Raw genomic sequence first — 69,762 nt, forward strand, 5'->3', positions numbered from 1 at the left:
ATACAGTAGCTCGTAGAATGAGAAGAAAAATAAAAATTACACCAAATCAAGGATACGTATAATTTCATAATCTTTTGCTTTGTGGTATCACTTAATCAGGTTAATGTATGTAATTCTTTTATTTCATTAAAAAAATCAAAGGCTTCTATTGTTTTATAATTGTAATGTATATATGTAAACGTATGAACATTAAATCCAACAATTTGAAAAATATATCGAGGATTATCTTGTTAAAAAGTATAAATGTACATGAAGTGTACAACAGTACAGTTGCATACCGAAGAATGTGCCACATCTGTTTCATATTTGGATGTCTTACTGACTATAGACGTTATAGGCTAACTAACGACTAAACTGTATGAAAATATGACGACTTTAACTTTTCAACGTCAATCCCCTATAGTAATACTCCACTATTTCCTGCATAAGGTGTTTATATCTTCAAACATATTTGATGCACAAGACATATTCTGAGTATATGATACAATTTTTAGCAGAGACAGGCTATTGACAAATAAGTTGATGTTAACGTGCTTTCTGTAATCTCGATTTAGTCAGGGTTTTTTTTTTAAAAAGCAAATTCTATGGTTGTAATAATGACATTTATTTTGAAATATCATATGGATCATTTTGGCTGACATCATTCTTACCAGTTTCAGAGTTATAGAACAAACAGCATTTCCTTCTTATTGTAAAGTGACCTTGACCTTTAACTTATGATCTTAAGTTAAGAATATGATACACATCTAAGTCATGGGCAATAATGTATTTAAGTTTGGGCCTATTCCAATCCGGGACTGAAAGTTTGGTCCGGACACGATTTTATGACACACAAACAGGTAAACCATGTCCCCTTTCGTAAGAAAAATAAATAATAATAAGAAAAAAATATTTTTTTTTCAATTTAATACTTGTAGTTAATAATCGTTATGAGTGCTGTTCGTTGTCTCTATATATTTCATTATTAACTTTAACTACAGATGTAACACTTCATTTCTGTATCATACATTTATCAAAACTGATGATACAATGAAGGAGTACATTGATAGAAAAGATTGTCAATGACATGATAGCCATGGGAAGTGATCAACAATGTACAACAGTGTTATCTACTTTATCCCTACTTTACGATTAACATTCTTCCAAAAGAGGCATTTCATTTCTCTTAAATCCAATTATAATTTACCAATGCCATGATAATCTTTATATTACTTCCAAAATTTTTAGAATGATTGAGGGTTGGAAAAAGGTATCTGTTCAGTACGGACGGAATACCTGATCAATACATAGGGCTCCCGGCGGGTGTGACCGGTCGACAGGGGATGCTTACTCCTCGTAGACACCTAATCACACAGGGGTCCGTTTTATGACCTGTTCACAGATTTGTATTGATTTTAGTTTTTATAGAGATCGATCATTGTTCGTTATCCTCACTTCTTTCATTATCAAAGGTGTTTCTTGCGCGATTTGTGAAGTCAAAGCTGTTTTTTAATGATTTGTTAAGTATAAACGTTTTCTCGTAAAGACTCCAGATTCCATACAAATTACTTTTGTGTTATTGATATCAGGACGCATCCAACTGCCAAAAAATCATGAAATTTTGTTTTAGAAATTCTTACAATAATATAATATATAGTAATAATATAATATACAATAATCAGTCTGAAAATAATAAAGCAGCAGCATTTGGGGATATAAGAAATTAATGGCATGTTGGATGTTACGCCGTAGACTTTATTCCATTATAAGTCACGATCAGAAAACGGTAGGAAAAAATCATGAAACATTAATTCACCTCAGTGCTTACTCAAAGGTAATTGAAAAACCAATCAAAAAGAACCCCATACAAATATTGATGTTTGTGAATTCATAATATGTTAACGTTCTTGTGACTGTAAAAAGATTATACAGTGTTGACTTGAATGAGATTTATATAGTCATTAAGCTGTTGACTTGTGTGAGCTTTATATAGTCAGTAAGCTGATGACTTGTATGAGCTGTATATAGTCAGTAAGCTGTTGACTTGTATGAGCTGTATATAGTCAGTAAGCTGTTGACTTGTATGAGCTGTATATAGTCAGTAAGATGTTGACTTGTATGAGCATTATATAGTCAGTAAGCTGTTGACTTGTATGAGCTGTATATAGTCAGTAAGCTGTTGACTTGTATGAGCTGTATATAGTCAGTGAGCTGTTGACTTGTATGAGCTGTATATAGTCAGTAAGATGTTGACTTGTATGAGCATTTTATAGTCAGTAAGCTGTTGACTTGTATGAGCTGTATATAGTCAGTAAGCAGTTGACTTGTATGAGCTGTATATAGTCAGTAAGCTGTTGACTTGTATGAGTTGTATATAGTCAGTAAGCTCTTGACTTGTATGAGCTGTATATAGTCAGTAAGCTCTTGACTTGTATAAGCTTTATAAAGCCAGTAAACTGATAAAGAAGAACAGAATTCGCAGAATCCGAAGGCTTAGATAAATGTTGTTCTTAGACTGTGTAAACACACTAAAATAATATTGTTTCATTATAAGATCATTACGTATTTTAGAAATTCATTTACAATGTAGTTATAAATCAGATAAATGGTTTTAGGATCTCATTTTAACCATATACGTATCTTCATTAATGACGTGCCTAAAGGACTATAATTGAAAAGGGAAGAGCAGTAATATCTATAGGAGGATTTTGTTTCAGATGGTCGATATCTAAGCACAGTAGATTTTTTTTTTTATAATTAATATGTTTAGAAACATCGGTGATGCAACAAGGCAATTTTATTTTTAATTTGAAAAAAAAAAAAACATGGTCATTTTAACATGAATCTCACCTTTTTTCTTTCTTTCTTTTTTTTTTTCTAAAATTCAAATGTTTTCATAAATCTGAAAAACTTAACTCGTTTTTTTCTGAATTACAGCAATTCAATTGGTTCCTCTTCTAGAATTACCAAACTTTAATTGGGTATTTAAGACATCATTTTCCACTAAAAAAATTGGTTTTCTTTTCTAGCTTGATAACTTCGTAATGTTTTTAATATCTTTTTAATTTCCTTTTGCTTGGACAAAATTATCATCTGGTATATTCCAAATCTATTAGTCAGCTTGTTTTTAATTACAATATCCCATTAGGAACAATCGATGGGGATTTAATGTCTTTTGAAGTTCATGCCTGCAAGGAATTTGTTTAAATCTTTGAGCATCGGCAAAGATTGATTGTTGATTGAAAGATTTATGTCTCATTCGAGGATTTTTCAATTATATAGAAGCATCACCTTATACCGGCGAAGGGCCAATTTTTATACATTGTACGTAACTTTTTATATTAAAAGAAAAGTTACTTGCATATGCATATAATATTTCCAAAAATTAACATCATTGCAATTAAACTTTAACTCAAATTTTCTCAGTACTTATATCTTTCAAAACTGGATTGTTACTTGAAAAAAATATATCTAAATGAAAATATAGATAACTTATCTTACAGACAGCAAAATTTAATCTTATTTGTAGTGAAAACATTGAATCAGAATATAATCTATTATATAAAATTGGAAAATGAAAAATTAAACCTACAATCAAACAAAATTATTTATTTCAGAGCAGTCTTTTATATTACATTTATTCTAATTGTAATTAGTGGTTAATACACATGTATCAATTGCTGTCTTTAATATATACAGTATCGGCTTTATTTTCTGTTTGTTAAGTTCAGATCATAATTCACATCTGAATTTTCCTTTTCCCATCCAAAAAAAAATATTCAGCAGATTGATAGAATAAAAATCTTGGTAATGCCTTTAGTTATATACGTGTTTAAATAAGGAAACTTTCGTCCCCACTCTCCATTTCAAACTGATCCAGCTATAAATACCTACTAAAATGTAATTTATTCACAGCATACTGAGTAGTTTTCATTCAACCCTGCATCAACATTCTTGTATTTTGTTGTAAAAAAAATTGTCCGAGGTAAATTTGTAAATTTTGAAGGGCAATGTTGATATATTTGCATCCTACAGAAATATGAGACAGCTTTTCGAGGGCCTCGAATTGTTTTTTTTTTCTCAATACAGAACCATCCTAAACAGAGGTATTGCTTACTTTCTTGTAAGATTTAAGGAATAACTGTCTTATTTTTTGGATTCATGATGTGATCAATCGAGTGGCTTGCGTGATAATTTGCATAAACGCCGAAGGCGTTTATGCATAAAATTATCACGCAAGCCAATCGATTGATCATCGTCATGAATCCAAAAAATCTGACAGTTATTCCTTATATTTACATGCTCCTGATTCTGCAAATTCCCGTGCTAATAGCCCCGCTTCTGTCTCTATTTGTCCGGCCCCGCACGTGATTTTTTTTAACCGCGCCTATCGATGAACCAGTAGATTTATGTAGAAATAAAGTATTTTTACAATTTGTAATTTTATCTCGGACAAAGACATTGGAAATGTAAATATTTAATTGAATATGTACAATTAAAGGTAGCTGAAGCTGACGTTAATAATCAAAATCCAGCGGTTTGATCCTCTCCCGATTGTTATCCCAGAAAGTACGACAAAGCCATTATATCGATCGACGATTGTATAGTCTTTGATATAAGGGCAATTCATTGATACAGCGGCAAAATCAGAGCGATGATCGGAACAAGCACATTCTAAGTTACTAAATCAGTCAATATGAGTTGGAAAGTAAAAGTGAAACTAGGAATTCTCTTGGTCCTCCTATCTTGTGGTGAGTTTAAACTTAAATTATAATTGTAAATGGTACTTAAAAAATTTAAAAAGTTAACTTTATCAGGCTATGATTTTTGAAAAACATTGCAAAAACTTTGTATTCGTAATATTTCAATAGTTAACAATACACTGACCTTTAGATACCTTACGACTTTGGGTCATAAGTATCGCGATCACGAAATGTCCTGCTGCAATGCTGAAAATTTTACCCTTGCATTTTATTTATTATTTTAGAGTAAATTCTTGGAGGAGTGTAGATTTTTTGTGTGTAGATATTTAATATAAACTTAATATGCATCTCTTTTTACGACTTTAAATGGCATTGTGATTGTTGAAAGTACACATCATTTTGCCTCTTTTCTGTTTAAAATACCCGCCTATTTGCAACAATCTTGAATTAAAAGTCATCGGCTGATTGTGTGTTCTATACAATTATAGATATTACATAAAGCTGTTACTAAATGAAGAATGAAGAGGTTGATAACCGTTAGACAAAGTTAACAATTCCTTACAAAGATAACTACAGTGTAATTCCTACAAGGTTAACTTCTAGTATTCATTACAAAGTTAACAATGCCTAATAATTTTTATGATAATGTTTGGTTATCAAGTAAATTCTAGTGACATGGTAAAAAGGAAAATAGCATGCACGTTTTCTGAGGGCATAATCCGTCATTGTTTTGGCATAATATATATGTATACTCTGAAGCATAACGCATAATTTCCCTCGTATTCAAAATTTTAAAGAATTTGTAAATCTGCCAAAGTACGTGAAGATCTATCTTTTTGGCATCATAGCTCACATATAAAGCAAAAATTGCAAACTAAAAAAAAAAATCAGCCTTTAAAGATTAAATGCAAATCGCAAAAATTTTAAGCCGCATATAATACTTGGTTTACAATAGCACAAATGAATCATCTTTAAAACTTTTTTTTATATACATTTTATCGGAAAAAAGAAAAATATTTTATTGTATGAAGGGCAATTTCTAGGTGGCAAATCGGAAAAAAAGACATTGATTCGTAAGTCGGGACTATTTTCACTAAAAAGTCCTCTGTATGTTGAAGAATACAGCATAAATGCTTCAGATATCATCATAGGCTATAAGGATTTTTTCGTCAAGGTTCTAGAATTTACTGCACTTCTTTCTATATTTTTATTCCTAAACTATTGGCAATCAAGCTTTTTCACCTAGCTTGGAAAACAGCGAATAAATTTCGAATGTATCTTATTCATTGAATTGCACCTATTATCATAGTAATCTGAGAGATATAAAAGAAAAAAAAAACCATTGACTGATTTATCGGAAAAATTTGTAAAGCTTGACATTTGTTTCCCAAAATGAATATCTCATTTATAAAAAGAAATAATTGGCTCTTAACATATTGCCTCTCTAAGAAGTATTTTATGGAAGTATGCCAACTCCAAGCCGCCGGCGAGGATTCTTTGTAAATACGCTTTGTATTATAGGACTTTAGTTTAAGGAATGACAGATTCTGTCTACTACGAACAACAACGGTTACGAGGTTTTCATACATGGCGTTATTGAAATCCGCATTATAGAAACATTACAATTAATCGGAAGCTAACAGTTTTGTTGGCTTAGATACGCCACATGCAGGCGCAGATCTCGCTTCAGAAACCCGTCTTACCGTTGTAAAATACATTATAGAAATTGGCCGAGGGTATCTAAATTTGATAAGACAGTTTTACGAAACCAAACAAGAAACACTGCATGAAAAGTCGGGTTTACTTTTACCTTAAATGCAATTTAAATGCTGCGGTTATTTAATGTTTAACTGCATAGTATAACATATTGTGGGATCGTAAACGTTAGAAAATAATTAGCATTTAATACGAGTTTAATAGAAAATTAAAAGAACAAATTTAATAAGTTTGGAAAATTGTAAACTTACTAATACATTCAGATACAAGTCTTCCGTAAACAAATGTTATACCTTTAGTATGTAAAATGTATAATTATTATTAAACATGCACATAAAATAAAGTTTTATGTTTATATTATATTGTTTGGTTAATAAAATTTAATGTAGAGTTTTACCTCATTATTTGTTCTTGTTTAATTCACACTTTACTGAACAATACTTCCTTAAACTGAATTATATACGGGAAAACTTACCAAATATATCCAATTTAACCCTTTCATAAACTAATATTATACCTCATGTATAAATATAATTATATACATGGATTAAACATTTCTTATTGATTTATTAAAGATTTAGTTTAATATTTATTTTTATCTCATTATTCCTTGTAGAATATATATATAATTTTTTTCAATTATTTTACAATCACACACAAATCCATTTTTCATATAATTTTATTACATTATGTTAATGACATACAAACAAATAAATCTTAAAAAACTTAATAAGTCTATATAATATTTCAGAATTTATACCAAGGTACTAGTAATTGGAATTCAATGCCATTATTATTATTATTATAAATTCTTACATAGTGCTAAATATACTGTCAGTATTTAGAATTTTACAATACACAATTTAATGGAAATTAAGTTTTTAGACGCTGATAACAATGGGTCACAAAATAATTCATATCCAAACAAATTAATTACAACAATTTACAAAATAGAATTGCATACAACATTCAAATCCATCAGCATTAAATCTGCACAAAAGGTAAAAACTGCAGTCTATTTGGACTTCAAAAAAAAAAAAATACAATATCCATGATAGAAACAGTCCTTATCAAAACTGTTTAATGGGTTGTAAATTTAAAATAAAAGTTTATTCATCTCATTATGTGTCTTTCATATACAGCATGAAATACAAGGCCTTTTTGAAAAAATTCTACATGTGCTATAGGCAAATTTCTCAAAAAATGAATGTGGATAACTTAAAGCACAGAGTCATTATACTTTTTAGCATGCAATTTGAAAAATATTGTTGAAAGTGATAATTTTGAAATCATTTACAAAAGATTTTAAGATCTTTTTCCATGATAATTTCCTATTTCCATCCTTAAAAAGTTTTGGACAGAAGAGAAAGTACATTATGACCACACAAATTAGTGAACATACTGGAATACAAGGGCATTCATTTACATAAATTAGCACAAACATTGCAAGACAAAGAGCCAATGATTCTACATGTATATCAAGATCTAGGGGAATGGTACACTTATAACATTAAACATCTTTTGTCGTTTCAATTTTAAGAATCTCAATAAGCACAAGCAGGTAGACAGGAATATGAATACTGTGAAACTACATATATCTCATTAAAACAATTTTAGGCTAATTTGAAATTGAGACATAAAATTGACCTTTACACTCAAAGCATTTTCTTCTAGCTAGTCTATGCCTAATATACACTCAAAGCATTTTCTTCTAGCTAGTCTATGCCTAATATATGTTCAGAAACAATATATCTGGAATATTCATGTACAAATAATATCATGCATTAGTATATTCATGTACACATGATAAACGTTCTTTAACTCTTTATTTTTATTAATAGTTAAGTTGCCTTTTCTTCTTATTACAATATATTTTATGCATAAATGTCTTCTTAGTCTAGTTCTGACAGAGAAGCCTCACTCGCCCACAAGCAACAGCAAAAGGATCGGTCAGAGACGCCACCTTTCTCTTACTTGGGTATCAAGATCTGCAACTTACTGCCAGCAAAACTCTTTCAGACTACCCTTGCATTGTCTCCTAATTATTGTCACAATAAATATCCATGCACTAATTATTCAAGTTAAACTTGTAAAAACATGGAAATAAGTCGGAGATTAAGAATGTTTGGTATGTGTGCTACACAATAAGCCAGTTGATCTGCAAACAATAAAAAATACGACAGCTTTTTAATCATTAACTGAGTACAGTAAACATTTTATGTTGACTGTGAAAAATACACCATCAAGAAAACTTCTTTTATATCATGGTTATGTGAATTCAAATTAAGGAAAAAGCATCACAATTACACAAAACAAGTAACAGCTGATAATTTATCTCTAATAGCCCATTTCTGTTCAATCGCTACATCATCAGGTTTATCGCTTGTGGATTGAAACATAGCATATTCTCATCAAATCAATTTTACATTGGAATGTAAGACATTTTGATAATGATATTTTCAGTAAATAATCTTCTAGTCTTTGCCATAAAATTTCAAGAATAAGCTCCGAAACGTACATATAAAAAGGCTTGTATAAACATATGTACAAGTACATGTTACAAAATTTTTTAGCCTTACTCTTTAAACTTAATGCAAAAAATTCTGGTCTTAAACTCTTTACTTCAAATGAAAGGAAACAAATTAATTTCTTACTCTTGCAATATAATATGCATTAAAATCACTATTTACCCTATTTACTCAGAAATCTCTTTATCTGGTCTGTTTAGTCTATTTTTTACATCTAAGACAAACTAAGCCACTGACAGAGAAGCCTCACTCGCCCACAAGCAACAGCAAAAGGATCGGTCTTAGACACCACCTTTCTCTTACTTGGGTATCAAGATCTGCAACTTACTGCCAGCAAAGCTCTTTCAGACTACCCTTGCATTGTCTCCTACTTCTTTTCACAATAATTGTCCATACACTAACATCAACATTTCTTATCCACTAGATGGCTACCTCTATCATAGCTTAATTGTTGGTAGATTGTTTATTTTCTCTTGTCTTTCAGTAAAAATTTAATAAATACTTCAAACCAACAAAGGATCCAAAGGCCACATCACTCACCTGAGCAACCATGGCCATAACTTTGACCAAAACAAAAAAAAAGGGGGGGGGGGGGTCAGGAGCACCTCATGGGGTCATATGTTTAGATCTTTATAACACTTGAAATGCCACACAAGTAGTGTTTTTAAGATCTGACAATTGCAAGGAACAAGAATATATGATTTAGTGTAGCCCCACCCTACTTTCGGGTGATCAGCATGTCATAGTACAATTTTCATATGATATGTATTCATATCAATACACAATATTTAAGGTGCCAAGTAGAGTTTGGTCATCTGATATCCTGTTCAACTATGTCAGACTCTGACACACATGTACAGATATTTAATCACATATCATGGAAAACAATAAGGTACAATGATTTGAACAAACTAAAAGCTACTTTAATTGAGGATGCTTCAACATAAGTTTCAATTTTTCTGGATAAATGGTTCAAGATTTTCTTTTAAATTGCCAATACATTTTCATTAAATTTGAATCATCTCCCCTTGAAAATGTTACTAGTTTTTTTTATGGTTAGATAGAAAGACATTTTCATTAAATTTAAATCATCTCCCCTTGAAAATGTTACTAGTTTTTTTATGGTTAGATAGAAAGACAGATGGAAGACCACAAAATGTGATCAGGAAAACTCGCTTAAGCTTTCAGCTCTTGTGAGCTTAAAAGTACATGTTATTAATTTTTTTCTTACTTCAACGTTTGGTTTCCACCATCAGATTTCAGTTTCCATTCAAGCTTTTGTGAATTGTCATGGGGATATCCATCATGCGCAGCAGTCTGAAAGTATACAATTCACAGATTAACATATCAATTACAAATAAAACATCCTGATTATGCCTTTAAATGAAATCATTTGAAGCTAGACACAATGATAGTACATCATTTAGCTTTATCATAATACATGTTGCTTTATTATAATTGTAGCTTTAACAAAACAAGAAATCTGTGAGCCAATCATGAATGCTCAATAGTGATATAACCAACCAACCCCCCAACCCCCCCTTTTGATGTGAATACACAAGTCAGTTAAAAATAACTGTGCTATCATCATGATCATTTGACAAGAAGTTGACATAACATTTAAACAAAAATGAATCCCAGTAATGTATTCCAGAGTTAGTTACGATACTTGTATACAGTATACATTATTACAATGTATATGGGAATAACATATATACATATATTGCAATTACAGCAATTCTGCAAAACTCCTTCATAGCAAATTTCAAGGGACCAAAGAAAGATCTTCGCTATAATCTTAATTCATTATATGTTTAATATAGTGAATTCATAAGAAATCATATACCGAATTTGTTATAAAACAGTCAGCTAACAGTACTTCAAACTATTGTATGTTATATAATCGAAATCACCCTCAGTTACAAAAATTGTCAATACAACCTTTTCACTTCCTTAGATGCACAATTAAAGAATTTAGTGTATAATATTTAGATTTGAACATTTAAATATTATCTAACCAATGCATTTGAAATGTCAGAAAATAATGAAACCTGCCATATATATTCATCCTTTAGCTTCATAATCATATCCATGCTACCGGATACATCTGTAACAAATTAAAAATAGAACCGATGAAATAAAGATTTTATTTCCAGAACAATTTTTTTAATTGTGGCAAATATATATGATTTACATACATGGTGACTCACAAACATATGTAGTATTTATTGATGACTCGGGTGTCCACAACTCAAATTTATTGTCAACATGAACAATGTCATTAAAGGATCAATTAAATTTCTGAGTTAACAATGCTAATGTAGTGTCATCTGCATCTTCATCGAACTCCTCATCATGATCTTAAAACCTTATGTATATTTAATGAAATTTGTAATGAAAAATATTTGTTATACTTAAATGAAAAAAAAATGCATTAAAATATCTTAAAATTACTTCGTTATAGCCATAAATTTGTTATATATATATAGCCATGTTCGTCACATACAGCGATTTTCTATAGGTTTATATAAGGACTTTGCTGGACATGAATAAAAGTTTGCTATCTGTATCTATGTTTGTTAAATTTGAGTTTTGCTGTATATAGGAATTAGAATTTCAAGCATCTGCAATTAGCAGTTGCTGAGAACTGTGACGGAAATTCGTTATGGACAAAAACATGCATGCACAGACAGACAGACAAAAACGGTATTATACTGCCCTCTCATTCTGAAGGGACCTAGCCGGGGTATAATTATTTGGCTTATAAAAAATGTTTTGTTTGGTAATGAATTCTAGCATTCTTTTAATTTCAGCTATAGAAATAATGAAATAAAACTTTTGCACATTAATTCTATTTGAGTAATACAGTACATTTGTGTATCTCTATAAAACCCCCTTACTCCTTCACTTTCGGGAAACTGTGAGCTGTTAGTAAACAAATGCGATTGTGATGTCATTTTCTACATGCAGAAAAACGACAAAAAATCAAATGCCGAGAAATTAGTACAGTCAAGTTCAAGAATGCGATAAAAAAATATTAAATAACAATTACACTTGATCTATTGTATCTATCATATTTTATGTGAAATCAGCGAATACTTTTTCCTTTATCAGTGAGTGTTTATGCACTATTCCATGCGCTATTCCTCCGACATGTGCGTTAATAGCGAGCGCAGCGAGGCGGCGCAAAGCGCCGCTCACGTAGCGAGCTCCAAAGACAACGTGTACGAACGGAGGAAATTCGGGTTGAAATCTGCACATTGTTCAAAGAAATTTTTATCGTCCCATGTGAAAATATTCCATACTCCCAATAATCCTTTGCAGTGCATAGCAACATGGTGGCATAAGCAAAGCAACAACTTACTTGATAAAATTAATAAATAACGAATTAATTCAATTTCCATGTGCCGTAATTACCCACAAAACTATCGCTTGCATCCCTGGTAAACACGACTTTGTATGTGACGTCATATTTTTGTCACTTCAACGACTCGGGCATTTCCAATTTTGTCAGAAATATCCGAAAAGTTAGGAATTTCGATCCCAATGCATTGGGAGTCTGCAACGTTAGAGAATATGTACGTCAATAATGGTTTACAAAAAAAATTATGTACGATACTCACTAATCGCGCGATAAAAGCGTAATAAGCAATGTAAAACGACATTTGAGATGTGTTGAGTTTTAGAAAATGAACTGCGCTCGCAATAACGGTTTCACCGTCGGACATATTATGCTCATTTTTACATGTCAGTCATTTTTATGAAGGTTTTAGCCAAAGGATTATTATGACTTACCATATTGAATAGTTATACGGCTAAAAATATTTTATTTTTCGTCTCAAATTGCCCCAATATGCTACGTTGGATATAACAGTGTGACGTTCATACATATATGAGTCATCTATAGATATTGAAGGTCATCATGGTCATGTTGCACGTTTTTTAGTGTTGATGTAGCTGCAGAACTGTAGCTCTCCGAAAAAATATATATTGACAGACCGGAGACTGGTCGTCCATCCCAATTGTATCAGACCAGCGAGCTAGATTTTGCAGCTAGTGTTGATGTACATGTAAATAATCACTTTTTCGCCATCTTTTTTTTCTTAAACAGTATGTTTACCTGCTTGACCTTGAGCATGTTGAGGTGCCCTTTTCTTCCCTTTCTCAAATGTCTTGCATTTTCCCCAATAATTTCATCGATGTATGAATCCGATGGTTCTGGTGAATCGAAACTATTCCATGAGCATGATAAGGATCCATCCTCCTCACTAATTTCCGATACTTCGCCTGTCCGACACGTTTGGTGCTGTTTGGCGGGCTCGGAATATTCGCGATGCTGCTGCCTGATTTTGATTGGCTAATTTATAATTATGTATAGCGTGCGCGTAGAGGGAAAAATCATTTTATATTAGATAGGCCTATTTGATTTTTTTATTATTATTTCTCAAACTTTAAAAGGAAAGAAAATTAAAAAAAAAAGATTTTGATTTAAATTTTTTGGAAGGGCAGATAACTCTATTATAAAAAAAAAAAAAACAACAACTGAGCCTGAGGTGTAAATGATCATGACATATTGATGATTTTTTTCCTAATATTTAATTAGATATGTTAAGTAAATAAGATTTAAGTCGTCTTTAAGAATTTTAAATATATGAGCATTTATAGATAAATACAATAGTAAATAACAATTTATGATTATTAAGAGTGTAGCACAGTCCAATTTTTACAAAATTCGATATTTGCAAATACAGCAGCGATCTCAGTATAAAGTAAAATCTCTTTCGAATTAAATCTCTCTCTCTCTCTCTCTCTCTCTCTCTCTCATGATATTCTCCTGAATCAAACGTTATATAAAAAAGATTCAAATATCTTTATTCATTTGGTTCATAATAAAATTGTTAAAATTTCAGGGTGGGGCACCTGTTTTTAAAGTATGTTCTACCAATATTTTTGATGACAGTGGTCATATCGCCAGAATACTTGAATAAGTAGTAAGTCTTGCGTCATTCTCAAATTAATTTTTGTACGTTCAAAGATCTGATTGAATTAATATTTTATGCAATGCGTTAAGTAAAGGCTGAGAGAGAGAGAGAGAGAGAGAGAGAGAGAGAGAGAGAGAGAGAGATGATCCTTTGAAACTGGACAATTTTGGCTACTAAACGGGATCGAGTAGGTTTTAGAATAAACAGCATCAAAGTAAACAGAACAATTTGATCCAGTTTCATAATACATTTTTTTTTTTTCGACAAATCTAGATCTAGTACTACCGTACTAATAATATACATTGTCAATATTAAATTATTTCAGAGTTAATAAAAAGCCAAACAAAAGCGATATATATAGGATGCTTTAATGTAAATGTTTTTGTCTTTTTGCGATAATAAATATGTAAACAATATTTATTCTGTATAAAATAAAAAAAATTATTGACACATTATTTATCACATATATAAAATACCAAAAACATACTTAAACTTAAAGTATAAACGGATTTACTTTTACATGTCGATTTTCTTAAACGAAACGTATAATTTCTTCTATTAAACTATATTATTCTCGATGTTTTTTGCATTAAATCTGATTATACTTATTTGAAAAATGTAGTAAATTATATCACAATATATTTTATATATAATGTAACGTTATACATAAATTAAATTCAAAACAAGAAATTTAATTAAGTAAACAAATTTATTAAATTATATTAAACGCAACTTTTCATGCAGTGAAAGCCGCTTTTTTCCTTATATAGACCCCGGATTCTGAAAAGCCTTTTCAAAAAGCAGTTATTTGAAAAAAAAAATTGAAGTACCATACATGGAGATACATGTATGTGATCTGGATCACTTTAATACTCAGATTTCGTGTTTATATATCGGGTGTGTAGACCCTGGACGGTTTTTTTAAACCAAATTATGATACGGGTTCCCTGCCATAGACCAACATTGCGTACGATACTTTCTACACACAACGCAATGTAATTCTGGACCCCATAACTTTGTTTTCTAACTTGCATTGATTAAATTTTTCGATCAAATAGTAAAGAACATACCAACTTTTGGAATTCCGTTTTTCAACCTATAAGCATAACTTTTTTGTTCACTTTTAAATACAAGAAAGATTGTAGGAGTAGACTTGCACTACAGGGTATGTTATGCCTCGTACTGTAGCTAGAAACGTTATTTACTCTCATAGTCTACACAGAAATTGCTTCTTGTTTATTTGAATTTTAAATCATTTTGGTTTTGAGTGCATTTGCAATTTGAAGCTATAAATTGCTGCCAAAGCATTGATTTTCGTAGTGACTTGAATGGATGCACAACGATATTCTGAATAATAAGTCTCAGAATTTGTATGGTAGTATTAAAAATAAAATCTGAAAAAATGTAAGTCCGGCTCATTGCATGCTTTTAAGAGATATATAACCTTTGTTGCAATAAGTCTAATGTTTGTGTTTTGACTACAGAATAATAGCTAACTAATAACAAATATTGTATGGTAAACGTGATGACATCAGCTAGTCCATCGTCAACTTTCTTTATTTATGTAGCAATGTTCCATCAACACCGGTATGTCTCCCAACTGAGTCGATGCTCAAACGCATGCTGTAAATACGATCAATTTTTAAAACGAGGCAAGGTACTGACAAATAAGTTGATGTTACAAGGATTTCACTATTTCTGTTTAATATCAGTTTTTGGAAAATTCTACGTTCGTTATAATGACATTGTTTTATTTGAATCGTTGGGTCGTATTTGTTCTGACATAGTTCATACCATTTGTAAGGTCATTGCTTTCATACTTAATTTGACTACAGACTACTCCGTCTACTGCTCACTAAATAGAGCTCACAGCGGATGTGACGGCTCGACAGGGTTTGCTTACTGATCCTACACACCTGATCCCACCTGGTGTTTCCATGGATCCGTGTCTCTCTCTGTTCCCGATTCGTTTTGTTTCCCGAAATTATGAGATTAATCACTTTTCTTTATTTTCCACCTTAACATAATAGAGGAGTTGAACCATAAAAAGGAAAGTGATCTGATAATGGCATTTTTGAACCTTTTTGGCAAAAAAAAAAGGATTCTAAATACATGTACAGATGCAAGATATCGAGTTCATATTAGAATAATAGGTCTTATTAACAATACGTAATAATGAGTAATGTCTCAATTAGCAAGCCTTATACAAAATAAAGCAATAATACATATAACATGTATAGTACTTTTCTTTTGCGGAAGGTTTTTCAAGAAATCATTTTTATTTACTAATCAGTGATATAAGAAGGACATTTCACTCAAGGGAATGAATATCAGTATGTGTATCAAAAGAACTTTAATGGATGCAAACTTAGATAACATTTCATAAGAAATTGAAGGATAATTTGACCGTATACTTGAATAGTCTCAACAAGAAAACTGCTCCACTGAGTGATGTTCTCAAGTTTCATGACTTTACGTCCTATAATCGTAGAAAAGGGTGTTCTTTTGAGATATATGCTTTTAATTACGGTGTTCTTTTTGGTATTAAAGGTTATGAATATTGGTTAAAGCTTTTGTTTTTTTTCTCACTTATGTTTAATCAAGTTTAGAATTAGTAACCCTCTCATATACTTCTTATATTTGTTCTTTAAATTTCGTGGTAGCAGATACGAATCAGGAACAGAGCAAACACAGACCTCTAAAAACATCAGAGGTGGGATCAGGTGCCATTGGAGGAGTAAGCATCTCCTGCCGACCGGTGCTCCTTGTCATGATCAGGCAAAGGATAAAGATAACAAAAAGTGTTCAATCTTGATAAATCTTGTAAACAACACAAACCTTGAACAGGGCAAGAACACCGGCTACTGGAATTGTCTGAGCCCATTAGGATTAAGCACCACCGTGAACTAGTTGAATGGAGTAATTCGTAGAAAATTATGTATAAAAAGAATGGCTTGACTTTGATTATCTGTAATTATTCATATGCATGAAATGTATGGAGATAACGAACAGTGTTCAAGCTCAAAGTCCATTAAACAATACAAATTTTGGAGCAGAGCAAACGCAGACCTCTAAAACATTAGAGGTGGGATCAGGTGCCATGGAGGAGTGAGCATCCCCTGCCGACCGGTCACACCCGCCTTGTGCTCCTTGTCATGATCAGGAAATAACGGAAAAAATCGTCGACAATAGGGAAATTTACAATTCACTTTATCACAGCTAGATGCTCTTTTTAATTTAAAAATAAGAAATGAGAAGTGAATACTATTCACCTTTATATAAACGAATAAAAGACTATAAAAATTTGGATAATTTGAAAGTACACGTAATAACAGAATGATTCTTTTCTATAACTAGAGAGAAAATGGTGAAGTATCTCCCACTGGCATATTATTATACAATTTGTCTTGAATGATATACGTACTTTATCGGCTCGTTTAATTAGGAAAACTAAATTATAATACTTATTTATACTATATGGTCTTTTCTTTTGTGAGATCATCAAGAGAAAATATGCTTATTCATTAATGGGTATGTATTCAAAACACTTAATACCAGTACATACAAATTACACCTTTTCCTGACAGATGGGGGAGGATATTGATATATATCAAATGTTTAGAACTCGACAAAGGTGTAGTTATCTGTTAAATGAATGGAAACAAAGAAAAAAAACATAGAACCAATCAACTATTCAATCAAACAGTATTTTTCAAAACTTATTCAGTGCTAATGCAAACTAAAGAAGACAAGAAAAGATTAATTCAGACAGTTGTCGTGCAAGAGAGGAAGCATTTTCCCCTGTCAGTTTTAATGAAAATTAAGGTCTTTCTACGGTCACTGTACTTTTTTAGTCATTTTCTCGATGATTCATCTACCGGTATGCTTGAATTGACTCAATAAAGGAAATTAGATACTCTTGGGATATCTTCTACTGTTTTAAAAACACCAACGTATAAATGTTTTTGATCTCATTTGTTGAATACCTAGATCCAAAAATTGTTTATTTGTCTTCAATGTAAGAGGTGAATAAAACTAACAGTAATCAATATCCTAAATCCAAAAAAGAATGCAAACCACAAAGGGGAAAAACGGAAACCTGGAAATATCAGAGGTGGGATCAGTTGCTCGATTGCTTTGGAGGAGTAAGCATCCTCTGTTGATCTTTTACACCCGTCGTAAGCTCTCTGTATTGATCAGGTACATGTATAAAGAAGAGTGATTTTGAAAAAAAAAGACCTAACAATTGGTGGGAAACACGTCAGTCATAATGAGACTCAGTGATAGGTATTTTTTAAAAGGAACGTCATTATAACGACCAAAGAATTTATAAAATACTGACATTTATCAAGATAATTGAAGACATCCGTAACTTCAACTTATTTGTCAGTGATCTGCCTCGACTTAAAAGTTGATCGTTCTCAGAATATGCTCTGCGTACCGCATCCAATTCGGAGATTGGTGTATATTTGTTTAGTTACTTGTTTAGTTGTTTAGTTACTTTGTCGTATCCTTTCTATGATCCGGCCACAAAAACCATTATTTGAAATAGATTGAATCGATATTTGTACAAAGCACATGTTTTGTCAACAGACTCACTGGTTTTCAATAACATTTGAGGCAATCTATCTACATATCTAGAAATCAATGCACGAAAATAATCATAAAAGTAAATCTTGAGACAAAAAATCCTGTAATTTGTCAGTAAAAAAAAATTGAAAATGTTTTATTGAATACCCGACTGATTTTTAACAATTATTGAATTGACAAGCACAGATACAGTGTTATATATATAGTATAATGTTGAATAGTTCGGCAAATTGATAAATATGATCAGACAAGGATTTAATGAGTTTCTTTACCATTGCATGACCTTTTTACTTCCATGAAAAAAAGTGATGTGAGGGTTGTAATCTTAGAGCAATGTTTTATAGATAATGGTAATTGGTGTTGCATTTTTAAAGCGTTTATCGGAAAGAAAGCAATCAAAATCTTATTGGAACTTGACAAATGTGTCTAGGTCTTTGGGGCATTATTTGTAATGACCACTACAAGTTACAATGAATGACTGATTCGCAAAGACAGATTAGTTATCACTGACAATTCTAAGCACTAGGTGATCTTAAACTAGTTAACTCCAGTAATGAAGCCTGTATCAGAAAGTATGATTATTCGGCAGACTGCTGTTTCCGTCCTTCGTTACAGGCATCAAGCTGTCAAACTAATGGTGAACATGTCTATATACTTTTTAATTCTTTCAAGATTTAGGACCTACAAATTAGCCATGCAAAGTCTTCCAATCTGGAATATTGGGGGGGGGGTTCAATATCTTTTATAACTTTTTTTTCAATCACAATGTTTTTATTATGGCATAACAAATATCACCCTCAAGGTATTCCTAGTTTTACGTATATTTCTTTTTTCCCCTTTCATGCTAGAGGAAATATTTTTATGTTGTAATTGAAATAAATTCGAGAGATCAAAGCTTATTTTTGCCCAGCCTATGAAGTCATCAAAATCAGATCTTTTTATTTGAAAATGAACCATCTTTTCCCCAGATTATAGCTCTTGTAATTACTATTGTGCGTAAATCGCAAGACATATCATAAACGCAAATACTAAGGTCAGAGCACCGAATGAAAATTGGTTTTTGTTTGTTTGTTTTTTGCTGTTTAACGTCCCTCTCGAGACTTTTTCACTCATATGGAGACGCCACCACTTGCGGTTGGAGGGCTACAAATTTTGACTTATACTCGGCACTAAGGACCATTGAGCAATGAAGGATCTTTTTCGTGCCAGCACCTACTGCAACACGGGACCTCGGTTTCTACGGTCTCATCCTTAAAGGTCTCCGCGTCCCACAGTGGGATTCGAACCCTCGACGTAAGGATCATCTCCTTACTCCGCGACTCTAGAGCAGACGCTCTAACCACTGCACCAGAATGATACTTGCTATTTCGATTTCCATATGTCAATAAACTGGGATGGGAGCAACCATTTTTTTCACGGACAAATCTACATGTATCTGTATATATTTTTAGCCGTTTTTTAAACAAACAACAAATATAGTTTGTAATCTCCTAAATTTGTGCCCTTAGACTTAAATTGTGAATTATCGGATATGAAACGAAAAAATAAGGTATAATTAAGTCTGAGATAAAAAAAAAAAAAAACAACAACAAAAAACAAAAAACAAAACAAAACAAAACTGGTCGCTGAAAAGATATTTATAAAGCAAACATAATAATGTGGTGACATTCTTCTTCATTTTTAGTGAAAATCATTGAACGAAATGTTTAATCAACAAAAACTTGATTTAAATATATTTTTGTTATTTTTGCGACAATTGGCTCCATTCTATTTTTGTTGAACATAGTGTCATCAACACCTGTTACATGTTTTTATATCCAAGCAAAGCAAGATTTGTATCTTTTGACATGTGTATACATATATATGTTTATCAAATATTGACTGGACATTTTGAAGGTGGACAAGAAAATTTTTCCCTTTCTAATTACTTTGATATTAAATCATGACCAAGTGTCAACTCCAGGGCAAATCGCGTGAATTTGTTTGAATAATTTATACAAAAAATGTGTTATTCGAAACAAATAGGATTTTTTTAATTAACTCGGAAGACGCCTATATTCACAAATCTATAAATTGTAAATTAGATGAGATGACAGCTTTAACAGGAAGAAGAGCAATGTCACTCGAAAAATGCTAGAAAATAAAATCTATTCTCAAAGGCAAAAGAATGACTAACTAGAGTGCCAAGAACCATTTATTCAAATTGTGTTGCTACGTCGTGTTTTTTGTTGTTTTTTTTTAAACTACTTTTTAAGTGTTCGTGCAAATTATAATTTTAAAGAAATCGAAATTGTGAAAATAATTTTGACTTTTAAACATTTGATGATTAGAATTTTAGCCGTGAGTGACTCGTTTTAACATTTCTGAAAACAACTTCAAAACATACTTAGGTTTTTGTGCTTGGAGATGCGAATGAAAGATAAGTGATTAGAACTTGCGACTGAAATGTCTACTTTACAATACAACAGAGAATAGTCGGAGCAAAAATAGACAGAATTTACATTATAAAACCCTCGATCGACGTAAAAAATGTTAATTACTCAATTGAGGATCGTCTCCTATCAGGAGGTTACATCGTTAAATCCAGTGTATTTTTTCTAAAACAGAAATAAGACTGATTTAAGTTCAAACAAAGAATAAAAAGAAAAATCAAATTGTAAATGTAATAATGTAAAACTTCACCAAGGAAGGTATTGCAATCATTTTAGCAATTTGACGAAAAAAAAATTGAAGTAAAATCACACTATATTTGAACATGTTTCACTGTGTTTTAGTAATGGTAGTAAGATTAACATTCTTGGTAATTCTTGCTTCAGCTAGTGTACTTTATCTGTGAAGTTAAAAAAGTAAGATCGATGGATTTCTTTCATTAATTTAAATAATAGCTGATAAATGGTAAATAAATTACAAAGTTCTCATGAAATATTTAAACCAATCCATCTACCAACATTTAAATAAGAAAATATACACTGTATATTTTTTGTAAAAAAAAAAAAAACTGGTTTGAAACATCCTTTGCATTTGATGATATCTGATAAAATTATCAGATTTGGATTCCACGCAGGAAATGTTTCCCAATCCTCATGAAAGCTACCTCAATTATTAGAATATCTCCATATGATTACTTGCTGTATTGCTTCATGATAAGGTTACTTATAGAATAAAAAAGCCCAATCTGTGTACAATTACCAACTCTTTATTTCGAATTCATTAATTAAACTTGTAAATATTTGACCGCTTGCTAAGGGCTAAAATAAGGTCTGACATTTCATCTCATTTGTGATAGCTATTATAACTATGATATGATAACGTTAATTTTATTAGTCCACATGGTTAACAATTTTTTCGTTTATACTTCTAATTTCATATCTGGATGAGAGAGAGAGAGAGAGAGAGAGTTTTGGGGAGAAAATATTAAAAATTGTTCCAATTTACATGGTTGGAAAATAGAATTTATAACATCATTTTCTTTGAATATCAGGACAATGAATACAATCAAAAAGGAATTTTCTGGACAAATTTTTGTGGCTTTGTTCTATATGAAATATGAAGATAACGAACAGATTCAATCTCGAAACAATGAAACAGGAAGATTACGAACAGTGATCAATCTAAAAAAAATAAAAACAATACAAATCTGTGAACAGAGTATAAAACACAGATCCTGGAAATTCCACAGGTAGGATAGGGTACCTAGGAGAAGAAAACATCCCCTGTGACTGGTGGATAAGTATTGATCAATAGGACAGAATTTAATATTACGTAGTCAAATTTAGTTTAAAAAACAAAGGCCTAACAATTGGTATGAAAAAAAAACTCGGTCAGAATACGATACAATGATAGGTTATATTTGCTAACACGGTCATGATAACGACCATCCGTAGAATCTACATAATACTGACTTTAAACGAGGTTGGTTGAGATCCCCGTGACATCAATTTATCTGTCAATAGTCTACGTTGGTTTAAAAATTGATCATACTCAGGGCATGCTCTTTGGTATCGAATAAGCTGGGAGATGTAAACCCCACATGCAGAATATTACTACATAAATAAGGAAAGTTGACGATTGAAACGCTGAAGACATCTTGTTTGCCGTACAATTAAGTTGTCAGTTGGCCATTATTGTCCATAGTCAGTAGAACATCCAAATATGAAACAGATGTTCCAGACAATGTAGTATCTTTTATTTCGAGTTCACCAGGATATATGTCAAGTCAACATATAAATAGAAGTAACTATTTTTTATTGATAAAAGGTCGTCAATATATTATATATCTGAATGTGGAGTTTGGCGCCCGACTATTTGTTTTCCTCTTATGTTGAAGCTGTTGAATGAAATATGTGGAGATAACGAACAGTATTCGAGCTCAAATGTCCATTAAACATTACAAAATAGGAAACACGGACCTCTAAGACATCAGAGGTGGGATCAGGTGCCATGGAAGAGTGAATAAATTCTTCTACATAGGAATATAAGATCAGGTGGATAATCAAGGAGCACAATTTGGGCCCATCGAATCACAAGAGATTGTTGGAAGACCTGGTCTCCGAGGACTACAAAGATTGTGTCAGCGGGAAACAATTATTAGACTAACTGCGCATAATAAATATGTGAACAAGTTTTGATAGATGCCAGTGGGGAAAAAAGGATTTTTTTTTTAAATGTTTTTCAATGCATTTTGATTTTGTACCTGGAGTACATATACATGATAATTTAAAATTTTTTCTCTCATTTCTTTTAAAGGGAGTTATTCTTTTCCAAACCTTTGTATTTCCACATTAAATATAGAGTTTTCTTTGACTTTTCTTTTTTGATAATTAAAACCTTGTTTTTTCAACTGAATAGACAGCTTCTGTTAACTGTTGCATTATTTCTCGTCCGAAGAAATACACAGGCCCTTGTCATCCTTATGATTTACATATTTATGTGGATTCAGATAGAATGAAAACTGTAAAATTACACACAAAAGCAGTCTGGGGTATAGTGTAATAGCCTTAAATTCTTGAACTTTTGAGGACACTGAAATAAATTTTAAGTACAAATTGACATGATAACATGAAAAGTATCTTAATGTAATGTGGGGAAACGAACAAAGGAAAGATTTTCTTTTATCTCTCCACGGGACTGCATGAATTATGCATTATATGAAATGTACCTAAGTCCTCTTATGCCATAAATGAGCACGCTTTTAGATAACATGTAAATGTTAGCTTTCATTGATCAATCTGTAAAACAAAACACTTCAATTCAATGAATAGATAAAAAAAGCTTCAGGACCAAATCTAAAGTATGAATGTACTAATTTTATGATCTAATTTCTAATACCTAACCTAGGTCGTTGAACTGTAGTTAAGCATTAACCTATTAATTCCAATTTCTGCATTGATTTAATTGTTTTCTTTTTCTTCCAAATTATGATTATTAAGCTTCATTTACTCTTTTTATGATGGAAAAATAAAACCATTAACTTCCTAATTGCTCTGTTCTCACGTCCACACAGCATCCTGCCGGAAGTCTTTGTGTTCCAAGGGAACTTTTGAGTGTCAAAGAATTATGGAATGTATTGATGAAGACCGGAAGTGCGACGGCGAACTGGACTGCCAGGACAAGACAGACGAAAAATTCTGTAAGAAGTTACCGTGTGTTTCCTCCCAACATTACCTGTCATGGGCTCGAAGGCTAGCTATTATGACTTGCTAACCAAACCATTAGACTTTAAATATACATAGTTTTGACTAGAGGCATATTAAAAGACGAAAGGATTGTTTGCATACGCTGTTAAGTATAAAGAGGTAAATGGTAAATAAAATGAATATTTTTCTACATTAACGAAAAATTCAATTAAAGAATGTTAGCTAGCGCTTCATGAAAAATATGCCAACGTGCAAGTCTTTGTTATTTACACAATATATATTCAATGTTTGAATTTCTTGTTGCACTATATCGTCATATTTTATTAACGTCTCTGTAGCCTCATTATGACGTCCCTTTAGCGCGAGTCTCTCCATGTATATTTCTACAAGTGAGTATACACGAAAATGGCGATCAAATCAATTCCATATTGTTTAAGTAGAAAAACACAATAAATGTAAATATATAGTATTGTTCAACTTATCCCCCACCCCCACCCCCGCCCAATAAAAAAAGATATATAAAAAGTATCAGTCAATGTTTGAAAAAAAAAAGAAAAAGAAAAATTTAGTATATAAAAATCGTATTTTTCAACAGTAATTTCATATTCCACGATTCATACTTTGGTTTAAATTGAATATAATTTGTATAAATTTCAAGACTAATTATAAAAACCATTAAATTTTTGCACTTCCAAGTTACTATTTACTTTTTAGACAGAAATGTATAAATGTAAAACGCCTAGGCGGATAATATATTTCTATGGATATTAAGAGTGCTCCGGTTCGATATCATGCATCATTTCCTTAATCTTTCGAAAAATGCACTGCATATTTTTATCTATTTTTGTGCAGTAGCTTAGGACTCTTCCTGTATTATTTAATCCCTAGCTTACTCTGTGTCTTACAAAGAGTGCTATCACACAATTCACTACTGCATATAGGCTTTCATGATTTCCTAAGATCATCACAGTGACATTAAATATAATGAGATAAGGTAACAGTGTGTGTTAATTAAGAATGATAAAGCTCATAAAGTTTCCTGCTGGTGTCAATAAAAGAGGTAGATGGAAAGAAATATTTCCGATTATACAAATAAATTTTCCCCGCTCGATGTCGAAAGCAACTGATTACGAATTTCCCGAAGAATTGAATGAATATCACTTTTCTGACCGAGAGTCTTAATTGCTATTTGATGAGACGTTTTTGTATATAATAGGTTTTCTTCTTATTGAAATTGTAGGTGATAGAGCACAAGATAGCTACTGGAATAATAAGTATCTGAAAAGAGAGGATGCTGACTACGACAAGCTGAACAAATCTTGTGGTACTTAATTATATTTAGCATTAAATGATATTGTGTAAATAGCATAAAGAGAACAAATCAAATATATAAATAAATAAATGCATGAATAAATAAATAAATAAATAAATAGATAAATAAATAAATAATGAAAAAGTTGAAGATAACGAACATCTAAAAGAAAAAAAAGCATAAAAATCTGTGAACAGGCCATTAAACACGGAATCCCGGAAATTCCTTTGGATCAGGTGCCTAGGAGGAGAAAGCATCCCCTTTAAACCGACTCACCTACCATGAGTCCTATATATTGATCAGGTAGACGGAATATTCTGTAGTCAAAATTAGTATAAAAACAAATGCCTAGTAATTAATATAAAATATGTCAGTAAAAATGTTGGTTAACTTTGCTAACAAGGTTATTTTAATGACTATAGAAGTTACGAAATGGTTGCTTGAAACAAGTTCGTTGAAATCCCTGTAAGATCAACTTATCGGTCATTAGTGTGCCTCAGTAAAAAAAAAAAATATGATCGTACTCAGAGCATGCTCTTGAGTATCGAATAAGGTGGGAGACATAAACACCATATGCAGGTGGAATACTACTATATAAATTTGGAAAGTATGGAAAAGCTGGTCACCTCATTTGTCATACAATTTAGTTGTTAGTTGTCCCATATCGTTTGTAGTCAGTAAAACATCCAAATATGAAACAGATGTGGCAGACTCTATGATGTCTTCGAGTTCACTGGGATATAATTATCGAATCTACATATGATTGGAAGTAACTGAATTAGTTAATTGATAAAATTTATATAACATCGTCGATATATCTTTTGTGTTGAATGAATGAATTAATAAATCAATGAATGAATAAATAAATGAATAAATAGATACCCCCCCCCCCCAAAAAAAAAAAAAGAAATGTTTATAACAAATAATTGATATTAAAGCTGGTCCTAAATAAATGTGTCACTCTTTTTTTAACGCTAAATATACAATATGTTTGTTTTGATTCAAAATCATGCATGTTGATAAATAGGTTTTTTTCCATAGTGTATGTATAAAAGGAGGGAAATTCTTGTATTTCAGTGTTTAAAGAAGTACCGACAGGCTGCACCTGTAAAGGAATGACAATGATATTCTGCAGCGGGAGTCATCTGAAAAACATTCCAAAAGATATACCAGACAAAATAACTTTATTGTAAGTACCAGATAAAATAGGTTAACAGTAAGTACCTGACAAAATAACTTCACTGTGAGTTCCAGAAAAAAAAAAAAATTCTTGTATGTATCAGATAAAATAATTTTACTGTAACTATCACACACACAAAAAAAATTCCCGTAGGTACCAGACAAAAAATGTTCCAGACAAAATGACTTAACTCCAAGTAAAAGACAAAATAACTTTACAGCAAATACCAGAAAAATAACTTTACTGTAAGTACCAAACAAAATAACTGTACAGCAAGTACCAGACAAAATAACTCCTGTAAGCACCAGATAAAATAAACTTCTCCTGTAAGTGCCTGACAAAATAACTTCCCTGTAAGCATTAGACAAAATAACGTTTTTTATGTAGCATACAAAATAATGTGAGTGTTTTTCAGACTTTTCTTGTAACTACTATTCTGATATAGTTTGTAGAGCACAGAAAAAAACCCCATAATATAAGTCAGTTTTATATAGTTTGTAAATATTCATAAACTAATTTGAATACTTACAATCTAAGAGAAATGTTGAAACATATCCTTACTGCATAAGTGAAGTTAAATCTTCGCAAGAAAGTAGAATAAGAATTTTCAAAGACTAGGTGAGATGCTTGCAACATTTATGCTATTATTGACTTTAGGATTTCTAATGCATAACTGCAAAAACAAATTTGTTTTAATTTCCTATTTAACATATGGGGAAAAAATCATTCATATTTATTTCTCATTTTTGACTTAAAGTAAATATTTGATATCGATCATAAACTTCATTATGGTTTCCTTAGGATATGTAAAAATTGCCAGAGGACATTTATCAGAAACAAATTGAAAATGCTGTCATTTACAGAATCACATAGGCATCTTACTATCCCTCATACTAGAAAACGATGGCCTGAGAAATATCCTACTTGATGGATCTGTTCAAACAAAGAAAATCCTTGAAAAGAATATATTAAGGATTGTGACTGGATGTGATTTTTATCAACCAAGTTGTGTGTTTTAACCCCGAGACTATTATTATGGGATGGAAAACACACAAAGGAATAGGATAAAAATCCAATCCAATCATGAAACATGGAGATTATATTTACTACACATGTTAAGCTAATTTGAAAGGTCTGTATTTCTTTGCTGTCGGCTGTCTTACGCTTCTTATCAACATGATTAAGCCTTAAAAAGATTCTTATGAAATAGGAAACAAATTGATTTTATTTTTCAGTGATTTTAAATTCTTTCTGTTTTCAAATTTGTAAATAAAAACTGACACAAATGTATTATATATAACTATGGAAAAGCTATGAAATATTTATCCTGTGAATGATAATTACTGCATAAAGGGGTAAACATGCCATCAAGATCTAGCAACATGAAACTTGTAATTGCAGTCGTACTTCAATCTCAAAGTTCTTGGAAAATTATATATAAGCGAAGAACGAGTCGTCTGATATTTAAAGTATATAACTTTGATTATATACCTGAAAGAGTTTTGATTATCTTTTAAATACATTTTTAAGGTAAAAAATCTATTTTCAGAGATCTCAGCAATAACGAAATCGAAAATATATCAGAAAGGGAGGTGGACTTTTTCTTCGTGTCTCAAATGTGAGTATCAAGTATTTTATTTCTAATCAAAGAATACTTTAATTTCGTTCTGTAGAATATACATGCATGATAAATACCGTAAATCTTGAAATTTTTACGTCGATTTACTTTTGCGAATCTGGGTCAAAAGTCTGTTGATTAATTTTTACGTTTAAAATTTTTGCGAATCGTCATTTGAACTAAAATATAAAAAGCTCTTAAAATTTTCTTAATCATTTGTAAGTGATGCATGTACATACAATAAATTACGAATAAACATAAAAAATTAAACTACGCCAACGTTCAATAATCAGATAAAAATAATAGAAAAGATAAATCATCCAAAGTGTTGAAAGTTCATAACATTTTCATAAATCACACATGTACATTAAATATATATAACGATGTAATCTTTAAGTAATCTTTAGATAAAAAAACATTTTTGTTGTTGATTTATTTTTAAGGGTTTGGTTTTGTGTTCATCCAAGTGAAACTCGTACGAAATAAAAATCTCAATATTTTAATAAATACTTCTTGCTTAGTCTTGAAAACTGACCTATGACACCTTCCATTGGAAAGCTGTCTTGATATGTATGCAGTTTGATAGTCACTTGCAGTGTCATGCAGCAATAATGTGCATATTACACTTGCAGGACTGCACAGCTACAGGTCTAACAAAACAATAACATGACATTTGTTGTATATGTGCAGATAGTTGAACGTCATGGGTACAACCATTTGTTTCGTTCCTAACAATACTGTGCGTACTTTTTCTATAACTGTCTGTTTTTCATCAACTAGGCATGTCCGCCATGCGAAATCGGGGGGCTGCCATTCCGGTATTGAAACCAACTGACTATTTCTGTAATCTGATGTCTCTAGTACCTCGATTACACAAAGCAATTAGAGAGATATTTCGTTAAACATCTCCAGTTATTAGAATGTTTCGATCTAAATGTTTAATATTGTTTATTATAAAAGTAACATCGATGTTTACGTCATATCAGGGAATGCTCCGTCTTCGATTTTACAATGGACAGATAAATTAATACGCGCCCAGTTTTAGCAGTTCCGACTGAATTTAACGTCTGTTATTTCTTTTGCAGGTAAGGCTGTTAATTACCTTTTATCAAATAAGCATATTAATCCTACAAATGTAGGACAATGTCATATAATATTGAAAAATATTGCACGAAAATTAAGAACTATAATCACTCAGCGTAGTTTATTTCTGAGGTCTGTCATGCGATATTCGGCTAAAGTGAAAGTAGGAGCTGGTAAGTCGATTTGTTGTGTTTATTGTGATTTATGAGCCTTATCTCAGAAATACGATATAACTCCTAGTATCAGTAATACATTTTGAGTGTGACAACGCCTGCGATCTAATGCACATCAATTTTAAAAAGGTTAAACGTTATACAAAGGATCTGAGAATTTCCACGTGTTTCTTGCAGACCACAATTTGGTAGCGGGCAATATTTAAGGTTCCTCTAATAAATGTTACTATGTTTCAAAATACTAAAAGTATTCGTCATTGTATAAAAATATAGTTCAGTCAAAAACAGGGTTTCAAATATTATGAGTAGAGTAAAGAACTGAATTTTGTTTTCATTAATGAGCGATTTTTGTGTAAGATCCTTCATTGAGCCTCAGACACACCAAGTTAAATGTCCAATGACGGCTAAGTGAAGTGGCTCTACATAGTACACATATATGGTAAATCAGATGTGTTATTTGTAAATCAAAATTTTGATATTCAAATTTTATTGCTTTTTTGTTTTACTTTTTGTAAAAGAGATGCAAGTATTATTGATTATTTATATAAATAATTTTCACATAAGTTTGTACTATGTATACAAACCATCATTTTGGACTTGGACCTTCTGATTTGCAGATTAGTGCAGTATATGTAGTTCTCATGGGGAAAAGTAAATTAAACGATAAAAATTTTCAAGGATGTCAACTTAATTTGCTTATTGCTTGATATGTAAATTGTTCAATGTTCATCAAATGAAGAGACTGCAGCAAAATTGAAAAATAGGTTTTTTTAAAGATGAAAATTGCATAAAGTATTAATAATTAATATTCTCTAGTTAAAATGGTTAAGATTGAAAACTTGAATTTCTGCAACGTTTCATCAAAAAGGGAGTATAATAAGGGGGTCTTACCTGATCTTAAGTTACCATTGAGCATGCTGAATCAAATGCTACCAAGCATGTTTATTTTTAATTGAATGTTCATTTTATGAAAGTTTTTCATATGCTCAATTAGACTTAGGTTGTTGGTTGCACTTGTAAGGAAGAGATGAGGTGCTGGGGGTGGGGTGGGGGGGGGGGGTAAACCTTGGTATTGATCCATAAATACCATAATATTCTTGTAGAAACCTCTAAGATTTTTTGTATAAAATTGAAAAAAAAAATGAATGTACATGTAGCCACCACTTTATCTCAAAAGGTTATTATTATTATTTTTTTTTTTGGAGGACCTGCATTTTAATGGTACAGGCAAACCTTGTTACATTGTATTTCTATCCTGATGGGACCAATAAAAAAAATTAAGAAATCTGGTATAGTTTGACACATTGAGGTTAAAATGCTTAAAGAAAAAAATGGAAGAGACTTTAAATGAAATATGAAGATAACAAACAATAATCAAATTCAAATTCACATAATTTTGAGAGATGGAAGCAAAACTCTATTCTTTTAATGTCTCATAGAACAAAAGTTTTAACGGACACAGTTTCAGGAAATAAATACCATTCAGTTAAAACACTGACACCCTTCAACATGTTCAACAAAGATTAATATTAATATCTAGACTTAAAAGAATTGTTTTTGAACTTTTTTCCTAAAATTTATTATAACTATGTTTACCATGTTTACAGAATGCCTTGTTTCACAAAAAAGAACACTGTTCAGATATTTTCTCTGGACTGTCAATTTCTGCATTTCATAATCATGTGATACCTGTGTTGGAGCCCTCCCAAAAACCTCCCCTGTAAAGTAAGTTTTTTATCACAATGGAATGATTCTGTAAATTTAATAGACATGTGTATAAGGGTATAAGGTAGGTGTTATAATCACAGTGAGCTGACTAGTCATTTCATTTTGTATGATTGGATTCAGATGTTATTCTATGTGTACAGAATGAAAGAATGTACAATTTTTATGATGAGAAATATATATGCGGTTGGATGAAAAGAAAGATTTTGTTTGAGTGAATGTTGTGTATGTGTCCATCACATTGTCTCAAGCCATGGTTGGAGTCCGCCTACAGCTCTCTCCTACCCGAGGCTGCTTGAGCGAATTAAGTATCGTTATCATGAATAATCAAACCTTATGTGTGATGTCACGTTATAACCCAATAAAAGTAATTGTTTATATTGCAGTTGACTTTAACGATAAAAAAACAAATGTTAGGTAAACAGTGACTGAAAAAAGAAGTCACATCAGAGGTTATTTTTAAATAATTGAAAACTTCAATCTCTTTTGGAAGGAACTGTTTCTGATCATCTTCTTGTAGCTTACTAACACACATGTCATCATATCAGGTTTTTAAAATTCTGCCATCAAATCCTTACCTTGTCATTTAACCTTCAGATTTTGTACTTGTTTGTTTTATTTAATTATGATCTTATATGCTTGTCTCATCTACTTCCCAAGGCAAGATGACATGACCATTACTTGGGTTTACCTTAATTGATCTTATTTATGGTTGATCTCTTTGTATACAGATTAGACTCATATATCTCTATATGGATTAAACTACTCTGATCTACACTAATTGTAAATTAAAATAAGATATATTCAGTCCAACAATCAGTGTTAACCAACATTTACAATGTGACCATCATTGCTGAGGGATGTGTAGCCTTTGACCCTGAAATTTACATGTCTGTCTTTGCATGCTTTTTACTTAGTCATGATGTAAAGATTTAACTTTCAATTCAAGTTCCCTCTTTGAGGGTGATCAACGGTTTTGTTTTTAATGGTATATTATAAATTATTTATATTTAATATTTTACAGATTTCAAAGTTAAGGAGATCATTCAAATGACAGAGGTTTTGGTCCATCTTGGTTTGTCTCAACAGTTAATCTTTTGGAAAGCAGTGTTGGAGAAAATATCAGCAACATGTGAAGACTGTGATTTAGTTTCATATGATATGACTAAAGAAAGTTAATATTTTTGATTCCATGGTTGTATGAACAAATGCTTTGAACTTTCCAAACATCATTGAAAAAGAAAATATGATGACCAAACAAAAATACATATTTGAACTTTCCACGAGTTTACAATGAAGAACATTTTGGGATCTTGATACAGGATATTATTGTGTTTAGTGTTTTAGTGTTTTATCTAATTTATTCATATTGTTTAGTGCATTAAATGCAAAAAAATGTTTTAAAGTCACTCTTGTGAAACCCATGCTAAGAACACAGGTCTCAAATATCTTAGAGAGTTATATTAGAGTTATATTGTTAGAATTGAAGCTTATTTATAAAATTATACCTTATATCTTTAAAGAAAGTTTCACAAAAAAATAGTCAAACTTGCATATACTGGTTAACATGTTAAAAGAAATATAATATCCTGGAAGTGATTAAGAATAAAAAAAAAAAGTTCATTTATCATCCTTTTCTTTTGTTCTTCTTGGTGACTTTTTTACAATAATCAAAGACATTTACATTTTAGCTCATCTGAGCAGAGGCTCTGTTGAACTTTTTCTGATCAAAGAGTCTCTGGTGTCTGTCCATCTGTCATCCATAAAAATTAAACCCTAAAATAGGGGTATCAAAGTTTGACATGGGAATAGATAGGAAAAAATTGTCCTTTAATGAACAACAAGGTAATGATTTACTCATAATGTATGCAAGCATCCTCAAGAAGTGAAGATTCAAGTTGGTCAAAATCATTTGCCTGACTTATTATTATAATAATATTAAAATATTCCCTATTTGTATTTTTTTCATTTTTTTTCTTCAAATAAATCTGAGATCAGATTTTACATATAAATTGGTAAATGCATGTATAAATGTGAAAAAAAACTTTAGAAAACATATAAGCCATGTTAGCCATATTGATAATGAAATATCCTCATGTTGTGGAATCAGTTTTGGATTAGACATGGCCTTATGGCCCAGGGTGGGGCCACAGTATTAGCTCAGATTTGTTTTTATGAGAATTAAGGGGGATAAGAATGTCTTAGAAATCTGAAGAACACCAAGGTGACTCAAGTGAATGTTGTGGGCCAGGCCTCTTATTTAAATTGCCCACTTCCATTATCCCTGCAGATTTTTAACATCTTATTTGGCATACTTTTTAAGGAGAAAATCATTTTTCTAACATTAATTTCCCTGTGTTTTGTACACACCATAGAGTAATATTTTAGATACATCTGGGCTTTCATATAAAGTGCTATTTTTAGATCAAAAGTGAGTCTCTTTAATTCTATTTTTAACACATTGCCATGTGGTTGGGACTACTTTCATGGCTAACATTTTCTTGTTTAACTAACAAGTATGCATTTAAAGAAATGTACCTATTGTAGTGAGTTTACATTTAAATCAAAGGTTCTTCACAAATAGTTGTAGCCACTTAATTGTTTTAACTATTTCATATTTTTTTGGATTTTTTGGTGCACTACTAAAACCTGTGGCTGCGCAGTCCTGCAGGTGTATTGTGCACTTCATAGCTGCAAACTGCTGCAAGTGTCAATTAAGCTGCATATACCCAGAGATTGTTTTCATTATGAAGATGACATGGACCAGTTTTCAAGTGTAAGCAAGGCTTAATTTTTGAGATATTAAGGTTTTTATTTTTAGTGAGTCTCACTTGGCTGCACACAAAACCAAACCCTTAAGAAAAATATTTTTGCGAAAGCAATGCATGCGCAAATTTGCTAAAAATTTATCTACAGCAAAAATTTCCAGATTTACGGTAGAGATAATTAGTAGGACGAAATCATAGAAGAATTTGAAATTAAGGCATTAAAAGGAGAATTAACAAAGAAAAGTTTTTTTTTATTATTTGAAAGAATTACAGGATAGGCTCAGATAGTTCGTACAGAAGTCATTCTTCGTACACTTATCAAGTAATTACAGCTATCCAGATAAAAGTATTATAGATATTATGCACATTTGAATTTACGTTTGTATATTTTTTTGTGGCACAGAAATTTGCAGCATAACAAGATAACAACAATTGAGAATTCCACTTTTGATAGTTGTCGCAGCCTCAGGAAATTGTGAGTAGAAAACATTTTATTAAAATTATTCCCAAAGAGTTAACAGGAATTCTTACTTTAGATTGGAATAAAGGCAGAAGAATGCAGGAATGTTAGGCAAATCTTTTACATTTTGTAATTATATTTCTATGTGATTTGAGCAATTTTTGCAATATGTGAACCATTTTGATATTTGGAGTATACATGTCTTTGTGTACTTACAAGTAGGATTTGTTGATATTGATCAAAGTAAAATACAGAGTTGCTTTCTTCATCTTTTTGTGAATAATCTTTGTTTCTCTCTTGACTTCAATAACAACACAACATGTAATTCACAAAAATTAGTTTATTTTGTTCTCCTGTCATTTACACGTGATTTTTTTTTTTGCGTTTTTTTTATATCATTCTAGGAATTTGAACTCGAACAGCATTGTTCTCCTCAAAGAAAACGCATTTCCGGTGTACAATAAAATTGAGGAGCTGTAAGTATTAAGACTATCTGGTAACTTATTTCATAAGATAATAAATACGACATTAATTTGGTTGCATGCAATAAATGGGTCAGAAAAAAAGAGAATCAAAAAGTAAGAACTTGAGACAAGCAATGCAGTGTTAGCTAATATTACTTCTGGTATTCTTCACAACTATCTTTTAAAGATGAGCATATATAGCGTATTCTCTTTGTCTCTTTTTTCCTAAAAACGATGTATTATTTAAACATTTTTTTCTTTTTTCATTCATTAAAGATTACAGTTTCAGGTTAATGCTTCAATTATTCTTAACCAAGTATAAAGCACATGCATGTGTATTTGCAATTCTGTAAAGCAGCATAGGTGAAATCAATTGAATTCTTTACATAAGGTAATATGATTCTATCTATTACTAAAATCCAGTAGTTCTATTATAAAGAAAATAGTGGAAAAGACAACATTTACCCATCCCATGCTGTTAAAACAATATTCAGTTAAGACTAACCTTGCCTCAAAGAATAACTTCCTTGTATTAATACAGTGCAGGCAACTAATTTTGTTACATAAACCAGCATCAGCATAAGCATTAGTAGCATCAGGATCAGCATTTAAAAAACAGCATTACCAGGATCAGCATCAGCAAGCAAAGGATAAAACCAGCATTGACCTACATAAAATCAGCATTATCCTACTAGCATCAGAAAATCAATGAGTTTTAATTCAGTAAAAAATTAAAAAAGAAAGAAAGAATATTGGTTAAAGTATTCACATTATTGATACATAGTGAGATATTATGACAAAATAATAGTAAAAGGCACTTTTATTGCTTTAAACGGCAATGCTGAAATTCATTATCTACTTCCGGTAGCATGATGCTACTTCCGGTAGCAATGACCTAATTATAAAACAGCATCAGGATAAGGATAACTAGCATTAAATCAGCAAGCAAAGGAAGCATTCAAATCAGCAAGCAAAGGAAGCATTCAAATCAGCATTGATGCTGTAACAAAATTAGTTCACTGCACTGTACAAAAAAATCATTATTCAATTAATCAAAAAGAGCTTTTTACATCAGCGTCTGTTTTAATGATAAAAAAGAATGAATGTTGGAAGTAATTGGTCCTGGGTTATGCCACCATACATACATTTTATATCACAAAACTAGAAAAAAAAGGCTACAGACTGACACAATTATGCAAGAGAATTACAATGTCTAGGGAAAATAAGTAAACATTTCGAAGTTGTACATGTAATTTGTTATTTTTTGCAATATCTTGCAAATTGGAAATGTGATTGGAATTTTTCTTCCCTAGGAATGAGATTTATATTATAGAGTAGATTACTTGCCCCTTTCCACCCAACACACATACTCATTCTAAAAGTATTTGGATCGCTTTCTATTTTGTAGAAAGATAGAAAACAACCTTCTTACAATTTTAACAAAAGAGATGTTTTCACACTTGAAGCATGTCAAACGCCTGTAAGTATGAGAACTATTCAATGCATGTACATGACATGTAAGTCTGCAGTATTTAGAGTAATAAAACAATATTATATTCCTCATCCCTCCTGAATTATTTGATTACTGGTTTTAGGGTATCGACTCATATTAGGACCTAATTTTCTAACCTTAATTACCAATCGTGTATAAAATACTCTGATATTATTTCAAAGCATTTTAGAGTAGAAAAGGATTAACCAAGAGAAATTTTCGAAAATTTTATTACCTAAGCAGTAATTAATCATTGATGATTGCATTGAAGTCTATGGAAAGAAGTACATTTTTGAAAATAAAAATAAATACTAAGAATATCAACAAATGCTGAAGTGGAAAGGTGTATTTAATTATTTGGAATAGAAAAACGATCGAAAACTATTTTTTCACCAGATAGATTTTTAGAACTGATTTTTATTGAGTAAAATCAAGGGGAGTTAACTCTTCAAGGACAGAACAAGGTCATAAATTAATACACGTTCCGCTCTTACATACTGATACTAAAACATGAAAATTATGTCTAAATAAATTGAGTATTCAGCCCATACATATCTGTTATGCATTCAATTCCACTGAATCTGAGGCTAATATGTGTCGGATACCTTTAGTTTTTTTTAACTCAATAATATTTAATTTGATAATACAAAAGGTAGATCTTCCTTGTTCTATTTTCAATTGTATGTCTATCAAATTCGTAGAACACGCTGAAACGGTGAAGAGTAGAATACATGTGTAGATAAAAGCAATTTGTAAGACAAAATAGTGATCCTATAATAACGCTATGGATGAAAAAGAAAATACCGAATTCAAGATCTAGATGTTCATTCAAAAGGCTATTTCTGTTTACGTTTGGCGTTTTATTCGTCATTAGATAAAATTCTCATGAAACACGATGTACGCTGCAATAATTTGATTTTTTAATTTATTTCCAGATACCTGGGATTCAACAAGATTAAGTATATAGAAGTGAACACATTTCAGGATATGTCTCAATTAAAAGTTTTGTTAGTATTTACCTTTTTATCTTCTTGTAGTGAATTTAATGTAACTAGTTATCATACAGTTAATGCCTGTCTAGTAAATTAACAACTCTTTTGTTCATATTAAGGTCGCTAATATCAAACCAACTAACAGCAATAAAAGACTACTTCTTTCATCATCTGACAAATTTGGGCATTTTGTAAGTAGACTTAGCAATATATACTTATTAACGATGTTCTATATCACGTATAATTACTACATGTATATTACCTAACGAGGTTTTAAAATCATTGTCTTACTCTGTAAATATTAAAAAAAAATAATCGTTACCATAGATATCAACAAGCTATATTTACACTAAATCCAAGTGTGTATATACCTTTAAAAGATACACGATTGATGAGAACGTCATTTGTATAGATTGTTTTACAGACACGTTGATGAGAACGAAATGCATAAACATGTACATGTATATTGTTTTAATGAGACATTGGAGAAAAGGACATGTATATATTATTTTACAGATATATTGAAGAGAACGACATGCATATACATGTATATTGATTTACAGACAGTGGTGAGAATGACATTTGTATATTTTTTACAGACGCATTGATATATTGTTTTACAGGTATATTGATGAGAATGAGATTTTTAGGATAGAAGATCACTCGTTTGCTTCTTTGTCTTCTTTACATACATTGTAAGTATGTGTTTTAAAGGTTAACTTGCCACAGGGTTGATAAATTAGGATATCATTTGTGTATCTATATATATCTGTATAATAGCTATTCTAAATGTCTACAAAGCATCACAAACATTCTAAAACAGAAAATAGTAATCTTGAACAATATTTATACCATCTTATTTATTTTAGTCTAATTAAGTGGACAGTTTTTAAAGTTTGTGAAAAATTGCATAAATTTTATTTTTTTATTTTAATTTAATTATATTTTTTTTCTTTTAAATAAAAATAAAAGAAAAACAATTCCAAAAAATATTGATTACGTCATTTCAATTTCAGAGGCTTGTCAAAGAATAGGATTATTTCCATATCATCAGAGGTTTTCCGTGGTCTAGAGAACCTTACCCATTTGTATGTTGTTGTTTTTTTTTATTTTCATCCAGTGTCTATATAAAACTTTTATTTCTTATTTCTCATTATCTTTTTTTCATTTGTTAAGCCTGTTTGTCAATAAATCGTGTTCGGGCAATAAACTTCCAGACTGTGGAAGTAAGTTTGCCTTTTTATTTCTCTATAGTTGATTGGAATGAACCCGACCTTAATATAAAATTGTCATTAGCCGGAATGTGTATCAATGTCTGATCCAGGATCAAGTCTCCAAGTCCTAGTATACTGGATATTGAGAAAGTGAAATGGTCTCAGGGCCTCAACTCTCAAACCCTTGATTGCGTTGAATTCAAATTAAAGTACGTTGTTGCTCTCGTGTTATACCCTGACTAATTTACATTATTAATAAATAATTATTAAACTTTATATTTTACCTAGGCTATATAAATTTAATCATATAACCATAAAACTTAATATTATACCTAGGGCTTTATAACTTTGTATTATACCTAGGGCTTTATAACTTTGTATTATACCTAGGGCTTTATAACTTTGTATTATACCTAGGGCTTTATAACTTTGTATTATACCTAGGGCTTTATAACTTTGTATTATACCTAGGCTGTATAACTTTGTATTATACCTAGGGCTTTATAACTTTGTATTATACCTAGGGCTTTATAACTTTGTATTATACCTAGGCTGTATAACTTTGTATTATACCTAGGGCTTTATAACTTTGTATTATACCTAGGGCTTTATAACTTTGTATTATACCTAGGGCTTTATAACTTTGTATTATACCTAGGGCTTTATAACTTTGTATTATACCTAGGCTGTATAACTTTGTATTATACCTAGGGCTTTATAACTTTGTATTATACCTAGGGCTTTATAACTTTGTATTATACCTAGGGCTTTATAACTTTGTATTATACCTAGGGCTTTATAACTTTGTATTATACCTAGGCTGTATAACTTTGTATTATACCTAGGGCTTTATAACTTTGTATTATACCTAGGGCTTTATAACTTTGTATTATACCTAGGGCTTTATAACTTTGTATTATACCTAGGCTGTATAACTTTGTATTATACCTAGGGCTTTATAACTTTGTATTATACCTAGGGCTTTATAACTTTGTATTATACCTAGGGCTTTATAACTTTGTATTATACCTAGGCTGTATAACTTTGTATTATACCTAGGGCTTTATAACTTTGTATTATACCTAGGGCTTTATAACTTTGTATTATACCTAGGGCTTTATAACTTTGTATTATACCTAGGGCTTTATAACTTTGTATTATACCTAGGCTGTATAACTTTGTATTATACCTAGGGCTTTATAACTTTGTATTATACCTAGGGCTTTATAACTTTGTATTATACCTAGGCTTTATAACTTTGTATTATACCTAGGCTGTATAACTTTGTATTATACCTAGGGCTTTATAACTTTGTATTATACCTAGGGCTTTATAACTTTGTATTATACCTAGGCTGTATAACTTTGTATTATACCTAGGGCTTTATAACTTTGTATTATACCTAGGGCTTTATAACTTTGTATTATACCTAGGCTGTATAACTTTACATTTACATAAATTGTTCTGTATCATTTTCTATTAAATCTAGGCTATATAACTTCATAAATATATAACTAAATAATTTAATTTTGTTTGAAATGCATAATTTGATTGGATAAAAAATTAGTTTTATTGTATAACCTATGTTGCTCAAGTCACAATGACATGTCAAAAACGTATCCATATGATATATCATTTAAAACATGTACAAAATGAAGACATTTTTGAAGGAGATTTTTTTTTTTTTTTTACAATTTCTGCATACTTGACTTAATGATTGAAAATTAAATTATGAGGAATAAACTTAAAACTACCCAAGTTATTGTGCTATAGCCTGGGTTTAAACAGTTTACGTTTTTTATAAACCGCTTCATTTCTTAACTAACTTTATTTTATACTTCGGTTATATTACTATATAACTTTATATTATACATGGACTATATAATTATATAACTTTTTTTTTAATATTTAGGATATACATGTATAACTTTATAATCTTTCATTGGAACTATTTACATGTAATTTATAGTAAGTTTTTGCCCATGACATTGGGCTCTGTTGCTACCTTAAGATTCAAGGTCTTATCAACAATATCTAGAGATCATGACTAAGTTCACAGTTGACAGCGGGTCATCTCTTTCCATTAAACATACGATCTTGTTTGATTTGATTTTTTTCTCAGTTTTCGTAATAGAATTCCAGAAATGCTTGGATAATTAAACATTAATGTTTCATTTACATTTCACACAATGTAACATTAACATTTCAAACAACTCAACATTTACATTTCAAACAACTTAAGCTGTCAATTCCTGTCGAACGTGATATGAAATGGTATGTAGGTATTCAGAAATTAAAGGAGGTATTTTAAAGTTGTATATTTTTTCCACCTTGCTGAAGAACATAGGAGGTAGAGCATTAAATGGGGTTGTCAGAAGAGAGAAAATAACAGATATTATCATATTATTGTGCATCTTACAAAACCCTTTTGTTTTTTATTTGAAATTGACTAAACCTTATCACCAAGCAAAAAAATAATAATAAAAGCGCTTATGTCATCATTTTCAATATCAATAAAATATTATTGAGAATACTTTTTATTGAGTTCACATTGCAATCCCCTTTCCCAGTCGATAGTATTATATACGTTGAGAGAATAATATTACTGATACTCCTGATCGAATCTGAGGTATTAACAGGCTAACTTTTTCACCCCTATGTTTGTTGACGTGGTGACAAGATTTCTTTCTTTATAAAAAATGTTTAATAAAGAAACACAATTATTAAATTTTCAGATAGAAACTGAAAAGGTGTTTAATTTTTTTCATACTATTTTTTTCAATTCTGTATTTTTTTTCCTACAGGAATCTAGTTTACAATCAAATTGTGAAAGTCTCACCAAACGCATTACGACACCTGAAGAAACTCATATCGCTGTATGTATTTTTGTACAACCGTCTTTCTAACGGTGAAGATTCTAAAACTTACTGTTCAAACGGCAGGACCATAAATAGATAATCTATCATTGGAAATTAACATATCACCAGATAGCTTTTAGAGTCTGCAAATTAATTATTGATCATTTTTAACCAAAGTCCTCTACACATTAGGAAACAAAGCAATATTTTCTAGATCCAAGAATTGAATGCAAACAAATGACACTTAGACTGGGTTAATGTGTTGCAATAAGTGTTTCACATCCAGCAGTTAGGTATTTTTAGCTCAAATGAACCGAAGCCTCAGTTGAGCTTTTCTGATAAAAAGATCTCCAGCATCTGCCTATCTGTCTGTCTTCTGTTGGTAAACTTTTCACATTTTCATCTGCTTCTCCAAAACAACTGGGCCAATTTCAAGCAAATTTGCCGTAAAGAGTCCTTCGGCAAGGGGGATTCAAGTTTGTTCACATGAAGGGCCACGCTAACTTCAAGGGGAGATAATTAAGAATTAGTATAAATTTAATGACATCTTTAAAAAATCCTACTCAAGAACCACTGAGCCAAAAAAGATGAAACGTTTTTGAAAACTTCATTACATAGTGTATATTCAAGCATATTTGAATGACCCAGGGGTAGAGTGGAGCTTCAACAAGGGATCAAATTTATAAATAGGAATATATATGAGATATCTTAAAAATCTTTTTCTTAAGAACAACAAAGCCATGATTAGTTATATTAATTCAGAGGCGTCCCCAGGTTGTTGATTAAGCTTTGTACAATGCATGACCCCCTGGGGATAGAGTGGGGCCACAACAGGGGAGATCTAAGTTATGCCTAGGAACAAAAAGGGAAAATCTTTAAAAAATTTCTTCTCACGAACAGCAGAACCATGCATGATTAGTCATATTAATATGGAAGCATATTCGTGACCTCTTTGGATAGATTGGAGCCACAACACTGCAAACACTGACATAAACGTATTTAAGCTTATAAGAAAAGGTTATTTTTTACTAAGTGAACAGAATGCTGTGGGTCCCAAAATATCAATGTGGGCTAGTAAAACTTGTGAAGTTGGGAGCCCCCTTACTTTTCAATACTGAACTTATTTCTGTTTTTTCTCTGGTCATAGAGCTCAGGTGAGCGAAGTGGCCCATGGGCTTCTTATTATCATTTATCATAGGAAGTAAGGACCTGAATCACCATTTTGTGTCTTTTGCTTCTATTACAGAGATCTCCGGAATAACGCATTTAGAAGCCTCCAAAAACAGACATTAAGAGAACTCTCATCACTTCATTATGTGTAAGTTTCCTAAAAAGTACTCAAAAGGTTATTACCACCATATAACTACTGGTCACGATATCTTTAAGGATTTAATGTCATTGTCCTCTGCTTATATCAATAAATACTTGATCCAAAATAACATCCAATTTATCTTTTGACATGAAAATTTGGAAGATCATTAAATGGCAAACGTGAAATAAAATCACATTAAATAAGTGTATAAACTAAGAATTTTTTGTAGTAATCACTAAATATTCTTATGCTATAAAGTACAAGTAGAACCTAGTTCACAGAAAAAAAATGAAATAAAACGAAAGGCGCACTTAGTACAAGCAATAAAACTGACATATGGCGAAGTTGAAAAGGGTTTAATTGATAAAACATGAAGATAAAGAATAGTGATCAAGCTCTGCAGTTCATTGAAACAATAAAAATTGAGAGCAAGACAAACACGGACCTTTAAAAACATCAGAGGTGGGATCAAGTGCCTTGGAGGAGAAAGCCTCCCCTGTCGACTGATCACATCCGCCGTGTGCTCTTTGTCATCATCGAGCAACCGGAAAAATTCGTAGACAATTTTATGTGAAAATAATGACCTAACATTTTATATGAAAAACGTCAGTCAACATTCGACTTAATAAAAGATTGTATTTGGTTGACAAGGGCATTATATCGACTATAGAATTTGCGAAATTATGACTACTTTAAATGAGATTGATATAAGTATTGTATCGTAAGGGACTTAGTCAACAACATTGAGATTATTTGACTTTCTAGTTTTTGGTTGAACTTGAGAACAAAAAATCAAAAAGCAGTATCTCCGCTGCATCTTATATTTTTGTAGTATACATTAAAAAACCCCAGGAGAGAGTTTTTGTGTGAAATAGAAATAAATCTGTAATGTACTCTTAGTATTAAAATCACACATTAGAAAGGTAGTGCTCAGAAGACATCTATTCAACACAGTTTGTCTTTCGAATCCTAAAGACAAACCTAAAGACAGTCAATATTTAGATATCTAATATAAACTAATCGCAAACTTTGCATTCAAAATTGTACTTCTAAGAACGGATCAGAATTACTAGTATTCTTTGTACAGAGGGTCGAGTAATTATAATAATGACAATGTGTGAAAATGGTAAAAGCACTTATAAGTATAAGAATTTTTCACTCATATAGGGACGTCACCGTATCCCGTTGAAGGGCTTCAAATTTAGACCTTTACTCCGCACTCACGGCCATTGAGCAGTGATGGTTCTTTATCGTGCAAACGCCTGCCCTGACACAGGGCCTCGGTTTTCAAGGTCCATCCGAAGGACCCGCAATTTTCACTTCAAAGTGCCGAGCGCTTGACGAAGGAACAGTTGCTACCTATTTTTTTTTTATCGACTTAGGTCAGTCGCGGCCGTGATTCGAACACACGACCTTTCGATCACAGATCTCTGTTGATTTGTATATTATTACTATTTGTCAAATATTATTAGAGTTCTAAATTCTGTCTTTTAACAAAACCCGATTGAGTAACACAATTACATGTACCTCCCTCGGATGCAATTAATGGCTGATTTTGAATAATCTTTACATTAAAGCACAAGACCTGATTTGAATATATTAAAGATAAAAAACAGAGTGTAAAAAGCTTTATTTTATTCATTCTAACGGTTACAGTTTTGAAAATCTTAAACGTTTTTTATTTGAATGACTAGAATAATCTTCTGACATGGTTTCTCCTTCAATATGCGTTTCCACTTTTACTGAGCCATTGGGTAATATAGGTGTTAGATTTCTTTTATTTCTTCATTTTTATGCATTATTCATTTAAGGTATTTTGATGAGTTTTACATGTGCGCCTACGTGCCAAGTGATGTGGTTTGTCAACCCTTTGGAGATGGCATTTCAAGTAGATACAACTTACTGGAAAACGGATTCCTTCGCATCATGGTATGGCTTGTTGCCATTTGTGCTTGTTTCGGCAACCTCTTGGTTCTCTTAGGAAGAAGTCTGTTACGTGAAGATAATCAGGTACATTCGTTTTACATTAAAAACCTTTCCTTTGCTGACATGTTGATGGGGATTTACTTGATCATTATCGGGTATCATGATCAGAAATTCAGAGGAAGTTACCTCGTGGAGGACGAGGAATGGCGCTCCAGTGCCACATGTGACTTATGTGGTATTCTTAGCACGCTCAGCAACGAGGCCTCCGTATTAACCTTGACCTTGATAACTCTGGATCGTTATATCAGCATTACTCTTCCTCTGTTCCGAAGACGGAAGAGTTTTAAGTTTGCGCTGATGAATGTTAGTATTATTTGGATTATCTCGCTTTGTCTCTCTGTGCTTCCTGTGATTCTTCCTGATTTATTTGGAGTCTACTTCTACAAAGATAACGCTGTGTGTGTTCCTTTCCATTTACACAGACCATGGGTCAAAGGATGGCAATACTCAGTGTTTCTCTTCCTAGGATTGAATTTGGCAGCATTTACCTTTATTTGTTTTGCATACATCACCATGTTTATTGCAATAAAGCGATCTACGAAGACTGTGAGGTCTCATTTTGAGAATAAGGAAAGGACTCTTGTAAAACGATTCTTTTTTATTATTTTAACTGACTTTCTTTGTTGGATGCCAATTATCATCATCAAGTTCATAGCTATTTCAGGTAAGACTTATCAAAAATGAGAATCGATTTGTAAATCCATAATTACTAAATATTGATTTTTATAATATTTAAGTGTATATTGATGTCCAATTTAAAATCTGAGTAAAATAAAGTAATTTATAATGTCCTCATGTAATGTGAATATTTTTTGTGATATTGAATATGTATATTTTAAAATTTAATTTCCATATTCAGGACAACAAATAAACCAGGACACTTATGCTTGGTTGATTATTTTCGTCATGCCTATAAATAGCGCCATCAACCCTCTTCTTTACACACTGACAACGAAATTATTCAAGGAAAAGGTGATGCCAAAACTGTGTTGTGGATTCAAGATTGTTCGCCAGGAACCAATACTTAAAGAGAATTCCTCCTCCTCGTCGTCGTCCTCAACTGGTGGGCGGAGGAACCGATCCTCAATTCGGAGCTCGCTAGAAAAGGATCTGTGCGAGGTTGGCGCCAATACCTTACGTGTCAGCGCGCGAAAACTTAAGGGGAACTTTGATTCGGTAACTATTTTACAAAGTACATCAAATTCAAGATGAAAAACTTGATTTAATAAGCATATAGAAGATTCTTTCAATATTTCAATTATTAAGGATGACTTTTTTTTCAGTTGACAAAAATAAAGAAAAATAAATAAATAAATAAAAAATAGATAAATAATTAAAAAAATATCCAGTGCTTAGAATGAAGAATAATCTATTGTACATTGTAAGACTATGTTTGTAGTGTTAAGTATTCACTTTCAAATAACTATGTCAATGACCTACTTTTCATGCTTCTGGCCCCTGAGTATTTTTCGGAAAAAAACCTGAATTTTTTTTTACACTAGGACCAATATTTTCCTTATTAACAAAATATAAAAGTAACAATACTCATTGGATAATGAACTATAATATAAATAGAATAGTTTTACTATATATAAATTAATTTTTTCTTTGGACGATAAAGTTCTTAATTATTGTAGTCCAAATTTCCTCCTTCAATTTTCTGATTTTTACCCACTTTAAATCTAATATTATAAAAATCTGAGTGATAAGAACTTGTATAAACTATCTATAGCCCAGTATACTTTTGTTGCGCTAATTATGCTAGTACAAAAATTATAAGTGGTCAATGATCAAACTCTTGTGAAAAGTTGCTTGGAATGGTTTTTGTTGATATTTTTGAAATTCTTCATTGCATTTTCAATTATTTCAAAATGCATTTGCTTTATCACAAACAATATTTATAAATTGCAATTGGTGTTAAAACATAATGAATCTTAACCTTATGAATGATATTGCAGGAAAAATTCGTGAACTAAATAAAAATTAAAATTTAGTCCGAATTTTTGCTGCATTACAATAAATTTACTTTTGTTCTTGCATATTTTCTTCAAATAATAAAATAATATTTTTAAGTTGATAGTGCGATATAACAGGGTAATTTAATCCATTTAAAACATTTTTATCTAATTTATTGTTCTTTATATTATTTCATGTCTGTCAAGTAAACCCTAAGTAAACGTCATCCTTAAGGTTGTTAGTATTGGAACTTATCGATTTTTCATTATATGTTTAATTATGCTTTCAGTCATTAAATGAAGATGTCTGTCGAAATGGGAATTATCTCAGCTTTAAGACAAGAAGTGAAATGAATTTCTACAACAGTAACACGGGGAGAGTTTGTGCTAAAGAAACCTTGTATATTCCACAGAGAGTATCAACTGCAGTTTAAATAAAAGACGATCATATTTTCCCTTAATTTGCTCCGATGTTAGTAATATAGACTTAATGAATTTTCACCTTTTTTATTGAAAATACAAATAATCTGGTGGTTCTCAATAAACCAGTGGAATTTTTAATGACATTTTTCTTTATGTTTATTAATTATGATGTATTCTTTTTTATTCTGAAAAACTGGTTTATATGATGCGGCTTTTCATTCAATGCCTTTCACAACTTAATTAAAACGTAATATAGCGTGAGAACACACAAACTGTTGAATAATTGTTTCTTTAACAATGTCCAGTTTCAATGTTTGATTCACTAAAATCATACGTATTTTTTATATTAAATCTTGAATAAATTATCTTTATTTCAGTCTTTCAATCCTATCAAATGGAAACAACAACACAAATTATTTTGGTGGTATTGCCTTCCTTTCTTTCCATCATGGATACTATTTACACATTGAAATGAAATATGAAGATAATGTACAGTCCATTAAAACAATAGAAATTTGGAGCAGGGCAAACACGGACCTCTTAAAACAACAGAACTTGGATCAGGCCGGTCACACCTGCCATGAAAGGGCAAACGGAAAATCTGTACACAATTCAGTGTGGAAATAATGGTCTAACAATTTGATTGTCGATTGATTGGTTGAATGTTGTTTTACGTCCCGTTCGAGAATTATTCACTCATATAGAGACGTCACCATATACCAACTTAAGGGCTTCAAATTTAGACCTTTACCCGGCACTCAGGGCCATTGAGCAGTGAGAGTTCTTTATCGTGCCAACATTTACCGCGACACGAGTCCTCGGTTTTTTAAAGTCCCATCCGAAAGACCCGCAACTTTCACTTCAAAAGGCCGAGCGCTTGGCGTAGGAACAGTTGCTACTCTTTTTCTCTATCGACTTAGGTCGGTCGCAGCCGTACGCGTGATTCAAACACACGACCTTCCGATCAAGGAGCGAGTGCTCTACCGACTGAACTACCATGACGTAACAATTTGCATGAAAACAGTCAATATTCGACTTAATGTTAGGTTGTATTGCTAACAAGGTCATTGTTTTTTACCATATAATTGCAAAATGTTGACTTTAAACGAGACTGTTGATATTCTTGACTCATCAACTTATTTTTCAAATTGATTTATTTTAGAAATTGTTCGTACATAGAACATACTCTTGCATATCAAATCAATTGGGATACATAAACTCCATGTGCAAGTGATATTCGTATATTGCTACATAAATAAGAAAAGTGACGATAGAAAAGTTGAAATCATCACGTTTATCATGAAGTTTTGTTTTAAGGTCACTATTAACGCCCTTTTCTAGAAAAATGTCCAAATATGAAACAGATGCGCCAGACTCTGTGGTATCTTTTATTTAGAGTTCAAAGGGATATATCGAATCAACATAGAAGTGAAAATAAATATTGTAATTGATATTGTTGTTGATATATCTAAATGTCGAATTGAAGGCCACCTCAAGAGACTCTTCTTTTCATAGAGAAGTTTTTGAATAATTTCTGCTTGATATGAATATAATAATTAGGTCTGCTAAAAATCGGATGCAATTAGTATTCATGGGAAATCAGGCAGATCGTTGGAAGAATTGATCTACAAAAAAAAAAAAAAAAAAAAAAAAAAAAAAAAAAAAAAAAATACTCGTATTGTCAATCAGAACCTCGAGCATCTTTTTATTATCAACTTTGAAGTACCTGTGTGTACAATCAGAACGGTTTTTTTAACCAAAATGATTTTACCATTGGTCAATGACAAGATAAGTAAATTAACGAGTTCCTTTTTTTTTTTTTAATCGAAAAAGCAGCTGTATTTGATGTCAAAAAGCCAAAAAGGCAGAAATATACATTCTATTTTCCATGCGCCCCTCTGGCTTATATTGGTATCTCGGGCTGATACAGATTATAATTTGTAAAATGATATGTTTTATTATGCTTATAACATACTAAGTTATAAAATACATCACATACATGTATTTGCATGAGTAAATACAAATAAATAATCACTGACTAGCTTATTTGTTGGTTTGTATGTTGTTTAACGCCCCTTTCGAGAATTTTTCACTCATATGGAGACACCACCACTTGCCAGTGGAGAGCTGCAAATTTTGTCCTATGCTAGGCACTCAGGGCCATTGAGGAGAGAGGGATCTTTTTCGTGCCAGCACCTACTGCGACACGGGACCTCGATTTATACGTCTCATCCGAAGGACGGGTCTCCACGTCCCACAATGGGATTCGAAGCCGCGACGTAAGGATCAAGTCCTTACTTCGCGACTCTAGAGCAGACGCTCTAACCACTGCGGCACGCTTATTATATCAAAGAATAGTAATTTAAAATGAAGAAAATGCAATGAATGAAAATACGTACTATTTTTAAGGATTATTCAACAAGGGTGTGATTTACATGTATAGAGAATAATACATTCTCAATTCCATATCACATCCTGTATTAGCCCTGGACACCAGTATCAGCTTGTGGGCTGATACTGGTCGAAGGCTGATATAGGATGTGATGTGGAAAAGGTATGTTTTGTTATGTTCACTAGTATTACATACTTAGTAATAAAATACAGCACAACATGAATTTACAAAAAATACAAATAAATAATCACGAGTTGACTACTGATATGTAGCTTATTATATCAAAGAACAGTTATTAAAAATAGAGAATGTGAACAAAAATAGGTGTATTATCATAAGTACTGCTTTTAGAAAAATGTTTAATCAACATAAGTTGTGATCCGTATCGTCCGTATCAGCCCTGCTGATCCATATTAGCCCTGCAGGATCTGTATCAGCCAAGGAAGCTGACGCGGCTGATGTGACGTCAGACATATCACATATGCACTAAAACCTGTATTTATTACTAATACATGTATGTTGTATGTATCACATGTAAGTGGCTATGTGCACAGGTATGAAGAATTAGTGACTATTTACACATGGAACATGTATACATATATCACAAACTAGTGGTGGTTTATGCGCATGCAAGTCAACGTACTTACTCTATTGAAAATTTAAAAAAAATCGCGAAAGTCCTAATAGATCCGATTACAGCTAGAGATTATTTTAACATTGTTCTACTTTTGTACATTTAAATGGTAAACAAAAGTACATTTTCCTAAATACATTGATTAAATTTATTTGGGTATGTGTACAAGGGTTGTCCTGTAAATTTCGTAGACAAGCGTAGTTTTGTAGGAACCCGGTGTCATAAATTAATGAAACTTTGTACATAGATTAAACCAGCAATATTTAATAAATTTATTGTCAAACATTACGTAATTACAAAGATGGTCAAACATTGAGTAATTACACAGAGTACTATATAAATAAAATATTCCATTGCCTGGCATAAGAGGGCTGCGCAGTTCCCCAAAATTTCAATTAACGAGGTTCGCTCCTGGGCTTTTGAGCAGATTTTTATCTTAACCTATATTTCAAAAATTCTGCATAAGGTTTTAATTCTTACAATAAATTTGGATTCTACAATGCCAATTTAACTATATATAGTCAAAACAACATGATAAAATTCCATACCAAAAGCATTAAGTGAGGAACTATATTTTGTGGAGGAAGGTTTTTTTTTTTAGAAAAAAATGATCAATTTTTCTCTTTCGAAGTATTTAAAGTATGTTAAGTTTGGATTCCTATTTTTACATGCAGTCTGCACACAAAGTTATTTTGTGCTGTGAACTGTTTTATACTGGTCCTAAATTATCTATTAAATAAACTGTCTTGAATTCTATCATCATTTGATAAATATAGCAAATACATCGTGAAAATGAAGAAAAAAAATAGCACTAATCTAAGCTTAAAATTAGCACCATTTTAGTAATATCTAAAAATTAACATCACAGACCCCCATTTTTAATTTTCTTTTCTGAATATATAAGATACTTTTGAACATTCTTCTTAAATTCAGTAAAATTTAATTACTTTCAAATGACTTTTTTTGCTGTTAAATTTTTAATGCCAGAAAAATGAAAATTTTTGAGTGCAAAAAGGTCAAATAATTGAACATGCGGAGTAATTTGAAAATTTCTTCGTTGTCACAAATTTTAATGTGTCTATTTAAGATGAAATAAGACTGTGTTTGTTCCCATAATTTATTTGAACAAAAAATATTGATGGAAAAACTTTAAACATTGATTTATGTGTAAGACATGTTTACAGTGCAAAAAGGTCAAACTAAATGCTCTGTAGCGCATTGACCCCCATTTTTTGTTTTGATTTTTAATTAAGCTATGTGTATAAATTCTAAAAATATACTTGATAAAAAATTCTCATTACTTCTCATTACTTTTGATGGCAGGATCCAACCTCCTTAAAAACTGGTATTTAATATTTAAAATCCTACGGAAATAGTATTGGTTTTATGAACTTAATGTTCCACTTATCAAAATTAAATGTTGAGCCATATTTTTTTTTCAAGCAACATTTAAATCTAAAGAACTAAAAGTAAAATATGATTGTATTTTCGAATATCAATTCTTTATTCTTATTCTTTGAATGGTAAAATGTAAAACAAAGTGTCTCGCATAGGTACATTTGCACTAGTGCTTAATTTACCTTTAATGCACGTATGTGTGATATATATTTAAGGGTTAATCTTTTACGTGCCGCTAAACTTTTCTTTACCAGTTCTTTCTCCAAAGGAAAGTGGAAACAGATTGATATTAACTTTAACTCTGTGGATTTCAATTAAAACAGAAAAAAATTTTGTTTGGTAAAACTTAATAAGACTGAAGCATTCATAATTGATTGTACCAATACGTTTTCACGGAACGGTTTTTCAAATTGACATTTTGCACTTCAACCATCTTTCTTCTTCATCATTCAATTACTAAGAGAAATAGGTACACTCTTCTGAAACTGATCCCACTTGATACTACTTTTGTACTTAATGCTCTTCTAAATTTTAATTCAAATATTTCTTTTTTGACATAATATGATAAATTTGTCATACTAATTTTAACCCCGCCTATGGCAGGCTGTCAAAGCTTGGTCTTCAGGATTTCATTCTATTTCTTGTACTGATGTTGGTCAGAATTATGAAATACTACAATGTATTTACATCCATCGCATATTATCTCCTTTATTTTGTTAAAAAAAAAACCAAAATCTTTCATCAAAACGTTAACACTTGTATAGATTTCCACAGAAATTAGCGTGGGCTCCTTGGTCATTCATATGTATACAGACGGTGTTTGAACTTCAGCGAATAATTGAAGAGTATTTGCATTATTTATCAACATTTCTAATTTGATTCTTTTTTACTCCAGATCGTATGTTTAAGTCTCTAATACTTTCCTTCAAGAAAACTTCAAGAACGTCTGTTTAAACACCAAATGTATGTTTAGTACATTGTATATAGCATAACAGTATGTTGGTTAGTAATGTTAAAAGAGATACGATTGAACAAAATCTTCCCGGTATGTATTATATACTTTTTACAGTTTTAAAAATTCAACAGCTAAAAATGATTTTGTTAACTTGGTAAGAACTTATAATCAAATTAAACAAAGTTTGTAGGGACTGAGTGCTGATAAGCAAATATCTAAAGAGAATAGATTAAATTCTGATAAAAAATTGTCCTGTCGGTCCCCTTCATAATGTAAATAGTAAAGATAAGGAACATTAATCGATGAAATATGGAGACAACAAACAGCACCCAAGCTCAAAGTCCATCAAAACAATACAAATCCGGAGCAGAGCAAACACGGACCTCCAAAAACATCAGAGATGGAATCAGGTGCCATGGAGGAATGAGCATCCCCTGCCGACCGGTCACACAAGCCGTGTGCTCCTTGTCATGGTCGGGAAATAACGGAAAAATTCGTCGACAATTCACTTTGTAAATAATGGTCTAAAATAAATATGAAAAACGGCAGTCAACATATGACTTAATGATAGATTGTATTTGCTTTCAAGGTCATTGTATCGACCACAGAACATACGAATTGTTGACCTTAAATTTAGAAATTGTTCATACGTAGAGCATAGTCTAGCGAATCAATGAGAGATATACACACCATATGCAGGTGATAAGGGTGCATTGCTGCATAGGTAAGGGAAATTGCCGATTGAAAAGTTAAAGTCATCACGTTTATCATAAAGCTTTGTTGTTGTTATATTACCGTCTTTTTCAAGTAAAATATCCAATTATGAAACAGATGGTCAGACTCTGTGGTATCTTTTATTTCAAGTTCACTGGGATATATTGTGTCGACATATGAGTGGAAATAACTATGTTAATTGACAATACGTCGGTGATATATCTTAATGTCGAGTTGAAGGCGGCAACAAGAGATTTTTTTCTCATGTATAAAATTTTGAATAAATTTTCCTTCATATGCTAATAAGGGGGCTCAATTGGTACTCATGGAAATTCCAACAAATTGTTGGAAGACATGGTCTCCAAAAACCACATGGATACTGTCAATCAGAATCTCAAGCATCTTTTTAATATCAACTTCAGAGTACTTGTGTGTACAATCAGAATGATTTTTTAACACAATAATTTTGCAATTGACCAATGACAAGGTAGGTAAATTAACGAGTTCCATTTTTATTGAAAAAGTAGCTGTCAATAATGTCAAAAGCCTGGACTTTGCAAGATTTACAATTAATATAATTTTTGATATGATAAATAATGGGTTTGTGTTTGAACGCGTTTCAAAAAACTAAGAGTAAAAAACTTTCTGCATTATCGAAAAGTAGGAGTGTGCAGGATGATATTGAGTTTGAGGACAATAAGGGAAATATTTATCATATCAAAAATTATATTAATTGTAAATCTTGCAATGTTGTATATGGAGTTTTTTGTAAAAAGTGTAATAAGATTGTGTATGTGGGAGAAACTGGTGGGACTTTATACCAAAGACATGTCTTAAATCTCTCACTCATTAGAAGAGAACCAATGACCCTGTTGCTGCACATTTTTACTCAGAATTTCACACATTAAAAGATTACAGTATTATAGGTATTGAAAAACTGTACAATAATGACATTTATCAGAAATATATAGAGAGAATCTATACAAGAAGAAAAAATTAAATACTTATATACCATTTGGTATAAATAAAAGGGAGCACTATTGCGCCTAAACCATTGTATGAACAGTTTTGCGTGTGTACATTGTATATATGAATATGTTTATTTATATGGAATAATTTATTTTACATTATTTAGAGTCCAAATATATGTATCATTTGATTACTTTTGCAACTCTCGCAATCTTTTCAGATGTTTTTCGCGCAATTTTGATTCATGACGTTGTCTTTCTATTGTATGTAAATTGTGACGTCATAATACGTTGTTCAACGTTAGTTGCTATGCATTTAAATAAACACGACTGATGAAGGCCGGTAACACGGTTGAAATATTTCAAAAAGTGTTTTAAAGTGTTTGTATTATATATATATATATATATATATATATATATATATATATATATATATATATATATATATATATATATATATATATATATATATATATATATATATATATATATATATATATATATATATATATATATATATATATATATATATATATTAAAATACAAGTAAGAGTACTAATTCCTATCTAAATGATGTTGAAGGCAGAACAACACTTTGTCATTATTCGACAATATTTTATTAGATATTTTTATCTAGAATCAGTAAAATTGTCACATATAAGGAATTCTTTTATTTATGACCTCCGTGACCACCTGTACAGCATCCCCCTTTGCACCTTTTGCCGTGGCCACCGCAGTCTGAGTTACTGCTACACATATTGGAATGGGGACATTTGGCCGCCTTTGTCGTCGTACAACAGTAATGATCTACGTAATGCACACAGGTACGGCCATGACTACACGGACTCTCTGGCGTACACTCGTCACCTGGGGCACAGACGTGTATTGGCTGTGTGGTCTCACAGCATTTGTGGTCCACATAGTCTTTACATATTCGCCCTTTACCACATTGAGAGTCAGTAGTGCACACGTCACCAGGGGCACAGACGTGTACCATGGCCTCACAGCATTTGTGATCTACGTAGTCTTTACATACTCGCCCTTTACCACATTGAGAGTCAGTGGTGCACATGTCTGCATTAGTACAGATATGCTGAGACTGCGCAAATCCTACAGGATAAAAGAAATCGTATATTTAACATCGTATTGATAAACACTTATAAATAAATTGTCGTGGGCCCTCTATGTATGATTTTAAAATTTCTTGTTATGAAGATTTAAAGTTAGATTTGAATAGGAATGGGAAATACTTTTATCGAAATTTGAATAGTGAAACTGGACTTAATTAAGGTAGTACAAAACACCCATTAAATATATTTGAACTAATTTCTTAAAAATTACAATTGAGAAAAAAGAATAATATCCCTATATTGTCAATAATTAATGATCTTTGTAAGAAAATAATAAGCTGTGACATGTTTTCGTTATATTTTTTTTAAATTAGAGACATCCTATATATTGGTCACAAGGGAGCTTACATATTAGAATATGTGTATGTTGTCTAGATGCGATATGACAGTGTTATTAAATGCAGTGTAACTTTTGATCCATAAATAGTAGAGGGCTGATATTCGGACATATATATGAAGAGTCTCCATTCGTTATCTACAATAAAAGTCAAGGTCATAATAAGAGGTCAAAGGTCAAATATTGTGACGTCATCTACTGAATCTTTCACTTTTTTGCCTTTGAAATTTTTTTTCAATCGCCAATATTTGAAACCATTTCAATTTCAATTTCAGTTCAATTTTCCGTATTTTCACACATTTTAATCTATGATCCATTTCCATCAATCTGTTGATTTTTTTTTGTAAAAATTGAATCATACATTTTCTCTCAAGAGAACTTAAAGTGTAGCATATTTACATCTGATTTTTCTATTCCGGGGCTACGTATGTCCTAGTTTTACATCATATTTTACTCAAATTTACCCGTTTCAATATATTTTTACTGAATTTTAGTAACAAAAAGGTTGCCTTTATAAAAAGCATCATACAAGTTTGCTATAGATCATTTGATAATTTTTAGATAAGGCACATTCGAATGTCTGATTTCACAATCTTCTTACAGGGGTCTGATAAGCCATATTTCAAACTATGTGGGCAAAAAATGTGCGGTTGAATTTCTTTCATATTACATATAAAGATAGACTTTGTATCTTATATCAAAATATCAAAGTTTCAAAAAAAATGAATTTGAGGAAAATTTTGGCAAATCTATTGTGTACTACCTTAACTAAAAGTTGTGTCCAAAATAAGAATATAAACTTTGAAAAGAAATGGAATTAATGTAATCCGGAACGAAAACAGATTTTTTTAAAATGATGGAGGGAGGCCATATAATAATTATAGAATTAGAACAAAAATTACAAGAAACACGAAAAAAATATGGTGGACATATGAGAGAACTTACCATGTTTTATACAGATGAGTCCTAGTAGAATAAATATTGTCTTTGTCTCCATGGCCAGTTGTCTTGTGACGGCACAGAGCGCTGTAAATTTATGTAGCACTGTCAGTGATCCATCACCTTAACACAGACATTGTTGTTTCTGTTTTTATGGTTACATAAGGCAGTCACTGTTGTGGTTTTATACAATTAGCGTTTATGTTTTGCATATTTATAAAATCCAGCATATATTACTGTGGTAATTCACGTGCGAAACTAGCTTTGTGGCCATTTTATTAACAAAATTATGAAAATGGTGTACATGAACCGAATTATCACGAGAAAGCAGCAGAGTGTATGCTATTTTACGATGGATTTGTATCTTTGCTTCTCTCAAAACATGCACGCACAAGACAAAATGTTAATGTTAGAGAAAAATCATCAAAAAATGTATGTTTATTAGAATTATTAAAATTTAAAAAAAAAAAAAAACAACAAAAAAACAGAGACAGTGATTTTAAAGATGTACTATACTAAACTTGGAGAAAAGCTGAATCGATAAGGAGTTCGTTACATGGATTTCAACAACCTTGCTTAAAGTCAGTATTTAGTAAATTTTATGGTCGTTATAATGACCTTGTTGGCAAATAAAACCTATCATTGGGTCGTATTTTGGCTGACATGTTTCATACCAATTATTAGGCCTTGTTTTTAAACTAAATTTGGCTACGGAATATTCCGTCTACCTGATCAGTACATAGGGTTCACAGCATATGTGACCGGTCAACAGTGAATACTTTCTCCTCCTAGACACCCGATTCCACCTCTTGATGTCCGTGCTTTATGTCCTATTTACTAACTTGTGTCGTTTGTAAATATTTTTGAGATCAATAACTCTTCGTTATTATCTTCTATATTTTCTAACATTTGTGTTTATCCAAGCTATTGTACATAAAATGATTTTTATCGTATATGTGTATTATTCAATATAAATTAAGCAATAAATTTTGTTCATAAATTAAATTTGATCAGCCACACCTTAAGAAAGAAAATCGGGATCAATCCAACGACTATGAAAAAGAAATTCCATGATTTTTTCTTCTTTTTAAATTAATGTATTTTACTCGATAACAGTGTATCCTTCATCTTCAATCGCAAAACCTTTGAGATTCAATATTTTTTTATTATCACACCTAATCAGATTAACTTTCTTTGAGTGAGCTCTGATCTTGCAAGAAATTTAGGAATAACTTGCAAGAATATATCTATATATTTGCATTCATTTAAATAGTTTACTTTTATTTTAATTTTAATGATAAAATTTTAGTGAGAAATTTACTAGTATTTCAATCATGATAAATAATCACACTTCTAAGGCTATCCATTCATTATAGACAGCAAATGAACAAGAGGGTATTTAATTACAAAAATATCCTAATCTTATTTGAGGTGTCAAGAACAGTAAAAACACGAAATCCCACTTATTTATTTGGTTTCCAAGTTATCGAGTTGTCACTGAATACAACCCCCAATCCGATAAAAGTCAAAAACTTGATTTAATTCTTGAGACGAATGTCACGCAGAGTTCTGCTAACAATCTTCGTATTACCAATATTCAACACTATTCACACCTACGACTATTTAATAATGACACTTTATTAGCGACATCAGAGAAACAAAATACACGTAGTTCAGAAAAAAAGCCCTTGGCACAATAATAAGAAAATGCAATTTTACTCTCATCTATATATTTAAAGTATAGAACAGCAAATGATTCTAGACAATTATCTATCTACATAACACATGAAAAAAAATGAAGCATGCATGAAGACGTCAGATCTATAGACCCAAACTAAAGGACAGTTATTCTAGGAAATTAATATAAAACGTCTTTTGTACGGAATGACACCATTTAACACATTACACTATTTATACTAATATACGTTGTATTGTAATGTACATGTATTAAAATAATAGATAAAAAACATGCAACAAAATGTTTTTCTCGTCAATATTCCTTGAAACTTTGCAACAAATGATTGCTGTTCAAGATGACGAAGACTTAGTTATAAATATTTCGTAGGATGCATTTTGTTGAATGTAATTCTTGTCGATGTTATCCACCGCTCGTTTGTTCCAGAAGCAGAGAAATTTCTTGATGAGGTATTTGGGTTCTGAGAATCGCCAAACGTAAAACACAGGGTTACACGCACTGTTCAAAAGGACCATAGTGGCGGAGAAGATGTAGATCTGTTTTCCTATTTCACTGGACCGGTCAAATATTGGGAATGTAAAGATCATCATAAAAGGAAAATACGCCGCCAAAAATACGCCTGTTACAACTGAAACTTTTCTAAAAATTTTTGATTCTTCGAGTGAAGGGATGGTCGTATTCTCAATAGTTGTTACCCTGGAAAGTCGATTACGAATGTGATGCAAAATATATCCAAACATAAGAAAATTAAAAATGACAAAGCCCAGCAAAATACATTTAAAAATAGTGTTGATGATGTTCTTTGTAGAAAAAGCCATAAGTTCACAAGAAAAACCGTATTTTGCATCGTGACCAAAAAACATTCCATATGTCAGTACAAGTCCTAAAATCCAGAACAAACAACATAACCTCACTAAGAGTTTCTTTGTAATGAAAGTATAATATCGCATGGCAAAAGCGAAAACGAAACAGCGATCTAAGTTCAGCATGGTGACAATTAACAGAGATACATTAATGAACAAAAATGCTGGATATTTCTTAATGTCGCATTGATATTCCTCGTATAACAATACATTCGGAATGGCTAAGGTGATTCCCGTAAGGAGATCAGAAACAGCCAAGTTTAAAGACAAAATCTTGATTTGAAAAATAAGTCGTGTGCATTTGCACAGTAAAAGTATAGAAATCATATTTTCGACCAGCATGATACCACCTATTGTTACTAGTATGTGATCCGTAAGGACTATGGGAGGACCCGTGCCATTTGAAGAAGAGTTTTCTGTAAAGAGTACAGGTGTTTCTGAGGAAATATTAGCCAGATTCTTCATTATCTAATAACTAGCCACCTGTAAAATAATGCCACCATGTAGGTAAGTAGGATGTTCTTCTTTGTCTATAATAATAAAATAAATAAATGAATAAAAAAAAATTCTTTAAAAACTCAGTTTTAAGAAAACTCGTATATTCAGCATGGATAAAAAACACTTTAAAATTATTGATAAATGTAAACTCACCAACATCAGCGGTTTAAAGTTTCAGAGACTGTTGGCTAATTATTTTCTTATGGTCATTTTATATACATGTAGTTTTTATATATGCGCGAGTTCTTTGTTTCTCCTTCTTTATAAATCAATAGAAATGTGTTTAAGAAATTGGTTTATGCTTAAGGTTAAGATTGAGTTTATGAAATAGAATACCTTGATTGTGAGAGTGGATTAAATGTATCAGATGTATGTTAAAATCTCGCATTAAGAGATTGAGGGGCAATATGGAAAACATCTATCTTTCTGTGTTCAATAATTCAGAAGTGAAAAAAAAAATTAGATAGATTACACGATCAGTATGTACTGGTCGCAGCTGACAAAGCAGGTAACAACATTGTCTTTGTTTGTGAGGTTCATTATTTTAATTGTATTTTAGAAGAACTGGGATGTAATTTTACAAGTGGCAATCCAACTTATACCCATAGCTCCCTTTCTGAGGCGGAAATTCTTTAAAATCAGGAGTCAGTTTTGAATATTTTTAATATACCCAACAACCAAAATGAATTTGAATTACCTTATCTATATTGGATTCCGAAACTTCATATAAATCCTTAAAAACAAAGATACATAGCGGGTTCCAGTAAATGTTCTACCAAACCTCCTTCTTTACTCCTCACCAAAATATTAACAGCAGTGAAGGAGAAACTTCAGGAGTACTGTGCAACAATATATTCAAGAAGTGTGTAAATCAGATGTGGATATTTAAAAATTCTATGAAACTTTTTGGAAATTTGAAATCAAAAAATTTTACCAAAATCAATAAAGTCCATGCTAATTGACATCATTGACAACTGCTTTTTCAATAAAAATGGAACTCGTAAATTTACTTACTTTGTCATTGGTCATTTCCAAAATTATTTTGTTAAAAACATTCTGATTGTACATACAAGTACTCTGAAGTTGATATTAAAAAGATGCTTGATTTTCAGATTGACAATATCTGTGTGGTTTTGGGAAACCAGGTCTTCCAACAATTAATTCCCATCGGTACAAATTGTGCCCCCTTATTAGCAGACCTATTTTTGTTTTCATATGAAGCAGAATTTATTCAAATCTATACATGAGAGAAAATCTCTTTTTGTGGCCTTCAACTCGACATCAAGATATATCGACGACGTATTGTCAATTAATATAGTTATTTTCATTCGTATGTCTACACGATATATCCCAGTGAGCTTGAAATGAAAGATACCACAGAGTCTGACACATCTGTTTCATATTTGGATATTTTCTTGAAAAAAAGTTCATGGCAGCAATATACCCTTACTACCTGCATATGGGGTGTAATTCTTAGTTGATTTGATACGCAAGAACATGCTCTACGTATGAACAATTTCTAAAACGAGGTAAGTTATTGACAAACAAGTTGATGAAACAAGCATATCAACAGTCTCGTTTAAAGTCATCATTTCGTAAGTTCTATGATCGATACAATGACCTTTTTAGCAAATACAATCTATCATTAAGTCATATGCTGACTGACTTTTTTCATACTATTTATTAGGCCATTATTTACACACTGAATTGTCGACGGATTTTTCCGTTATTTACCAATCATGATAAGGAGTACACGACGGGTTTGACCAGTCGGCAGGGGATGCTCACTCCTTCATGACACCTGATCCCACCTCTGACGTTTTTGGAGGTCCGTGTTTTCTCTACTCCCGATTTTTATTGTTTTAATGGACTTTGAGCTTGAATACTGTTCGTTATCTCCACATTTCAGTCTACTGAAATATGAATGTGTACAATGTGGTAAAAGATCTGTACAATCATGATTTTGCAACCAGAAATGAATACAAACACGAGCAAGAGATTTTTTTGGGGTTAGCAGATGTTTAAGGATTTTTTTAAATGCATTGATTTTAATTGACTCTTGTGATTCCCTTGTGAACGAAGATACACCATTGTCGAGGAAAAATTGATAATCAAAAATTAAATGCATAAAAATACATGCTGAACACGTAAAAATAAATTGATAATTGGTTTGTCTTTGGTCAGACATTCTCTAAACATCTGATTTATACTGGTCTGACCCTTAGAAGATTTTTTCTGGAGTTGTACATTGCATTACTGGAGTAGTTTTAAAACTAGTATGGTTTCTTATTACTTGTTTAATTGCAGTTATAAAGAATTATATAAAGTCAAAAAGTATTACATTTTGATAAGCTATTACATGTACTTCAAGTTACCTGTGAATCTTATAGATAAAATGAGAGCAAAGACGGATCCTAAAGACATGAACGGTGGGAGCAGCTCCATACATTTTTATTTGAGCTAAAATATTCCAATTAAAGATAGAATAAAGGGCGCATAAGTATGGAGAATCAAAACATATTACAGAATCTGTAAGGAGCAATATTTTTCCTACAATATCTAGTAAATAAGTTTGATTTATTGTTTTTGTTTTATCTCCTATTCTCGAGAGAATTTTTCACTCATGTAGAGACGTTGCCGAATACTGATGAAGGGCTGAGACTGTAAAAATTGTCGTTCTGCACATATTGTCGTCGCCGACAAAATGTACCTACACACACTGCACATACTGTCGTGCATCTGCACATATTGTCGCCGGCTGAAAAGTTACACATGTACATACTTTACATTGTTTGTCGTCGGCGACATTATGTGCCTACCCTTACTGCACATATTGTCGCCCCACAATTAGAGGCACTCTAGGCATTTTTTGGTAGTCTTGTGAATTTAACTGGTGTTAATCATGGCTTTGCAGGTCTTAATCCCTATATAATCCCTATTTTGACCCCACCCCATCCCCGGAGACCGTGATCTGAACAATTTACAATCTAGGCTACAACAGTTAGCTTTCCAAGTTTCATTTTTTCTGGTCTAGTAGTTCGGATTCTTAAAAATAATATTTTAAAAGATTTTTCTAATATATTTAAGTGTTAAAAATCAATTTCCTATTGTTGCCCTCCCAGCCCATGGGGACCATGATCTGAACAAATAAGGATCAACACTCTTACAGGATGCTTTCACTTAAATTTCATCTTTTCTAGTTCAAGTTGTTCGTGAGAAGGTTTTTTTCTATATATTTGAATGTAAACATAGATTCCCTATTGGGCCCACCCTACCTCCCGGGTACCATTTTTGAGTAGATTTTTAAAAGACTCTATCCTATTTTTGCCTTTTCTTGATTATTACCCCTTGGAAGGGGACTTGGCCCTTCATTTTTTTTTTAATATTTTAGGACCCCTCTTACAAAGGAATCCTTCGTACTTACCTTGATTAAAATTTGTCCAATGGTTCTTGCGAAAAAATTGAAGATGTGAAAAGTTTACAGACTGACGGACAGCTAGAAGCCGTATAACGGGTGATCAGAAAAGCTCAATTTGAATTTCAGTCAGGTGAACCAAAATGTTTACCCTCAACCATAATTACATGTATATTGGTGCATGTATGAGCAAGACACAAAAATATTATCTAGATAGTTATAACGACGGAATACAAGAAGTAAAATTCATATATATATTTAAATTGCAAGCAATGCCGTGTCCATGTTTCTCTCCATGCGTATGTGTGTATGTTTGTCAGTCTCTCTCTCTCTCTCTCTCTCTCTCTCTCTCTCTCTCTCTCTCTCTCTCTCTTCACGGCCTAATAAATATTAGTCAAAACAATATATTGATGACAATATGTGTCGATGCTTGACTGTACATATTGTCGCCGACGACAATATGTGCTGATGCTTGACTGTACATTTTGTCGTCCATTATGCAGGAGGAAAATAAGGCTCGTCTTGGCACATATTGTCGTCGTCTCATCCGAAGGACCCGCAACTTTCACTTCAAAGTGCCGAGCGCATGGCGAAGGAACAGTTGCTACCCATTTTTTATCGACTTAGGTCAGTCGCGGCCGAGATTCGAACTCACGACCTCCCGATCACGGAGCGAGCGCTCTACCGACTGAGCTACCGTGAACGGTCAACATGTACAGAATGACAATATGTACCGTCACAAGGGCTTTTCATTTAGACCTATACTCGGTTCTCAGGGCAGTGAGGGTTCCCAATCATGCCAACTCCTGCCGTGACACGGGGCCTCGGATTTTAAGGTTTCATCCGAAAGACCTACAACTTTCAATTCAAAGTGCAGAGCGCTTGACAGTTGCTACGATATTTCTTTTTTTATCTTAAATAAGATTTAACATAGTGATACACATGTTTTAAGACACAAGGGGTATATAAAAGCGGAAAATATACGAACAGTATCTGAAAAAAATTAAAGACTAAATTTTTCAGACTGAAGAGCATTTCCCTATGAAATATATTTAATGATTTCCTTTATTTGTTTCATTAAAATCACGAGCTTTTTTCTTCTTTTTCATCACAGCTTAAATTGGATGTCAGTTGTCATGTGCTTTTCAAGTTTTCTATCAAATCCATTAAGAATATCATATCAAGCTGCGCAATATTAATTTGCTTTCATTTTTACATTCAAAGAACGTGGTATATTATACGATATTAAATTTCTTTTAAGAATATTGCTGACACTGGTCACCTGAGTTTCGATCTGGCAGAAAAACAGCCATCCAGGGTAAAAAACGAATTTATGTTTTGATTACAGAATTACATATAGAATGAGCAGCATCATTTGCATCAAGGAAATTAAAGATAAGGAAGTACATGTTAGTATTGTTAATCTATAATACATGCAAGCGTTTTCTTCTCATGTATAAGTAGACAAAAAAGAGAAAGTCGTTTTTAGAAAGTAAAAATCTAAAATCTTCCATTTTATTCAATTAAGGACAGTCGTTTGACTTAGCAGGGATTATGAACAGTGACCAGGTGGTGTGAAAATCTTGTTTACTCTAAACTTTTTTTTTTTTTTTAGATAAAATGCATCTGATATGATACATGATGTGATACAGACACAGTATTCGATGATATCATCACAATGAAAATGAAAATGTGGGATTTTATTTGAAATTTCAGTCGAATTATGTAATAAAAATTAAAGATTTTGAAAGTACACGCAGCAGAGGAGAACAAACTATGCTATATGAAAAAAAATGTAGAATATAAGAAATTGATTTCACTTCGTGTAGACAATGCTGTGTTGAAAGCATTGGACGAATTACTATATAATGGAACTATAAGTGTTGAGGCAGGTGAAAAATGTGTGAAAATCAGTTTTTTTCTCCAATGATTTTCTGCTAAGTAGCAACTTAAATTCCTTGCATTTGCATACCCTGAATACTGTTTTCTGGAAATACAAAACCGTGATTTCACTCTACAATTTTTATCTTTAATTTCTGTCTGTTTTTTAGCACTGAAGTTCGGTAATATATTATTGAACTGGTTTTTATTACGAGTTGATGGTATCAACTCATGTTATGTGACTTGTAAGGGATTCCCCAATGTATCGAAACTAATCACATTTTCGTTTGCGTACTTTGCGTACGGGTTCTTGTAATATTGGTTTATTTACAATTTTCATAATCTACAGAACAAGAATATGTTTTCTAATATGCTTTGACGTGTTTATGAACTTAAATAATAATTATTAATTTTATTGGAATTTGTGTCTATCCGCGAGAGAAAATAGTGCTAGGGATATGTGGTCAACAAAAGTGACATGTCGTCCAAGCAAAGTTTTGATTTATAAATCAATAAATGTTTTATATAATAAGAAGTATTTTGAAAACAGATTTTTAAAGAAAATTCACAAAATTGAACATTGTACAAACCAGGTTATTTTTAAAAGATTGACGTGCTAGTGGTATGTAAATAAACTAATATTCTTGCGCTGTTATGCCAATGAACAGAGCAGTTTTCTCGCACTAGTGGATGAATCATTCAACACAGATAACACTGCCTATGTTTGTAAACAAAGCGAAGAGTTTGCAGTAAAGAAGATCGAAGTAAACCAGTTACTAATCTCAACGAAAGAAATGAGCTGTACCAGATGAACAAAACAATTTTGAAATTAAGCTTCTTATTTACTGTGTAAGCAAAAAAAATTTCGATTGCTTAAAGGGTCAGATTTTTTCAGCAGCGGACAACTCTATGTTCCGATTTTTTTTCCCTGTTAAAAACACTGTTGAGAATTCCTGTCTTCCACAATCTAGATCTGTTTCACAGCAAGCTTTAAATACAGTAGAGGTCACTTAACACGCCTGTGATTCTTATCTCATTAATTGTCGGCACTACACTGGAAAGTGTTTTCCTTTAATATGTCCAGCTGTGTCTTACTATCAGATGCTGACCATGTCATAAAGTAAATTAATAGTACTGAAGGCAATAAATAAAAACAAACACAAAAAAATTAAGTGGGGTGTTATTAATAAATTAAATGTGATATGCATATTTATAAACGTGAAGAGATTAAGAAATCAAATTAATTCAAGAGTAGATAGATCATGTCAATAGTCAATATCATGCCATTGTGATGAATTTAAAGTCTTCAGTCGAAAAGCCCAAAGAATTGAAATATTAAAAGTGCATACATGTATGAATGAAAGTCAAGTAGTTGAATTTCAAGAAAGGCTAAACTGAGAGAAATGATATATAAAATGTGCATATCAATTAAAGTCAAGTAATTATATATATTTCAAGAGTGACTAAACCAAACGAAATGACATATTAAATGCTCATTTCAGTTAAAAGTCAAGAAGTTGAATTATATATTACATATATACAATATATATATTGTAATACTATTGTAGGTTTCACCAATTAGTTTGAGATATGTGTGTTTAAAGTTTTTTTTTTTTTTTTTTTGTCTATTTGAAATTTTAGTTCTGTAATGATTTTACAACAATTGTGCTATTTTTTCCTACTTGAAATTCCTAGTCACTTGATATATAATATTTCTGTCAAATGCCCCAAAACTGTTCCTGGTAGTTTTAATGGTGATGTTCTGAACTCCATTACCATTTCAATGATGGTATCCTTTAATATTTTGTAAAAATAAAAATTAAACATAGAAAACAAATACAGTGTAATACTAATTAGTTTTAGGATTTTTTGTAAAATGACAATGTAGCTTGCTGTATTTGTTTTCTATGTTTAAAGGTTCGATTTCTGATAAATTATCATACATTCCAGTAGATATTTAAAAAAGATAAAATATACGTCTTAAAAATACATGATAGAAAAGTTGTAAATAAAATATAATTTTATTTCTCAAAGAAAAAAAAAATTAAAGTGATAGTTTTCGTCATTGCACATATATCACATATTCCAAATATGGATAGGAGACTTCAACTCATTTAACCATTATATAATCAATACCATCAACTCGTAGTAGTACTTTCAGTACTTTGATTATTATTATTATCAGACTGTTTGAACTACTAAAATAAAGACATGACATCAAAGTAATTTTTGTATAATCCTTTTCATTGTAAAACCATATCTAATCGTTGTGAACAATAATTTACGGAAGTACGTCAAAGGAATATATTTGGTTATGACCAATTTTTGCACCCAAAATCAAACTTTGACGGAGAAATATATAATTATGTTCTAAAACAGGGGATATCCGCAGACTTAAACGTACTGAATATTTTCATAAACCATGACGCCATACGTTAAATATGACATCATTAAATGACGTTAATTCAAAATTTCCATAATTTATATAGGAAAAGATGTATATTACGTCGATATTTTGAGTAAAAGTCTTCTAGCGCAGGTCTGCTTCAACTCAATATTTTGATATAATGTGTAGAGTGATAATATGAATGAAATATGTAAATATTGTTCTGGAGTAGGCCTGCGCTCTTTAAATTTTATAGTAAAATTTAAACAAATTTTGTCCATTTCTTCCTCTTTCTGAAAAATAAGACAAGATCCGAGTAGTTTGTGACGTCATAGAAACAAATATTGCCTGTATAACCTTTGAAACATTAATAGTTTTTATTGATTTAGATTTCTCATACAATAAATACAATTCGGCACATTTCAAAAAAATTTCAAAATATGCATATACCAGGTTTGGTTCTTTATCTGCATATGAATAAACATGATAATATTTGATTATATAAATTCTCGTTTGTAGTTTCACTTAAGATCATAGTTCACAGATAGGGAAATTGTATTGATCAGATGAGCCATGTTTTGTACATTTAATTAAATAAGTATTTTCATTGTTACATGTACATACTGCTGAAACAAATTTTTAAGTGTCAACAATTTAGAGCTGTTAGATAAACTAAATTGTATAGTTTATACTTCGTAGACTACAGTCTACAATTGATAAATTTAATTATTTTAAAAACTATTTTAAGCTCATTTTTGTGAATTTGGTGTGCCAGATAATGAGATCTCAACGGTTACTTTACTCTTTAGCTGTATATCATTGTAAAAATGATACTTCTAGAAGATTGATGATTATAAACACATTAGGTAAAGTTCTCAGGATATTATGCAACAATTCATATCTTCTTGTCTAAGAGCTTCTCCCATTCGTGCAGGGGAACGACATGTATAGTCCGAAGCCTGAAAATAAGATAAAAAAAAATTTTAAAAAAATTTCAGCCTTTAAATGCTTTGTGCATATGGAGACAATAGTTAAAATACTGAATTATCAATAAATTCATGATCAACTTATATTGATTAAAACCATGTAAATACTATTCATAATTTCGCATTGAAAAAAAAATCGAGTCTTTATACTTAAAGATTTAAGGTAGACGACTGGGGTTTTCATTGGAGAATATTTGATGGTTGATTGTGCAATATAGCAAAATTAGACTTTTAAAGAAAACTTTTGATATCCTTTGGCAGAAGTAAGACCTAAAGATAAAAAAAATTAAATTCTTGACAGAAAATAGATTTTGGAAATATTTTTAGCTGATAGGTTGGTTGTCATCTTCAGTGTGTGACGTTATGATAAAATGAAGCTCTGTAGGAAAAAGTCATAAACTGATATAAAAGAAAAATTATCTGATATAACTTTTAAACTTTTAAGATTAGGAATTTACAAAACTCGTATATATCAATATTTTTATTATTATTTTCTATTTGAATCCATGGATTTACAATGTTTTACAATGCATTATTATTATTATTTTTTTTTTTTTACATTTTGAGATGCCCCCTTTGAAAACAAGGAGAAGAATGTGTTTCTTAATATACATATAATATTCAATGTAGTATTACTCATTAAACCGGTATATTACATTTTGACTAAAAAGTATTTTTTATAATTTGTAAAAACTAGAACTTCCCAAAATAATCCTATAATAAATGTACATGTACCTGCATTTTGTTTGTTTGTTTGTTTAACGTCAATTTCGAGAATTTTTTACTCATATTGAGACGCTACCACTTGCTGATGGAAGGCTGCAAATTTAGACCTGTTAGACCATGGTGCAACACAGGACTCATTACACGGTCTCATCCGAAGGACCGGTCTTCACGTCCCGCAGTGGGATTCGAACCCGCAACGTAAGAATCATCTCCTTACTCCATGATCTAAAGCAACCGCTCTTACCACTGCGCCACGCGACTGTATTTTGAGATCGTTCTTTAAAATACTCGGGGTAAAATTTCCTTAAACTTGGTATGTACACTAAAGTCAATTTAGGTTAACCCGTGGCATAAAAATAAATGTCTTTTTCTCTACCGAGTTTTAACACAATGAAACCCCAGTCGACTCATTTAAGTCCATTTTTCTTGCCTTCATATATTTGGCAGGGTTTTGACCGTACAATACAGCCCCCTTCGCCACAGCTACATTTCCATCCCTAGGAATAATAAGGTGATGCGAAGGAAATGACATTCTTATGTGGTCTTGGATAATTGTCGATTTAGAAAAATATCCAGCAAGGATAATATTCACTATATTTTCCAGTCCTGACTGTTGAAATCCTTTTCGAAGAAGACGTACTGTATTTGTTGCGGCTTCTAAAAATAAACTCTGAAAAATCTCAGGCGCAATCTTA

The 69,762-nt window shown here is 31.4% G+C and overlaps 3 protein-coding genes and 1 long non-coding RNA gene across 4 annotated transcripts in view; 2 read left to right on the plus strand and 2 right to left on the minus strand.

The window, feature by feature from the left end:
• Window positions 1-23,556: 23,556 nt before the first annotated feature.
• LOC133185152 (relaxin receptor 2-like) lies at window positions 23,557-47,270 on the plus strand. Its single transcript, XM_061320209.1, has 17 exons — window positions 23,557-23,563; window positions 24,002-24,127; window positions 25,375-25,458; window positions 26,524-26,635; window positions 28,176-28,244; window positions 34,397-34,468; window positions 34,858-34,929; window positions 36,326-36,397; window positions 37,345-37,416; window positions 37,521-37,592; window positions 38,025-38,096; window positions 38,418-38,489; window positions 41,420-41,491; window positions 42,720-42,791; window positions 44,597-45,435; window positions 45,631-45,947; window positions 47,017-47,270. Exons 1-17 carry the CDS (start codon window positions 23,557-23,559, stop codon window positions 47,158-47,160), a joined length of 2,346 nt encoding a protein of 781 aa, XP_061176193.1. The 3' UTR covers window positions 47,161-47,270.
• Window positions 29,040-32,830, plus strand: LOC133186134 (uncharacterized). The gene is made up of 3 exons (XR_009721006.1): window positions 29,040-29,329; window positions 31,108-31,225; window positions 32,250-32,830. It is a non-coding gene; the product is annotated as an uncharacterized LOC133186134 (long non-coding RNA).
• Window positions 47,271-54,804: 7,534 nt separating the features above from the next.
• Window positions 54,805-56,732, minus strand: LOC133186135 (protein psiF-like). Its single transcript, XM_061321407.1, has 2 exons — window positions 56,623-56,732; window positions 54,805-55,320 (listed from the first exon to the last, which is right to left on the minus strand). The coding sequence occupies exons 1-2, from the start codon at window positions 56,672-56,674 to the stop codon at window positions 54,881-54,883; spliced, it is 492 nt and encodes a 163-aa protein (XP_061177391.1). The 5' UTR covers window positions 56,675-56,732; the 3' UTR covers window positions 54,805-54,880.
• A 12,717-nt stretch (window positions 56,733-69,449) lies between these two features.
• Window positions 69,450-69,762, minus strand: part of LOC133185153 (heat shock 70 kDa protein 12A-like) — a 4,848-nt gene continuing 4,535 nt past the window's right edge. The window contains exon 4 of the mRNA XM_061320210.1: window positions 69,450-69,762. This exon is cut by the window's right edge and continues 364 nt beyond it. Coding sequence (XP_061176194.1) covers window positions 69,450-69,762 — 313 coding nt within the window.

Source organism: Saccostrea echinata, unplaced genomic scaffold (genome assembly GCF_033153115.1).
Source record: "Saccostrea echinata isolate AGI-Se365-2 ecotype Australia unplaced genomic scaffold, CSIRO_AGI_Sech_v1 ptg000012l, whole genome shotgun sequence".
NCBI classification, from domain to species: Eukaryota; Metazoa; Mollusca; class Bivalvia; order Ostreida; family Ostreidae; genus Saccostrea; species Saccostrea echinata.

What these genes read in the sequence shown, in the direction of transcription:
- LOC133186135 (XM_061321407.1), bottom strand. Translation starts at nt 56,674, where the DNA reads ATGGAGACAAAGACAATATTTATTCTACTAGGACTCATCTGTATAAAA. An exon ending in ACTCATCTGTATAAAACATG is followed by an intron (nt 55,321 to 56,622) that starts GTAAGTTCTCTC and finishes TTTATCCTGTAG; the next exon opens with GATTTGCGCAGTCTCAGCAT.
- LOC133185152 (XM_061320209.1), top strand. An exon ending in TTGTCTTCTTTACATACATT is followed by an intron (nt 38,097 to 38,417) that starts GTAAGTATGTGT and finishes TTTCAATTTCAG; the next exon opens with AGGCTTGTCAAAGAATAGGA. An exon ending in CTAGAGAACCTTACCCATTT is followed by an intron (nt 38,490 to 41,419) that starts GTATGTTGTTGT and finishes TTTTTCCTACAG; the next exon opens with GAATCTAGTTTACAATCAAA.